The 70,229-nt window shown below is 39.4% G+C and overlaps 6 protein-coding genes and 1 non-coding gene across 8 annotated transcripts; 5 read left to right on the top strand and 2 right to left on the bottom strand.

Moving 5' to 3' along the window:
- Positions 1–2,120: 2,120 nt before the first annotated feature.
- On the bottom strand, positions 2,121–6,632 carry LOC146611240 (tubulin alpha-1A chain). Its single transcript, XM_085344109.1, has 4 exons — positions 6,570–6,632; positions 3,574–3,796; positions 3,339–3,487; positions 2,121–3,240 (listed from the first exon to the last, which is right to left on the bottom strand). Exons 1-4 carry the CDS (start codon positions 6,570–6,572, stop codon positions 2,260–2,262), a joined length of 1,356 nt encoding a protein of 451 aa, XP_085200235.1. The 5' UTR covers positions 6,573–6,632; the 3' UTR covers positions 2,121–2,259.
- Positions 6,633–14,222: 7,590 nt separating this feature from the next.
- Positions 14,223–15,675, top strand: LOC146611239 (tubulin alpha-1B chain-like). Its single transcript, XM_085345494.1, has 3 exons — positions 14,223–14,358; positions 14,445–14,593; positions 14,695–15,675. The coding sequence occupies exons 1-3, from the start codon at positions 14,238–14,240 to the stop codon at positions 15,673–15,675; spliced, it is 1,251 nt and encodes a 416-aa protein (XP_085201620.1). The 5' UTR covers positions 14,223–14,237.
- Positions 15,676–16,631: 956 nt separating this feature from the next.
- pmelb (premelanosome protein b) lies at positions 16,632–26,559 on the bottom strand. Its single transcript, XM_085345593.1, has 12 exons — positions 26,499–26,559; positions 24,562–24,657; positions 24,220–24,366; positions 23,884–24,012; positions 23,232–23,393; positions 22,609–22,941; positions 21,032–21,259; positions 19,552–19,689; positions 19,345–19,447; positions 17,972–18,177; positions 17,781–17,871; positions 16,632–16,734 (listed from the first exon to the last, which is right to left on the bottom strand). Exons 1-12 carry the CDS (start codon positions 26,557–26,559, stop codon positions 16,632–16,634), a joined length of 1,797 nt encoding a protein of 598 aa, XP_085201719.1.
- A 4,850-nt stretch (positions 26,560–31,409) lies between these two features.
- sarnp (SAP domain containing ribonucleoprotein) lies at positions 31,410–39,007 on the top strand. Its single transcript, XM_085344286.1, has 11 exons — positions 31,410–31,455; positions 33,165–33,264; positions 34,922–34,965; positions 35,067–35,137; positions 35,402–35,453; positions 35,724–35,797; positions 36,283–36,317; positions 37,641–37,666; positions 37,767–37,835; positions 38,470–38,556; positions 38,668–39,007. The coding sequence occupies exons 1-11, from the start codon at positions 31,423–31,425 to the stop codon at positions 38,707–38,709; spliced, it is 633 nt and encodes a 210-aa protein (XP_085200412.1). The 5' UTR covers positions 31,410–31,422; the 3' UTR covers positions 38,710–39,007.
- Positions 39,008–44,027: 5,020 nt separating this feature from the next.
- ccnt1 (cyclin T1) lies at positions 44,028–48,894 on the top strand. Its single transcript, XM_085344437.1, has 9 exons — positions 44,028–44,206; positions 44,897–44,978; positions 45,065–45,193; positions 45,630–45,690; positions 46,225–46,287; positions 46,381–46,426; positions 46,671–46,834; positions 46,925–46,995; positions 47,081–48,894. The coding sequence occupies exons 1-9, from the start codon at positions 44,034–44,036 to the stop codon at positions 48,389–48,391; spliced, it is 2,100 nt and encodes a 699-aa protein (XP_085200563.1). The 5' UTR covers positions 44,028–44,033; the 3' UTR covers positions 48,392–48,894.
- A 2,072-nt stretch (positions 48,895–50,966) lies between these two features.
- kansl2 (KAT8 regulatory NSL complex subunit 2) lies at positions 50,967–61,481 on the top strand. Of its 2 annotated transcripts, none has more exons than XM_085345125.1 (10): positions 50,967–51,038; positions 52,425–52,682; positions 52,856–53,028; positions 53,864–53,978; positions 54,801–54,964; positions 55,046–55,209; positions 55,370–55,466; positions 57,019–57,272; positions 58,755–58,958; positions 60,579–61,481. In XM_085345125.1, exons 2-10 carry the CDS (start codon positions 52,432–52,434, stop codon positions 60,666–60,668), a joined length of 1,512 nt encoding a protein of 503 aa, XP_085201251.1. In that variant the 5' UTR covers positions 50,967–51,038; positions 52,425–52,431; the 3' UTR covers positions 60,669–61,481. The 2 variants fall into 2 exon arrangements, with proteins under 2 accessions (XP_085201251.1, XP_085201252.1); XM_085345126.1 differs by having other exon boundaries at positions 58,755–59,008; positions 60,579–60,640.
- LOC146611235 (small nucleolar RNA SNORA2/SNORA34 family) lies at positions 56,277–56,411 on the top strand. The gene has a single exon (XR_014905045.1). It is a non-coding gene; the product is annotated as a small nucleolar RNA SNORA2/SNORA34 family (small nucleolar RNA).
- Positions 61,482–70,229: the final 8,748 nt, after the last annotated feature.

Raw genomic sequence — 70,229 nt, 5'->3', positions numbered from 1 at the left:
TGGGAAGGCAGGTAGGCAGGTAGTTATGGAATGCTGAGAGTGTTTGCTGTTGATGGAGGCAGTGTGAAAAATATGTGTTACAGCCGGTCTGTGGGCTACTCTTGTTTGTTGGTCCATCAGCCATCTGCTGAGAACAACAAAGTGATAACGTGCAAGGATCTGAAGAGGAAATAAGTATTGAAAACTGTCCACCGCAGCCACTGTTTGTACTTTTCATGCTTTAATTTTTTATCTTTAACATTCGTTTTATGCTTCATCCTTTCCCAGTCCGCTGTTGCTCCCTCCTCCATTCCGGCCCATTTGTAAGTCATTCAGCACTCAATTCAGTGATGTGCAGTTGGAAACACATTAGTGGTGTGTAAAAACCCCTTTTCATCCACTGTACACAGACAGACACATTACTGGGACCATAAATCACGCTTGAGGCTTTACATATCGGGTGATAAGACGAGGTCTTAAAAGCAGGTAAATGCAACCTCAGATGAACGACACATCATTCATTTAACAAAAAATGGAAAAACTACAGATTGTTTGGAAGGGGCTGCCATGATCTCTAAAAAAGAACACGACATCACAATTTATGTTAGTATCTGAACTGTAACAGCCCTTTGGACAAACAAGACCAAAGTGGAGATGTTTGGCTACGATGCACACAATCGTATTTGGTAAAAAGAGTAAATCAGCACAAACATTAACTGTCAGCATGGCGGTGGAGGAGTGATGATTTTGGGCTTTTTTTGCAGCCACAGGACCTGGGCGCCTTGCAGTCATTGAGTCGCCCATGAGCTCCTCAGTATATCAAAGTATTCTCGAGTCAGATGTAAGGCCGTCTGTCTGACAGCTTGGCTAAGTTCCCAAACACAGCAGCAAATCTACAGTAAATGTGCTTTTCAGCCCTGAACATTTCATGTGGATATCTCCTGTACTTCAGAGGTTGTGGGGCTAAAAATCCTGGAAAAAAAATGTTCACCTAACCTTATTTATGTACTTTGTACCTTTTGTAACTCCAGATGTTTTTATAAGGTCAGGATAAGCTGTTGCTTGGCTTCATTAGATACAATAGTAAAGTAGGAGGTCAGGTGAGAATGCTGCCCATCTGAGGTTCCTCTTATAGTTTAATCTTATAGTTCCTGCGTGGACTTACCAGACCTGAAGAGTAATTCACTACAGCTGTCAATTCAGTATTTTTATTTTAGTTGTAGTGGAATACTTTTGGCTGCAGCCTTATTTTCCATGAGGTTGTCACAGCAGATGGATCCACATATTTGCTTTAGCCCAAACTTTACACCGGTGGCTGGGTTTGTGTGTCCTTCCAGTCTCACACCGTGGATCTATTGTGAGTTGAAGGTTTCAGTTTAACAGTTCATACTATTTAATTATTAAATTTTGAAGACCGCATTGTAAACCTCAGGATCCTCATTACGGTCTAAAGATTTGTCACAGTGCAAGGATTCCTAAACTGTGGGCTGGGGCCCCCTGGTGGACCATAAAGGTACTGCAAGCGGGCAACAGCCAAGTTATATATTTACATAAACATATTTATTTATATAAAAACTTAATCAAAGGTGGTTAGTTTATGATATTATTCATTACTTGACCTAAATTTACTGCTTTTGTATTAAAGTTTGTGGCAGGTGGGTCACACGGGCTGGTGCTATTACAGTTGTCGTACCTAAGCTTTGAAAGAGTCTTCCTTTGTCATTCAGGTCGGCTGAATCACTCAGATATTCAGCAGGTGAATTTTAAACACCTGCTGAAAACTGATTTTCTTAGCTTGACTTTAACTATTGAAACTTCAAGCAATGGTTCACACTAATATTTAAAATCTGTATTTATGAACAGTAGTTATAAACACGGCTGTAGGATTTATGTATCGATTACAAGAAAAAAGATTGGAACGCTATTGAGAAAACTAATCAGCTTTTTACATGCATGTTTAAAAACATATGAATTTGAAACATCTTAAATTACATGATTCAAACCTTTTTGTGCTACTTACTCATGACTAATATGTCGTAAAGTTTCTGAATATTTAAAAATCATTCTGAAAATATCATTTTGAATATCACTGAATATTTAAAAGACAAACAGTTAAACAGTTTTTCATCACAGAGGTTTTATTTAGAGCATAGCCAAACTTGACATTTCCAAGGGTTTAGAACTGAACAGCCAAAATGACAAAACATTTGTATTTGGAATGCTTTAAAGGAAACATTTTAGTCAAATATTTCCTTTTTAACTAATGCCTTCAGGTCCCTTTCAGTACTCCTCTCCTTCCTCCTCTCCCTCACCCTCAATGGAGTCAACTCCCACCTCCTCATAATCCTTCTCCAGAGCTGCCATGTCCTCTCTGGCCTCGGAGAACTCTCCCTCCTCCATACCCTCACCCACGTACCAGTGAACAAAGGCACGCTTAGCGTACATCAGATCGAACTTGTGGTCGAGCCGAGCCCAGGCCTCTGCAATAGCAGTGGTGTTGCTCAGCATGCACACAGCCCTCTGGACCTTGGCCAGATCTCCACCAGGAACCACAGTGGGGGGCTGGTAGTTGATGCCAACCTTGAACCCAGTGGGGCACCAGTCCACAAACTGGATGGTGCGCTTGGTTTTGATGGTGGCAATGGCAGCGTTGACATCTTTGGGCACCACATCACCACGGTACAAAAGGCAGCAGGCCATGTACTTGCCGTGACGAGGGTCACATTTCACCATCTGATTGGCTGGCTCAAAGCAGGCGTTTGTGATCTCAGCCACTGAGAGCTGCTCGTGGTAAGCCTTCTCTGCAGAGATGACTGGAGCATAGGTGGCCAGGGGGAAGTGGATACGGGGGTATGGCACCAAGTTGGTCTGGAACTCTGTCAGATCAACATTGAGGGCACCATCAAAGCGGAGGGAAGCAGTGATGGAGGACACAATCTGACCAATCAGCCTGTTCAGGTTGGTGTAAGTAGGACGCTCGATATCAAGGTTCCTACGGCAGATATCGTAGATGGCCTCATTATCTACCATGAAGGCACAGTCAGAGTGCTCTAGGGTGGTGTGGGTGGTCAGGATGGAGTTGTAGGGCTCCACCACAGCAGTTGACACCTGGGGAGCTGGGTAGATGGAGAACTCCAGCTTGGACTTCTTGCCGTAGTCGACAGACAGACGCTCCATCAGCAGGGAGGTGAAACCAGAGCCGGTGCCACCGCCGAAGCTGTGGAACACCAGGAAGCCCTGAAGACCAGTGCACTGATCAGCCTGAGGACAGAGAGGAAGAGATGACAACCAGTGATTATTTTATTTAATTTGTCTTTCTGAAGATAAAGTTGAAACAAGCTGCTGTAAATTTAGCCCACCAGTTTGCGGATCCTGTCCAGAACCAGGTCAATGATCTCTTTGCCGATGGTGTAATGTCCACGGGCGTAGTTATTGGCAGCATCCTCCTTGCCTGTGATCAGCTGCTCGGGGTGGAACAGCTGGCGGTAGGTACCACTGCGCACCTCATCTATGAAAACAACATTACGTTAGTTTTGCTTTAAAGATGTTTTAATTTTCCTACATTAGTGTTCAGCGAGCGGTGATGACACTTACCGATGACAGTGGGCTCCAGGTCCACAAAAACAGCTCTGGGGACGTGCTTTCCAGCTCCAGTCTCGCTGAAGAAGGTGTTGAAGGAATCATCTCCTCCTCCAATGGTCTTGTCACTGGGCATCTGTCCGTCCGGCTGGATCCCATGTTCCAGGCAGTAAAGCTCCCAGCAGGCATTGCCGATCTGGACACCAGCCTGACCAACGTGGATGGAGATACACTCACGCTGTGGAGAGAAGAAAACAAAGCGATAAGGGGGGGGGGGTTAATTTAGCTGTAAATGTATTCATTTATTTATTTATTTATTTATGCAAAAATAAAATAATTTATTTATGCAAACAAAACAAAGGACAAAACTGTTCAAAGTGTTTTTCTTCATTCAGTTGTTTTGGGTGAGAGTCACTTTTACTGATCCAAACATGTTCTTTTATTAGCAACAACTAGTCTTATTTTTTTCCCGCCCAACAGGTGCACTGGATTGTGTCTGGAACCTCGTTGCTATGCGACAAACCCTTCACTCTGGCAACCGATGACGTCGGGGCTGTTGAAATTCGTTGGGAAGCGTGAATATTAGAAAAGGTTGAGCCGTTAAAGGAGAAAAGTTTAGTCAAGGAAGCAAGGCAGCCATAGTGGTAATGCCCACGGGCAGGGCCGGCCCGTGGCATAGGCCGTATAGGCAAATGCTAAAGGCGCGGTCCATCAGGGGGCGCCACGCCAGTGCCACAAATGTTGAAAAAAAAAAAAAAAGTTGGTACTATTATTTCTACATACAAAAAATAATCCCACGTTAATTAAAATGCAAAGTAAAGCTTATTTAATAGAAATATTATTTGTTACAACAAATAATCCCCGCACGGTGCGCCCCCTCCCTTCCCGTATCATGGTTCCTTTTGGACGTCACCACATCAAAAAATCAACACAAGATGTCAAAACGGCCAAAACTGTCAGGTGCCCAGGGAAGAAAAAAGAGAAAAGAAGAGGAGGAGAAACGAGAAAAAGAGGTAGGTAACGTTAGCCTACATGAAATTATTTGTCTGAATGTGATAGTAACCTAAATTTTTAGCATTAAGCTAATGTTACATGATTCGCTAATTGCTAATCAATAAATAGCTAGTTAACTGTTTTAACGTCAGTTAATATTGTGGAGGGGGCTAAATTGTTATGGAAAATAATAATGTAACGTTAGGTAATTACAGTACTCCCACCTTTCCCACCATTCCTCATTTGTATTCATCTTTTAAGCAGGTGTTTTTTGTTTACATTGTTATTGCCTTCTGGTTAGCTAACGTTTACCCTGCAGGTAATAGTCACTTTTCCACCCCTGTATATATTATAGTTGAAAGCCTAGTTGTTAAAGTGCACATCATTAGTGTTAATTAAGCAATATCACATGAGAGGGAATGCTGTTTTTTAATATGAGCACTGCTGTGATTCGGTCAAAGATAATCATAACATAACATTCTCATATGATATTATACTGTTACTTTGCATTCTGCTATTCAGCATTTCACTGTAATGATGACAATAAATTGAATCTAATCTAATTTGCATATCAGTTAACATCATACATATATCTCTTTGGTTTTTCATTTATATTATATCATTTCATTTTATTCCTGGAATCATATGTTTTTATTATTAGACTTTAATACTCAGTGGTGTCACATACTCCTCTCTTCAGATGCACTGTTGAAGTTTCTAAATCCCACCCCTGGGCCATCTACCACATCTACCGCTGCTGCCTCCACTTCAGCAGCACAACCCACCAGTGATGCAGCATCAGCAGCACAACCCAGCCATGATGCAGCAGCATCAAGCGGTCTTCCTGTTGCCTTATTTATATTGTATTTTTAATTTATTTTATCCAACTTGTTGACACGTTTTATTGTGTTTATGTATGTAAAATTTATTGTATTTCATATATTCATTTTTTACTTTTTGTATTCATTTATTTATTCGTATATTTTTTTATCTTGTTAATTATTCTGATTGTGAATTTGCTTTCTTTAAGTAAAAAAAAAGGTCAAAGACAAAGCTATTCAGTTTCTTGTGAGTACATACACTACACTGCCGATGTAGGGGGGCGCCACCTAAAATCTTGCCTAGGGCGCCAGATTGGTTAGGGCCGGGCCTGCCCACGGGTATTGATTTCACAGCATAATAACTGCATGCGTTGAACCACCAGTCAAATGTGGAAAAATGGCTCAAAAGTTTGCCAGTTTAGCCCCAAAATGCGGTTTTGCCCCCCCCCCAAGTTACGCCATCTTTGCCATCAGAGAATTGATCATTTTAATTCAGTGTTAGGTCTGTCTATATGTTAATGCCACTGATTTCGACTCATCACTGAAACTAAACCGTTATAACAGAAAATACTACTAGGTTGCCGGCTGTACATCTGCTAGGTGGCTGGCTGTGCATCAGTGCGGTAACTATCAGCCCGGGAGAGTCCGTTACTCGCATGCATTTTTAATGGCTTGCCGCGCTGACAGGGCATTTTCATCCAGTTTTCCCTAAGGATTGGGTTACTGTGGGTGTGGGGCATTCTTTTTAAGCTGATACAGCTTAATGCCATTCTCCCTGCCAGTGCCGTGCCCTTACAGCCCGTCGCGGTCACGACTAGTGATGACCGGGGCTTTTGTCATGCCAGTGAGAGAATAAAATACCGCAGAGTCACCGGCTGGACTGAAGCCTCCATTATTCCCTCTGTCCACCCCTGAAAACCTCTTTTGTTCGGTCTGCCCGCCACGTCCCCCAATTGAAAGGCGTCAGAGCATCTCCCCATCTCAAGCTGGGACTAAAACCCCCCACACTACACTGCAAGAAATTGAATATCTATATAGCAAAATCAGCCACACAGTTTTAAATCCCACTTTTCATTTAAAGGTAAAGCAACCCTCCGTTATAAGAGCTCAACTTACAAATCACACCCACCTTCTTCTTTTTTTTTTAAGTGTGCCTCAAGTATGGCCTGTTAACAAAGCTTTTTTAAAAGTTCTTACCATTTTGTTATGTTATAGTCGCGGTGGAGGTTGGCAGAAGCTCCTCGATAAGCAGTCTTACAATTCGACTGTTATGGGGTCGATGTAAGAGATAATGGCGCACATGAGGATGGACAGAGGTATATATGCAAGGGAAGACCCGGCGCCGGTGGCTGCTGCGCCCTATTGGCCAATCTCCCGTCAGTCTGACGTTTCGAATCATTCCGCGGCTTTCGATTGGATAAGCGGTTCTCCTCACTGCAAGGACCGCCCAGCAGACCCCACCCTACTATCCTGCCGTATTGTGCTGCAAGCATGGCGCCTCTGATTATGGGAAAAATGCTGCGTAATTTTCAGCATGTTTGTGCCAGACAGACCCGGCTGCTCTACACAAACTCTCCATATGTCGCTCCTCATGCTAAAACTAATAAACAAAAACAGAATAACTAATAGGAAGGCTTATAATAAAATTCAAGAAACACTTAAAAAGTGAAAACTGTATTCACTTTTATTTATAATTGATTTTATCAGGTTTTATCCATAATACATCTTATTTTATTTCACATTTTCCAATACAAAATCAATCAGCTAATCTTTCTTCAAATCGCCCCTCCAATTTGTTACCATCAGACTGAATTTCAAGCCTTTCACCGGATATATATGGATCTTCCAGTGTCTTACTTTTCCTTAAGGCTATATTATAAAATGTGCATTTGCAGTTAACCTAAAGAGGAGTTTAAACACCCATCCACGTTGGCTGGCAACAACAAAACTTTAGTTATTATCAAACCATCACTGTTAAATGTATTTTTGATATGACCTTTGTATGTTTTCATGCATACAGATTTTTACATACTGTTCAAAATTTACTGCCTTCTACATGATACGGTAGATGTGGTGTTTTATTGAGCAGATTAACAGCCATTTGGCTTTGTTTTCCTGTCTTCTTCAGATAAAAGAGGTCAAACTGCCCAGTCATATATGAGGGACATGTAGGCCAACGACGCCCAACCCCCAGCCCCCCTCCCAAGATTTAACGGTTGCTAGGAAATGAATAAAGGAGTTGCCTGGATACACACCAGTATCCACATAGACCGCCTTTATCTGGTGGTCACGTGGTCCAGCTTAAATAGTAGCATTAAGGGCCTGCACTGCAGCTGCCTCTGTGGTGGGATATAAGCCACGTTTTTCCTAAAATCTATCATCACTCCTCGGTCTGTAAAGAAACAGGCTTTTTCTTCCCTACATGTGCATGCATCCTTGTCTTATCGAGCCAGTGAAAATTTAAAAATGTCGTGAGGATGTCAGGGTGGGGCTGACTGATTCCATGCATGGTGCACTTCATCCAAAGCATCACTCTTTCTTAAGACTGTGAATGCGGCTCTTCTGGTTTCTTAAACCTTCAGATTTCAGTGAAACGGACCATAAATTGGTTTTCATGGGCCAACTGGCAGGGAGTTAAGCACTTTGGTTTCTAACAACAAATGAAACTCTATGACAACAGTTGTCCCAGAGTCCCAAGTGGTATCCCATTGAACGAGGGGCTGCTTTATGTTGAGACTCAGACCCGAGAGATGTGTGTTTACAGTAACAGCAGATGGAAAACGAGACTAGATTTTATTGTCTTTTCTCATCATCTAAAAAAGGATCCCAAGAAACAGTTGTGTCAGCATTAAAAAATCCACGTTTTTGTTTGTTTTTTTACCTCTTATCATCCTGATTTATCCTCTGCTTACATGGCACAGGTTATTGAATTGAAGGTTGTTTAAACACTTTTGAGTATATATGATTATGATTATATTACCCGTTACTTAGATTTTGTATATTATATTTTATAGCTTAGTTAATATTGTTTATAGCTCCATATAAACTGCATGTGCAAACACCCTATCCCCTTGCATCCTCTCCTCTCACACTGACCCCTCTACATTCCTGAATCTTCTCTTTGGTCTTCCCCATTTCCTCTTGCCAGACAGCTCTCTTCAACATAACTTTTCCCATTATATTTACTACTGCTCCTCTGCACATGTCCAAACCATCTCAACCTTGCCTCTCATAGCTCTGCTACCATCAGCTGTGCCTCGTGTCCTTCCATCAGTGCCATCATCTCCAACAACAACATAGCTGATCATATAGCAATATTATATGTCATCCACCCTTTTGATGCCAGAGACCCTTCGTGACGCAACCCTCACGGTTTGTCCGAGCTGGAGATGGGCACCAGCGATTCTTGTGGGTTAACATCTGGACCAAGCATGCCACCTGGAATTTTTGAGCAAGCGTATTGCCACACAGTGTATGTAAAACACAGATTGTATAAAAGACGGACATAGCTTCCAAGTCTGAAAAGTGAATCATGCGTTCTTTTTAATGGTTACATCGGGGGACTCCGCATAGACGCCGATGGGGAAAACCCTCAGACTTAACATCTGTAAAAACTTTACACACCTTTACCATTTTTATAATACTGATGTCCATACATTTTGCCCAGATACACAGGAGCATAATAGTAGGGGAGACCGGGGATAGTTGTAACGTGGGTCAGTTGTAACACTTCCAATTTCTCCAATCAGGGCTAAGTTTCAAATGATGTGACTCATCCTGTGCATGCCCAACTCAGTTCTGCTATCACATGTGAAAAATCAGCACATTTCGTCAAACACAGACAATTTAACATGAAAAAAAGTAATTTGTATGCCAAAAAGTAAGTTTTTCTACTTTATTTCAATTTCTAATAGCATTATCTGCTTTGCAGTTAAACTCATCAAACTTAAATTATGTTATTTGTATGTCTATGGGGATATATTCTGTGTAGGTCTTTAGTGCTAATGTTTTAGCCGTTGGCTGTAATGTTAGCTAGTTCATGGCTATAGGAGTCTGGGTCAGTTGTAACAGCAACAGTCTGGGTTAGTTGTAACAATAATGCAGATGTTACAACTTACCACACTATTACTTTAACTTATATTAAACAAGTTGGGGCAACGACATCAGCAGAGAGAGGTTCACTGGTCGCTTTTGTATATGCGGTTAATGCCATTAGCAACACAATTACTTCACTGTTTGTGTTCCCACACATACATTATGCAGACCACTGTGTCAGAGATGGACCAGTAGGAAGTACTGGTAGTGGAAATAAATCAGGATGGGTGCAAGAAACAGATTTCCTCATCTTTCTGAAGCACTTTGCAAACCACACCAAGGTAAGCCATGATAAAAAGTAATGGAATTGCGATGCTGGTGAACAACTACATTTTTTCAGCTTCATTGTTATGTTCAAAATTGGTGCAAGAGTTGTAGGTTATAATGCCCACTGAGCCAATGAGGCCAAACTCAAGGAAGACCAACCAAAATTAATGAAATATTCAGTTGCAGAAAATTCCATAATTTGTCTTTTTTGGGGGGTTGGAATATGTTCAAAAGCTAGATTTCTGCATTCTGTCACACACACACATAGCTACATAAATGGCTCTAAGTGCATTCATGTGTTGAATAAACAAAGATTACATGTTAATGTTTTGTCAGTACCCTTATTTCATTGTGTTACATTTTACCCCAGGATATGTTACAACTAACCCAGACTATGGGGTTAATTGTAACATTTCACTCTTCGTGTTTGAGGCCATACCATGCAATGGGTAATTGTGCTGCAGAGAAAATAGCTGCACTATTTAATAGCAGAGACATGTAAATACTTTGCATTACATTTTGAATCCACTACCTTAAAAGAGCTCCAATTTACAGACAGAAATGTCAAAAATGTTACAACTATCCCCGGTCTCCCCTACTCAGTTTTTCTATTTCGTTTTTCTAAGTAAAGAACATTCCTGTACAGGGAAGTACAAACCCTCATGGGACTGTTAAGGTTTACCTTCAAATACTTAATGTAGTCGTTCCGTGATCAGTATTTCCGTTATGCTGTGATGTTGTGCTTAGACTTTGGTACTTGTGGATTTGTGGTTTCCAGGATTTATATGACCAAGAATGGTGTAAAGGGTTAGCTATTAACAATCCACCGTGACTGAAGCTCAAGCAGTGTTTGATTCAAGGTTGTTGTTTAAATGGTAATAAAATCATTCTTCCTGTAACTGTGCAGAGACCTCAATGCTTATCAAACACTTTATTACAGTTTAGCAATCTGTGGTGTTGTTCTCTGATTAAATTCTTTGACTTCAAGTGTGTCATCCATGTATTTATCACCGACTTTTCTTGATTGATGATCTGCTCCAGCTGAGCGCCATTGACATCCCCGGGCCAGCTGAAGCTGTTGGTGAAATGCTTGAACTGGTGAGCAGCGTGAGAAAAAGAATGCATGCAGAGTGCTCCTGCACTAGATTAATAATTAATTAATCAAATATAGTTGTCTCACAATGTAACATTTGGAAACCAGTGCATTATATTATTTATTTTTGCAATATACGATGCCACAGATCTGAGGTTGAGCAAACTATTGTTGCCTTCATTCTTTTCCATCCCTAATGTACCCACACAAACTTGCTATTTCCATTTACGTACACATTATTTATATTTTATATTTTGTGCATATTTTATAATGCAGATTTCAATGATGCAATCTAGATCTAAAAACTAAATGACAGCAGTTACGCAGTGATTTTGGATTGTGTGTTAGCTGTGTTTCTTTATGTGAGATGCTGTGATTTATGTGCACTCAATATACTGACCTACATCAGAAATCTGGCCTACATTCTCAGCTAAATTATCATCGCTTTTATTTTTCTGATTTTCTTATTTTATATTTATTTATTAATTTTCTTCCAGTCCAGTTTTCCTGTGAGGCGATGCCCCGCCCTAACAGCCTCACACAGACAAAAGCTCGAAATGCTTCTCTGTTTCTGTCCTAGAGGATGAATACACATCCATGTCGTCGATCTGCCTGCACCTGCGTTAAAGCCATCAGCATGCGAGCTCTGCTGTGACAGGTGGAAAACATGCTCGGTCACTTTGTCGGGTATCAGATTCCCAGTTTGCAGGATGCATTGCGGTAAGTTTCAACGCCATGAAGGACCACTCCCATCTCTACAGCATTCCCATCCTCCCTCTCTCCTCTTGGTGAGCAGCTGCTTAGACCCTCCCTGTTTCACAGCTGCTGAGGAGGAGGAGGAGGAAGGGGAGTGGAGAATGTTCTCTCAAGAAGTCCTGGCTGTCAGCCATTGCTGCTTCCTGTCCTTCTCTTTCATCTCCTGCAGTTCATTTTGAGTGTAGCAACCACTAAAGGCTGGCTGTAAATCATACATCCTCACTGCCTTGCTGAATAATTAATGAGAGAACCCACATTTAGGTGGCTACTAGTTTATACTGCATCAAGGATTTCCCCCTTTTCTTTCAGCCTTACTTAAAAGCATTAAGCTACATGCCTTTTCAGGTGACTCCCATTCTTAACTGGATTTTCAGATAGCTTAAAGGGACGGGTTTTAATGTTGTAACTGCAGACTGTTAAGTCTTAGTGGCGTTTAGGTTCTCTAACACAGCCATTATGTCACATAAACTGCAGTTCAGCCAATTTCAGTTCCTCAAACTGGACAGAACCAGAAGAAGCTCAACCCACACTGGGTGCTGCCGAACAACAGACACACAGGCGGACATGCAGCCACGTGATCGGCCCACTGAATGACGTCATTGCAGAGAATCTAGGACAAAGAGGGAGGAGAGCCGAGGAGCTGGCATGGCAGGCAGATACCATGGCAGACTCCTGCAACATTGGGTGCCCGGATGATACCAGCACCTGTGGGGTGGATGCAGCAAAAGCATCAATATTAATGCACTACATTTCTGGAAAAATAAACAATAAAATCCACAAATATTTACAGTCGAAATCTCACCAAAGAGGACAGCTTTGTATTGGTTTGCAGCTTGCCACACCTAAATAATAGATGCTCAAGCCTCTATGCATAATAAATGAGCTTTGTTTGAATTAGCCCTTTATTCAGTGAAAATGAAATGAAATTCAGACTTCTTCTTCTGCCGCTGCTATTAAAATTTACATTGCAAGGAGCTCGTGGACAGTCTTTCTTGTCATGTAATGTATGAGAATATTTTTCACAAAACAAAAAAACGTAACATACCCACATATCCACTAGTAAGAATCACGATATTTATATTTTTCTTATTTCATTGCTGGCTTCTAAAATATTAATATATTGTACTTCTCTTATTTAATTGCAAAAACATTTAGGAGCTATGTCAGAACTGCATCAGCCACCAAATGGTGGTAGTAAACGCGTTTTTTTCCTCCGTGCACAGGAGCAAATCCCCTGCCCTGCCTGTATAAATCTGGTAGCGCCGCCCTCCCATTCAGCAGTTGTTGCATCGACCCCGTTGGGTACAACACGCAACCCAAACAGACCCTTTTTTTTAAAAAAAAAAAAAAAAAAAGCCTCTTTCTTCACATTTTCTCCTTCTCCTCTTCCTCTTTGAGCCTCAGACGGAATCATGGTAAGATATTTCCCTTCGTTCGTCTCTGAAACCGTTTTTGTAAGGTGGAATTTCAGGTTAGTCAGGCGCCGGTGTCTCGGTTGTTGAACGGGTTTCCCATCGCTAGAAAACCATTTTTAAAACTCAGTAGACACATAAACGCATAGAATAGCAAGTGTTACCGAAACACTCGATATAGATATATTTTAGCGTGAAAACAAATCGTATTACACAGATGATGCACAGATTTGGTCTGCGGCAGTGGCACGATGTGATTGGCATTGTGTAGAGATGAGAACAATGCACAGAGTGGCGTTGTTTAGACTGACAATAAAGACAGTAGAGCTGCTTTTCATATAAATGAATAGCATTATTTATGTCAATAATCACATTTTTTGTCATTTTAACACGTAAAAATCATAAATCTGGCACCTTACAAACGCACGACCCTGTTTAAAGGCAGGGAGGGGCAGATTGGGTGGGGATGGATGGAGAAATTAAATTGCAGCTATCATTTTTAATTCATAGGATGCAGCAGCAAATGTGTTTTTAATTTAATTTAATTCAAAGGTTAAAGAAAATAAATTGACACAACAAAATGCCTCTATTTTTATATTTGTCCTGAAATATTAAATAAACCTACACTCTCGAAGACGATTTGTGTTCTGTATGATGATTTATTAGGACCAAATTAAGGTTTTGTGCATTACAAAAAGACATAGATCTAATTAGCTAGATTGATGTTATGTTTTCTTCACTGTGATTTTGCATCCTCAAGACATGGAAGCAAGTGGAATATTCCAGGCTGTGTGCATTTGAACAGGGAAATCAATTTGCATGTGTGCTTTTGCTTGCAAAAGAGGGGGAGAGGTAAGAGGGATAAAAGGACAAGAGGACAAAAAACACTGGAGGGAAGAGGAGAGCGTCCTGCCTCTGGGGGGCTGCTGCTGTCAGGCATTTCTTTTCCCTGCTGTTTGTGGTGCAGGGAGGTACCTCCTGCTGCACTGCTCATCTCAGATAGAGGGAGCAACAAAATGTGTCCAATTTTAAGATGCATGTCTTGAGAGAGGTTACATGTAAAAGCAGTGACAAAATGTGGAATAAAATCCAAATTAAATATAGATAGATGACCTTCTTCTTTTTCTTTTCTCTCCACAGCGTGAGTGTATCTCCATCCATGTTGGTCAGGCTGGTGTCCAGATCGGCAATGCCTGCTGGGAGCTTTACTGCCTGGAACATGGGATCCAGCCGGATGGACAGATGCCCAGTGACAAGACTCTCGGAGGAGGAGACGATTCCTTCAACACCTTCTTCAGTGAGACTGGAGCTGGAAAGCACGTCCCCAGAGCTGTTTTTGTGGACCTGGAGCCCACTGTCATCGGTAAGTGTCATCACCGCTCGCTGAACACTAATGTAGGAAAATTAAAAAATCTTTAAAGAAAAACTAATGTAATGCTGTTTGCATAGATGAGGTACGCACTGGTACCTACCGCCAGCTGTTCCACCCTGAGCAGCTGATCACAGGCAAGGAGGATGCTGCCAATAACTACGCCCGTGGACATTATACCATCGGCAAAGAGATCATTGACCTGGTTCTGGACAGGATCCGCAAACTGGTGGGTGAATTCAAAGCAGCTAGTATAAAATGTATATACGAATTAAATTATTGAATGAAGTAACTCATGCCTGGTTGTCATCTCTTCCTCTCTGTCCTCAGGCTGATCAGTGCACTGGTCTTCAGGGCTTCCTGGTGTTCCACAGCTTTGGCGGTGGCACCGGCTCTGGTTTCACCTCCCTGCTGATGGAGCGTCTGTCTGTCGACTACGGCAAGAAGTCCAAGCTGGAGTTCTCCATCTACCCAGCTCCCCAGGTGTCCACCGCTGTGGTGGAGCCCTACAACTCCATCCTGACCACCCACACCACCCTAGAGCACTCTGACTGTGCCTTCATGGTAGATAATGAGGCCATCTACGATATCTGCCGTAGGAACCTCGATATCGAGCGTCCTACTTACACCAACCTGAACAGGCTGATCAGTCAGATTGTGTCCTCCATCACTGCTTCCCTCCGCTTTGATGGTGCCCTCAATGTTGATCTGACAGAGTTCCAGACCAACTTGGTGCCATACCCCCGTATCCACTTCCCCCTGGCCACCTATGCTCCAGTCATCTCTGCAGAGAAGGCTTACCACGAGCAGCTCTCAGTGGCTGAGATCACAAACGCCTGCTTTGAGCCAGCCAATCAGATGGTGAAATGTGACCCTCGTCACGGCAAGTACATGGCCTGCTGCCTCCTGTTCCGTGGTGATGTGGTGCCCAAAGATGTCAATGCTGCCATTGCCACCATCAAAACCAAGCGCACCATCCAGTTTGTGGACTGGTGCCCCACTGGGTTCAAGGTTGGCATCAACTACCAGCCCCCCACTGTGGTTCCTGGTGGAGATCTGGCCAAGGTCCAGAGGGCTGTGTGCATGCTGAGCAACACCACTGCTATTGCAGAGGCCTGGGCTCGCCTCGACCACAAGTTCGATCTGATGTACGCTAAGCGTGCCTTTGTTCACTGGTACGTGGGTGAGGGTATGGAGGAGGGAGAGTTCTCCGAGGCCAGAGAGGACATGGCAGCTCTGGAGAAGGATTATGAGGAGGTGGGAGTCGACTCCATTGAGGGTGAGGGAGAGGAGGAAGGAGAGGAGTATTAAAACAAGCATTAACAGATAATAATTGATTGCAATGTGTTCTTGAATGCATTCCAAACAGAAATGTTTGTCAGTTTGGCTGTTAAGACTAAAAACTCCTGAAAATGTCAAGTTTGGCTGTCTTCTAAATAAAACCTCTGTGATGTGAAGTCCTTTGCCCTGTGTTTATTCAACCCAAATACATATTTACAACAACAAAATGATGCAACTCCAAATTTTGAGCTATAATTTTGAAGATTCTGTATTTAAAGCTCAAAGCTTGTCAGAATATATACGTGGATATATTATGTTTTCTTAAACATTAACAATGTCTATTATAATCAGAAGCTGGACAACTAATTGGTTTCAATTTCAATTACTTCAACAGAAACCCAGTACTTTTTTCTACTTGGTGTCATTAATTCATGCGTGAATAATCATCAACAATTTAGAAAGAATATATCAGTATCTCAAAGCTGTTATTTATCAGTGATGAGAAATAAAATTAATTAATTGTGCAGTCTTCTGGTTGCCACATAGTAATTCTCTTTTTTCTACTTTTTACTAATGAAGAGTTAGAATGAGAAGGAATGCAGGGTCAGATTTTACATGAATACAGAAAGGTATTGGGAAGTACTTCTTTAATCCCCCAATAAGCTCTGCAGAGCATCAGTGTAGTCACTTTATTGGCAAAAACATAAATGAAAGACAACTCTTTTAAGTAATGTTTATTGAAAAAACATTCAAACTTTGTCCAGATTTATGCATTTATATCTACCACACTTGCTTTAAGTAGGTACAAAAAAAAGATCAGCGCATGTCTAAGGTATAATTCTGGGAAATTGTTTGATTTCATCCTAAATATAACACATCAGTGTCTGTAATTCAACAGATGCTTAAAAAAAGTATTTAAAGAAAACATCCCCGGTGCTTGTGACACGCATAACCACTTGTATTTAGCTGTGTGAGGCTGTGACGATTCACACCGGCTTGTCCTGCAGCAGAGGACAGTTGTCCACGACTCCTCGCCGGTTCAGGATGTTCCAGAACACTTTTGGTGTCTTTTTTTGCTGCAGCAGGCTTCTGTTTAGCAAAGAAAAACTCAATAAAAAAACCTCTTTATGCTACATGTTCAGCCCCAAAGTAAAGGCCTACAGATTTGTATGTCTTTTTACCAACCTGTCATGTTTGTGCATCAAAGACTGTATATCAAAGATGGATGTAACCACAGTGACGTAGCACAAGTGGTCACCTTCATGTGAAAAACCACAGTTCCTCTTATGGCTGCTTTAGGCTGGTTCCTCAACCGAGTCAGTTAAAATACTGGACATGTTAACAGCCTGCTACAAATAAACACTTTGATTTCTCATTTTTTGTTTCGACCTTTCATAACGAGCTTAATGATGATATCTAAGTTAGCTGTTGGCTGCATATTATTTTTACCCTATTCCTCTGTATTCCTCTTAAAATATATGAAACAAGAAGCACTTCGAGAGCACAACCCTTCGCAAAGGCAGCTCACTCTCTGGGCAATATTTACTTTTAAGGGAATAGTATTATATGTTGCATATATTATATTTTAATATAATATATAATAAAATAAAGTGAAATTAGTTGAAAATGTGAAAATATTTTTGAAGTTTTGTTTTGCAAAAAATAATATTTATTCAGAAACTTTGCACGTGTTCAAGTTGACATGTATTTAAATTGTTATAACATGTTACTGTAACATAAATAACAAATCATAACCATTGTCCTTTACTAAATGTTGAATCCCCATATATCATTCCCTATATATCTTTTTGTTATCAATACAAACAATAGCAGTAAGAAACAGAGTTTTAAACAGATCTATATAACGTTGTTATCACTCTGACTTTCACATCAATCTCTTGACCTTGACGCAGAGGAAAGAGGTCATGAGTGGCATGATATTTTAAATCTCTATATAGCACTTTCTAAAAGTTATAAGGCTTTTTGTCCATTTTTCCACCAATAAATCATTAAGTTCAATCAAGTTGACCTTGAAAACTTTTTTACTCACACACACATGCAATCACTACCAAAAACAACCTCCTTGGTGGAGGTAATAAGAAAACAGCCATCTAGAAATAAGTTGGAGTTCTTACTTGTAAGAATATGCCACTATTCCGACTGCCAGAAGAAATACCAGGACACCCAGCAGCATGGCGATAATTTCAGACGAGGACAAACCAGAGCCTGAAACAAGGATCACACTGTCAGGTCGAAGCAGACACATCAAATGCTGTCAAACCAAATCAATTCATGTTACTGTTGTATGGGGGGTTATGTTGCATACCCATGTCAACGTGGACTTTGGCACTTGTTACAGCTAAACTGACATCATTGGTCAAGGAAACATTGATGCAGTAGACACCAGAGTCATTGAGGAAGTGGTGGAGTACCAGCTGGCACTCTTCTGATGGCTCCACCATGTTGCACACTGAGTGAATTGGCCTCAAGCACTCAGAATCCAAAAGCACACTGCAGACCTCTTTGGGAAGGCTGCAGGAGAAAGAAAGTGAGTAAAATCTAACTGTACACTTTAAAGTGTGCCTATTTTTACTCATTTAGAGGTTCTTGCTTTGATTCTTGGACTCTACTAAATAGCTTTGCACTACCCAGAGTTCAAAATAACCAGTTCTTAATCAGATACTGGTTCAACTGTCTTAAACGTCTTAAATGTTTTAACTTTCTTTCGATTCCCTTTAAGCCAACTTTCTTCTGGTTCTTTTCTTCCGAAGCCAAATTTCTTTTCACAAAGAGAAGGCTTAAATAGGTTTGATAATAATAATAACAACCAAGAACAGAAGTAAAAGGGGGGAAAAGAACATTTGAAACAAAAAAAATAGTGTATATACTGATGAGTGTTATAATGGTTATCCTTTCCCCTAATTTCTTATCACTAAAGACATACATAAAGGCCAAAATCACATATTAGTCATATAGGAAGCTGAGGCCTCATATGGAAGACATTAATTATTCAGCACATTCATATTGTGGTAGAACAGGAGACCTGTAAGCAGGACAAAGTAGACTGGACTTCACATGGTCAAATTGTTTCTGCATGTCTGGATTTTCTTTCTTGTTTGGAATCATATAAGCAGGGACAGTCGTGAATCCATAGTGTCTTAGATATAGTTATTTGCACCACATAATAATGCAGTGCAAATAATTCATGCTGTTATGCGAATAAGATCAAAATCTGCTGCTTTCTAATTAACATGGTTATTATTTCTCTATTTCATAGCCATTTACAATCGACTATAATAAAAAATAGACACTGAAAACAGATTTTAATGTTAAAAAAGGATCCATTTCTCCTGATTCAATTAGTTGGACTTGGTTACAGTATGACAGAGCTCATATCTTAGCAGATCATCTGTACGATTATGTTATCATCCCCTCAAAAACGTCCTGAGGAAGCAGACAAACGTTCAGCTACTCTTCCCTTGGCCTCAGACTCACACACGAAACACTTTGACAGTCAATGTTATCAGGAAGGCTGAGTGCTTGGAGCCATCTGGAGCCTGTTTACAAAGGAGCCTGTGTATAAACCGTTCTTACTATTGGAAATGTTCCACCTCTGTGAATGTAATAAGATGACTAGATTTCCTTTAGAGGCTTTCATTTATTCTGTGGCAGCTTAAAACATGGTGCAGGACCACTCACCTTCCCAGGCAGGTCACGGTGACATCCAAAACATTTTTGTTCATCCTGGGTGTTGCCATCACTGTATTGTCCATGTGTACAATCTCTACTTTTTCAATTCCCTCTGAAAACAAAGACGCAGAGAAAGAATCTCACTGATAATCACCTTTTAATTTGTCTCTGGCTGTGTTTTTTACATTTAAGGAAAAGGGTACAAATAAAACTCACCAAATATTTCTATGCTGGTGCAGAAGGATCCATAACGATATATCACACAATCGTCATCAGAGGATTTTTTGTCGGCATCCCTCTTAACCAGCACAACAACTGGAGCTTGTCCCGTGAGTGTGACTGTGCGCTTAGTGTCTGGTGAGAACAGCCAGAGAATTATTGCACAAACAATTCATACTGGCATTTGTAAGTTGCACCAAAGACACATCAGCAACTTTTGCAAATTGTTTTGGCTGCTGTGAAACAAGATTTGCAACATCTTTAATTTTACAACTGCATCAGGAGCGCAAACTGATGCAAAAGCAAGAAAATGCAAGACAGACAGCTGTTAGGTTAGTAAGATGAAATTTATGGAGTAAGATTAGTTTATATGCATGTTTATTCCTGGATTTCCTTACTTACTTCACTGCTCCTTTAACATGTCGACTCTTATTTTGGTGCGTTTTGTAGCTTCATAATCAAATCACATGGAATAAGGTAAAATGGACTGAGATCTCCCAGCCAGCATGCAAATCGCATGTAAAGATGATAAAGTCCAACACAGCTGTTTGAATTTGCTCAGCTTGCTTTGTACAATGGTGGTGTTTCAAAAAACATTTACATTTGAGGAAATCACTCAATGATCTTATCCTGATCATCTGACAGTTCGCTTGCTGATATGTTTGCCCTTTAACAGGATGCTTTGTTGTTTCTGCACATTTTAATAAGCTCCAGTATTTGACAGGGAAAGTATCTGAAAGTAATAGATATTTAATAGATTCCCAGATATTTTTCTAATCCACTCTAGCCACGTCTGTAGATGGACATGACTGTAAGGCGTGACTGCTGAGTCACTCTCAAGTCATTCAGCGGCTTGACAAAAAGGAAAAGTGACAGACGGTTGAACATTATACATTTAGAATCTAAAATCTTTATCCTTATATAATCTTTTTGAATCTATAACTGCTGGTGTGAAATGCAGAAGTCCAGTGCAGGTTACAAGTTTTTACATCTAACAATGTCATTTAGACTCTTAATGTATGCTAAAATACATTTTTATAAGCGTTAATATCTCTGCCATAGTTTTTAAAGTTTCAGTAATAGCAGGCCGTTCAATTTCAGATTTTATATTTAATGTATGTAATGCAATGAATCACCAGTTCACAACAAAAGACCCTAAAATTTTAGCTATAATATAGCAAAAGAATCCAGCGAACAGACCAATCAGATCACTTGTGAACAGCACTTGGCCACAGTGGGAACAAAGAACTCCGTCTCAAGAGGAAGAGACTGCCGTTTGAGGTTTGGATTTGAGGTTGAGGGACAAGAGGATGATGGAGAGACCAGGTGTATGAAACAACTGTACATAATGCTTTAATGAGAAGTCTGTGTGAGTTTTATGTGTACGAATCCTGCACATGTTTCCTCATGTGTGGCTAAGCTTGAAACATTTATCTTCCAGGAAACTTTTGACTATTTTCATGCAAATGTTGCTCACCTGCTGTCAGCCTGTTCCCCGCCTCTCTGTGAGCTAGCAGCTGGTTGATGGGAGACGGAGTCTTTTCCACAGTTGGCGTTTCCTGGGCCAACTGAGTGTTGGGGGCAGTGGAGGCCTCGTACTCGGTGTTGTCCTCTTCCGTGTCCGAAGGACCAGTGTTGACATTTACACCAACTGACTTGGTGGAAACCAGAACAGGCCCAGCAGACGCCAGTACAGGAGCTTTCACTGCAAACATATTCATTTACGTTCATGAAGGCAGGATCAGTATTACACACATATCTATCTGTCTGCTCTGCATTTCTCTCTCCTCTTCTCCCTCACTCCTGAACCAATCAAAGCAGATGGCAGCCCTTCACTCAGACTCATTCCCTTGTTGGTTTCTTCCCCTAAAAAGATCGTTCTTCCTCCCTTTCATCACCACTTTCTTACTCATAGTGGATCACTGGAGTTCTTTACCTTATATTATAAAACACTTCCTGTATTTGCTCACAGTAAACTTTAATGTTTTAAACTTGTGCTCATCTTGAACTTAACTTCTGATTATTGCTGCTCCTGTCACCAGGGGGCAGCGTTTTACAAGTTGCTGTGTTAAACTGCTTTCAGATGCACATTTTTTCTGTTTGTTTGTTTGTTTTGTTTTGTTTGGGGGGAGGGGGGGGTCTTTTTTCTTTTTAGCTCCAGCCCCATTTGCTTAAGAGATTTTTCCCATTCAACTCCTGAAGAAAGATATGATTAACTAACTGCACCATCTTGTGGTTCAAATAGGTATTACATAAACGTACAGCCTGACCATAGTTTAACTTCATTTGATATCTCACATTATTATTTTATATATAAAATCATTTTGGTTGTTCTTTCATGTTTTGTTGATAGTTTTTAGACATTACATAGTTTTTAGACATTATATACTTTGCATAAAGATTTCAGTTTAAACATGTTATTATATCTATTGCTGAATTTTAAGGAAGCAACATTAATTGTTTTTATTATGGGTATTTGTAAATTCCACTGTTGTATTTGTCACATTTTTAACATGCTGTGAGTCTGAATGACTTCTACCATGACCGCATCTCTCTTGTAAAACAGATTTTTATTTCAATGGGACTTCCAAGTAAAATAAAGAGAATTAAACAAATAAAATGTAGTGCAGTGCTTTGCATTTTAACTACACTTTCACTTTGGCAACCCAAAGGTCGCTGGTTCAATTCCAGCTAGAGACACAAATCCCTTTGGGCAAGGTTGTATCAGGAAGAGCCTCCAGCATAAAACTTTGCCAAAGCAAACATGTGGAGTGACTCGCTGTGGGATCTGGCAAAATTCACTTTATTTTGGCTACTTTATTATGTTTTAATTCATATTTTCACTCCAAATGTTGAATTCATCAGCAAGTGAGAGTTAATGTAATCATCTATGTGCATAATAATACTGACACAGTGTTGACTTGACATTTGAAAAGAAAAAAATGGAAAAAAACAAACCTAAATCTAGAGAATAATGAGAATAATATTTTTCATGTTAGTAAATGACTCAGACTCACTAAGTATTTTTATGATCCTTTAATAACTGTGTGCTACCTGTGGTGCCCGGATTGTTAGATGGACCAGGGGTCTTGGTTGGGGTATCCACTGGTGGGTCACAGGCCTTGTCCGGGATGACCGCCTGGATCACCACTTTAGGTTTGAATGAGCCTGAGCTGATGTAGGTGTGAGTGACAGTCAGCTCTCTGGAAATCAGAGCCCCGCTTGCATCCCCAAAGTCCCAGTTGAAGGTGATGTCTGCGTTGCTGAGGTACTCGCTGGGGTCGTGGAGAGTGATGGTGAAGGCGATCGCCCTGTTCTGGATGAAGCGCATGTCGGCCACCTCGATGTCATTGACTTGATCCAAAGAGACAGCGAAGGGGATTTGATCTGAGGAGGACGCCAAAGCATGATGTTAACAAATAAATGAGCAACAGATTTGCATTTCATGACTATCATGAGAGAACGTGAGAGCAAATATTTCCCCTCACTCCTTTATTTTAGGCTTTATTAAGCAACAAACAGATTTATTATGCTTTTGATGAATGTTTCAGTTAGCATCTTATTATGCAGTGCACTCTTATTTTATTTCATGCATATCTCTACTAAATTATAATTCCACTATTTTGTTCCTTTGCCTGACCTGAACGCTATGTTTCTGTTTTCTGTCTGTTACTAACCAGTGATGGAGAACTGTGTGGAGGCATATCCCAAAGGAATGAACTTCTCTTTGCTGCGGTAGTGGTAGATAACGATGTCCATGGTGTAGGAGCCCAGAGGGATGTCATCTGTGCCGATAGTCAGGGAGGAGGAGGGCCCATCTGCCACCTGCCAGTACTGACCTGCCAAATGAGCAGCAGAAGCCCAGTGAGATAACACTGAACAGATCGTTTAAAGAGAAACTGAAGTGCTTTTCAATGCTTTCTGACTTGTATATAGATATACAGTCATAATAAATCTCAGTACAAGAAAACAAAAGTTTCAGCTTCAAGTTTCTTCACCTCTCTTTAGCATCGTCTGTTACTTTGGATGTTTAAACCCAGGTATTTAAACTCACCTGCCTTCACTACCTCTACTCCTTGTTTACCTTTCCACCTGTTTCCCTCTAATTCACACACATATATTCCTCTTCACTCCAGAGCATCTCCACCACTCCAGGCTCTCCTCCACTTGTTCTCTGTTCTCACTACAGATCACAATGTAATCACAGCCCCACCTTCAGTCCGTCTGCCACTCCCACTGCACACCTCACCACTGTCGTGTTTTCCTCATAGAAGCATTTCATTTTGTTATTCATCTACTCATTTATTAATAGAAGTGAGCTCCTCTCACCCCAGGTCTTCCACACAAACACGTAGGCGGGTTTCTTGTCTTTTTTCACTAGCGTTCCATCAGGGAACACAGCCTCCCAGTCTGTGTTCTGTGTTGGGTATACTGGCTCAGACTCAAGATGCTTTGTTCCTGTAACAGGAAGAGAGATTCTAATAATTTATGATTTCACAAATAAGCCCCTGACATGCTGTTGTTAAATAAGTGATGGTGCAATGTGGAAAGTTATTATAATTCATTACTATTCTTCCTGTGGGGACTGGCCGCTGCAAAACACTTTTAATTGCACTGATTAAATAAATGCATTAAGTCACTGAGGGTCAAACGTGCATGCGTTACCATTGATTACGCAGTCTTCAGCCCAAACCACGTCTCCATCAGGCAGCACCTTTTGTTTGTGTGGAAACTGCAGGTCAATAGTGAAGGTAACTCTGGCTCCAGTCAAAGTTGGGGAATCATTTCCAACATTAAACGTCACTTTTCCTCCTGTCCCAAAGACAGAAATGAAAGTATCTGTCAGTATAATACTTCATTCAGGACAATAAAAAAGCAAATAAATGAATAAAATAAACATCTTTAAAGATAGACAGACAGACAGACAGACAGACAGACAGACAGACATTTAGATTTAGATTTAGATTTAGATTTAGATTTAGAAGAGATAGTTTACAACTGATGTACCTTTCCAAGAGTCTTTGTATCGTGGGTCTCCATCTTTCCAGATCGGGTACATCTTGGTGTTCCATGACGGGTAACGAGTGAAGCGGTTTTTGGGCTCTGAAATATCGGAAATAAATATTTAAAACAGAATACAAACTCTCCTCCATACTAAAGATTTAATTTGTTACTGTGGGTTTAAAGCTTTCTTGTAATTCTCTGTTATCTGGTAGTAATTAAACAGAACGGGTGCCATTAAAGGGAGTTGTCCCAGTGATTAAAACTAACTTTTATAGTTCTCACAAACCTCTTTGTTGTTTCTTACAGCAGCCCAAAAGTCACTGTTGTTATTTATTTATTACTGGAGCTATGATTTGATTTATAAAATGTAGCTGAAGATGGATAAATAGATGAATGAGGGGTTTTGCAGTATGGAGCTCTGATCTCAATCCCTCTCATGTGATGCTCAGCTGAGTGTGTGTGATTAACAGCGTCACATGCTGGGTTGAGTTTGGATTAAACCTATTGGCAGATAAAGACTCTCCAATTATGAATTTAGCCTCAGTTATTTTACAGCAATCACTTTCCTCTTTCAGTCAATTCATGGAAAACCTTGAGTGAACATTAGATGTGTAAAAAGTTTACTCCGGAGCTGAGGCAGAATTTAGTGACAGCCGCTCAACTTTATTATTTATTCAAGTTTTGGGTTTTGTTGCCCATCATTTAGGAAGAAAGCTCTTCAAAGGCTGGATAAGAGGAATTATTACAGCAATCGGTAACTCCCAGCTCTTTTTTATTTACTGTAAGTTTTTAAAGTGAGTGTTTGGCTTCTTGTTCTGCAAAGACTGAATTCTGTGTTATTCATGTGTCATGTCTTTCATGCATGGTTGAGTAAAGAGGTCAGAGGTCACATCTTATTGACCACAACATTGTACCGTTTTATTACACATGACTCTGCATATACATGTCGCTCTTTATGTTACTACACAGGTTGTATTTCTTATTTGTGAAGTGACAAAACATTAAGTTTAAATTCCCTCTCTGAGGAAACCTGTGATCAAAATTAAACAGACATGCTGAAGAAGCTTTTATCAAATATTCACAGATTTCTGTGGAAGTATGCAAAGTAGAGCCATTTTAGAGAGATAATTCTTCATTTGCATTTCAGAAAACTTGTAATATAAAAATAAGATTCTCAGTGTAAATAATCATCTACACAAGTTTCATGGTAATACCACATCTAAATGTTTCTATTTTTACCCCATATTCATAAAATAATCTAAAGAGTTGTGGCTTAGAAACAAGAAATAAATAGATTGTATTATTTTTTTCTTTGTACAGTGAGCAATTTTCTAGTTTAAAAAAAACAAATATGACGGATAACATGAAAGAAATCAAATCAAATTTGTATTCTTCGGGGTTCTGAAGGTACTTGGACATTTAAAACTGTTGTGTGGACAAATGAATTCCATAAAAATGTAACTAAATCTGTGTAAAATACACGTAGTAATGTTTTAATCACTCACATCTACAATCTCAGTAACAGAATGCTACTACTTTACTTCTACTACTTTAAATGAATGGTTCAGTTATTTGCAGAGATTCATATAACAGTACACAATAACATTTTAACACACCCAAAACTCACAACATTATAAAAATAGTCTTCCAGTATGGCAGTAAAATGCCAGTTAAATATTAATGGAGTGTATGAAACTTGGGCATATTTATAATTATTAATATTTCTTCATACTTCAGCTACTTTTACACAGTTGATTTTTAAAGCTTTCTCCAGGTTGTTTGTTCATTTTTACGTTTGTGATGCTGAATCAAAATCTCATCCTAATACTGAAAATTCTCTCTTTAAATCTGAAGATTTCTAATCTAAATCATACGTGACTCTGCGTCTTCCTCTTACTGCTTAAAGCATTTTTAAATGAAAAAGGATTTTCTTTACTCACTTGCCACAGTTTGTGAAGCTGCTGCCACCAGCACCAAAAGTACAGCAGACGTCCACATCATCTCTGTGAAATATCCCGTTAGTGAGCAGCAGGCAACAGAAAACTGGCTTTATAAACGGTCTGATGTTTGACCTCACGTGATGCACTAGCAGCAGAAACGCCTTCTTCCTCCACTCAGAGTTCGGGGCGCCTGAAGCAACAGGCCTGGTGTGCATAGAGTCAAAGCTCGTCTCAGGGATTACAGTCACACCTCCAGCTGGGAAAGAGCCACACGATCACTTAAGGAATGTTTACGGTAATTCCACATTTAACATAGGTTCACAAGTTCACAAGTAAAAGTCTAGTAAGTACTTTCACTCAAATTCTGCATTGGCCTACTTAGCATTACTCTACTAACATCACATTCTACGCTACATTTAAGAGGAAAACATTTCACTTTTTACAGTACATTTTTACAGCTGACATTAGTATTTATTTTGATTATAAAACCTATATAAAACATATAATTTATGTACTTAATTACTCAGACTCGGTTCAGGCTCCAGTTTAGCCAACCTAGATACTAAAATGATACAGTGGCATTAAAGTATCATTAAGCTACATGTCATCTAAGGACTTAATGCATTTTTGCATTGATTTTACTTTTTTCTTAAATTTTTTTATTACCAAGTAATAAACATTAGTGATATTTATTATCATGCTAATGTGGCTTTGTTTGTTTTTTTCAGTTCAGCTCAGTTACAGTTAATTTTCAGTCGACTTCGTCCTTTCAGTTCAGTTTCTATCATTTGAAAATCTTTCGTTTTCAGTTCGACAGCAACATTACAATTGATGTTATTTTACAAATGTTTCATTTTATGAAGGTAACTGACTCCCATATCAGTATTTATTTTACTTTAATTAATTTTATAACCTTATAATATAATTTGTAGTAATTTATGGTCAATTTTTTAAATTTCATCTAATAAAATATTTTTCAGCCTGGATTCAGTATTTAGTTTATGCAACTGTAATAACTATATAATTAAAATAATTCTGCATTAACATGTAACTTCAGATTTTAATTTAAAAATAAAGTTTACATTTAAACAAACATGTCTGAAACTTTCAATCTGTTCATATTCATCAGATTGAGAGAAACACATATTCTGTCCAATCCATCTTTAATTTGATTTATTTATTGTTTGTTTTTATACCGACGCAGAGATAAAGAGAGTCTTTGATCATAACTGTTAAAAAGAGTTCAAAAACATCAGTTGCACACCGAGATTCCAGCACTATAGACAACATTGTGATATAAAATTATTACTAAGTATTCAGATGTAATGCTTACTGTCAGTACCTGCATATTTGCATCACTTCAAACGTATTGTAGTTATTCTGAAGCATTATTAACGTGAACAAATATATAAAAATCTTTGTTACGATACACCAGGATCCCCTTTAAATCATGAGGGTGAAGCTAAACGGACTAGTGTGCATGATGTGAGGTTAGTTTGTTTATTGGTTTGTTTGTTTTTTTAATCTTTTACCTTTTTGTATGAAAATGTATGAAAGAAGAGAGAGAGAGACTCTGTAACCATAACAGCACAAAAGTGTACAAAAATAACTGCTGCATGTTACTGATCCTGGACTGTTGACAGTAATTCATATGATAAAGCTTAAAGTGTTATCATATGAATATCATTACTTGTTATATACTTTTTCAAATATCACAAATATTATCATTACGTTTATAACTGTTTACTTGTGTAATTATCCAAACCTTTATACGTTTTCTGCTTTTTGTATTTGTTTTTTGTACTTGTTTGTTTTTTGATTGTATTTAGATCTAATGTAAATCATCTGCCAGCATAATGAAAGACAACTTAATGATTCAACAGAGTTCAATACACCAGGAACAGACGATACTGCATTCTGTTGGTCTTAAAAGTAAGTATGAAAGCTCCTAAATCTCTCCAAAAGTCACCTGATCCATCTCTATTATGTATTGATTTACACTGAAATGCTGTCAAATCAAAATCATAACAAACTGAACATAAATAAATGCATTTTTAAAAATGCTCTCAATCTGTAGAAGTTATAGCAGTTATATGCTTCACTGTGGCATTGAGATACACCATAATATCTGAAATGTTATGTAAAATGCACAATGGAGAGGGTTTGTTTTTTGGTTTTTTTTTACATTTTATTCTAACAATAGGTCACACACAATGCTAAGCGAGGCCTGCAGAAAGAAATGGGAGGAATGCAACCTTAATGAGGATTACTGAAGGGCTTGTGACTCCTTAAATTCATCCGGCTTTGTCCTTCCACCAACTTTAAAGTCACTCTGCTCAAAGTTTTATTGTCTCCGTATCATATGCCAAACGGCCACACGTTTTAAACCTCTTTTCAAACAATGTCCACATTCACAGCAAATCCTGATCAGACCTTTTTCATCTGCTGAACGTGAACCCTGTAACACCCCTCAGGCCTCATCTCCAACATGTACCGCCCCTTAGCATGAAAATAATGATAAAATAATGCAAAAATTTAAAGAAATAACAGTAGATTAGTCGTAGATTAGAAAGATTTCATTGATCAGCTGCTAAAATGTTACTAAGTTGTAATAACAACATTAATTAAAATTTTAAAAAAATTAAAGCTGTGATTCCAAACCCAGTATAACACACTAATCCAAACCAAGTGATGTGGAGAAAAAAAATATTATAATTTTGCTTCAGAGTTCTGTCTTTAGAGATTTTTTGATATTACTTAATGTACACCAGATTTCAAGACTGTTATACACACATTTCATTCAAGATGTAAACCCCCTCCTGAACACTGGAAATGAGGATGAAGACCAACAAATAACCTCCTGCAAAACAAAACTTTGACTGGACCCTTAATTGTGTTTCTACAAGTTACATAAAATGGGATTGATGGTGGGATGTTGTTGCTATCTGCAAAAATCACAGATGAATATAAGACTGGACCAATCCTCTTATTTAACTGCAAGAAAATGAACCTCCACTTGTTGCTTTAGCTTTGAAGCTTTTATTTTACTTCCTGGTGTCAAAATTCAGTGTAAACTCTAAAACGGACTTTTTCTCCTTGATGTGACCTGGTTAGGAGGCTTTGCCACTCCAACATGAAGATCTTCTGTCACAGAGTCAGTTTAAGCCTGTCTCAAGTCGGCAGAGAAAGAAGGTGCACTACGGTGGACTAATGTTGCCTTTTATTCATCTCCATATTTGCTATGGGAAGCTGCACTGGTTTGGGAGTAGCTTTGTGTGTCACATTTGCTGTGAGCCCGTGGCTGTGATGGGATTGGATTGGATTAATTGAAGGCAGGTGTATTTGACTGCAGTGATACTCTAGTCGACGAATAGCCCACACTACAAATGCTGCTTTGATATTTTGTCTCTCTGTGCAGGTGTGTCATATGGCCAGATCTAAGACGACTCTGTGCAGGCCAGGACTATAAGCCGCAGCCTGAAGGCAGAGTTGGGTTGCTGAGGCTGGAGTGATTACTGGCCTTCTACTTACTGGGTGGTGGGTCTGTGGACAACTGCTGATCCCTGTTAAAGTCGTTGACATGTAAAATACAACTGACTTGGGGCATTGTTGACTCTGGCCTTGGATTGTGTGTTTTATCCATTTTGCAACTGCGACACTGGACTGTTTTATGCTTTCATTTTTGTGCCATAGGGAGGGGTTTTTATTTATTTATTCTGACTAATAGTAAACTCAAATTTAATTTCTATCACCTTAACAAACATCACCAAACACACAAACTGTTTGTGTGCAATTTGTCTCACAGTGTGTTGCTAGCTAAAGGTCCAGCTGCTGTATTTCACAGGGAAGAAACAAAAGAGATGGACAAAGATAAGAAAGACAGGACAGGAGAGGAAGAAGAGACGTTAGATTTAAAGGTAAGGATTCCTCATTTAAAGCTGACATGCAAGTCCTCGTGTTTTTAAATCAACTATTGGGTCTGTACGTGTGACATTGTGTTTTTTATATTAAGAAACATGCTGCTAAACAAACTGAGGTAAACTAACTGTGTTATTTACTGTGACATGAAAATCTAATAATATAATATAATATAAAGACAGCATAAACAGTGTACTGTCAGTGTAGGGGATGGAAGTCAGCCAGGAGAACTTTTGAGACATCTGCTGACATCTTGTTGAATTCAGTTGTGTAAATCCACAAAGAGCAGGAGGTCAGCTGATCACAGCCTGTACAATATGAAAATCTAGTGGAACTCTCAGTAGTGGGTTAGGGTTAGCCCACAATGAGTCAACTGACTTTTAGGGTTGCTGAATCCGCTTTAACTCCTTGCCTACACTTTTTCCTCTTTAGAGGCAAAGTCATCCTCTTCAATGTAGGCAACAGAAAATAGAGCTGTTTTTATTTTCATATTTCTTCTCTGCTGATGTTCTACTTAACCAGTTCAAGCTGAGTTACCTTCATTAGGATTAAAATTTAGACTGAAATCTCCTGCTTTGGATGTTAGTGTTCCTATCTACTAAAATTATTTTAATACTACATTAATATAGCACAAGGTTCAGTTAGCTTTGCATTAAAATAGGTGGTTTGAAGATTGGGGGCGGATTTGAGGGCAAAAGTGGGTCTAACCTGCTACTAAAAAGGTATCACTAATGAGTTGTATTTAGTTAGTTTTCAATTAAGTTTAATTCAGTTGTATGTATATAGTGCTAAATCACAGCAATAGCTGCCTCAAGGCGATTTATACCGTAAGGTAAGACACTGCAATAGCACAACCATCACACCGCGGGCTCTGTACGTGCACACGCCTGCAGGGTGTCAGCCGCAGCGGTGGGAGGCGCTGTAACAAACTGAGTGAGAGTGGAGGAGCTGAGAAGGAGAGCAACTCCGGTTTGATTGGAGGAAGTAAACACATCAACAAAGAAAGATGGCCGAAGTGATAGAGCTGCAGAAGCTTAAGGTTGGTATTTCCCTAAAATATGCACTTAATAACCCGCATTTGGTCGGTTTTTAAAGATAAAGATAGCTTTTAACCGGAGTTAGATGCAGGACCGGAGGTCGGGGTTACGTTAATTAACCGTTTTGAAGGACAAAATGACGTCCGGCTGAGAAGGCGAACACCCGGCATGTGTTCAAAGAGCTAACGGCGGGCTAACGTTAGAATACATCGGCTAAGGAGGGAGAAAAAACATTAAATATGAAATTAATGTTAAATAACAAATACTGTCATATATATATGCACAAAGTCACCTACTGTCTCTGTCCTTCTGTAAGAACGTTAACAGCAAGTTAATTTGGCCGAGGCTAGCCCAACATTAGCTTTTAAAAGTGCAGCTCAGTTTACTTGGCCTCTGACTTTACATCCACAAGTGTCCTAAAATGCTGCCGCCAGGCTATTTGCCCTGTGCAAACTTATATCAAATGCTTCGCAGGCAGTTTAGGGTTATATTTTAAAAATGTATTTGACTCCATCTCAGGCCACACAACATAAAAATGAGCAGTATGTGTAAACTCTGTGTGTTTGTGGATTTTATGTGTCCCCAAAGTGTTGGGAGATTCCCGAGTCACAGAAGCCGAAACATTGAACACGACTTACAACAAAGAAATAAAGTAAATTATTAGATAAATAAAATAGCTCACATCACACAAGGGGAGCGACAGGAAGAGGGGAAATGAAACTAAAGAGGCCAGTTAGTAAAAATATAATAAATGAACGAAGGTAAAGATTTTCTGTCTTGAGTGTGGTCTGGGTCTGTTTGTTATCTGTGTCCACACATTTGGATGCTCTATGCGTCAGCTGATGGAGGAATCCAAATAGTGTATTTGATTCAAACTGGATTCAAACTCCAAGGGCAGTGATGGAAAACGATTATCTGACAACTAATGCAGAGTAGCCTCCAGGAAAAAAGAAAGAAAGAAAACATACCAGAGTGCATTACATTACATTAAAAGTACTGAAAAGGTGCTAGAGGGAAAAATATCAATGGATAATTTGGTACTGAAATTTCTTTTAAAAGCAACCAATTTTGTTACCTAAATGGGCTTCTTATGTGATTTAATCCAATGAATTTCATGTGTGGTTGTTGTGTTTTCATATTTGTGTGCGGGCTGGAGACATCTATTTTTGACTATCCTAACTAATAGTTAGGGGCATTTTTATTCTGTAGTTTTTCTGGGATTTTTTTTTTTAAGAAGAAGAAAGTTGTCACAGCAATGTTTGTGCAGGCAGTCATATACCTGTGATGCACCCCAGCCAAGACTTGTTTTCTACAACAGAACTGGTCTTGAGCCCCATCCCCCTAATGAAAGCAAGATTGTGCCACATAAAAAGGGTTATTCTATATCACTGACACAGAGAATGAAAATTACTCATTCCTCTTTATACTTCTTTAAAGTCTGCCTGAAGGGCACATTCGTAGTAGCTGCACTGTAGGCTAGTTTCTCACAAAAAAATGACAGGTACACAAACATCTGCACTGAGACTTATGCTCACCAACTGATGATGAAATGTATCTTTTGCTGACCCTCACATATTCTTTGACCTTCAAATTTGTCACATCAACATAACAGAAGTAATAGTGTACATAAATAGTAAATGGTCTGTGTTAGATGGATTAATGACCGAAAATGTCAGGTTTAAGTAAATGAACTCTGGTTTTTTATTTGTAGCTTGCTGAACTGAGGCAGGAATGCGATGCCCGAGGTTTGGAGACCAAGGGAAACAAAGGGGAGCTCATCGCCCGACTTCAGGCTTATCTGGAGGAACACGGTGAGGAACAATACCTTTCATACCGTCACTCATTTAACTCGCACGCTTGCACAAAACATTTCATTTACCTGCCTAAATAAAGGGCTTAAAATCCACCAATGTGAGACGTGAGAGAAGAGTCATTTATATCTGAAATTAGCTAGCTAAAACAGAGCTTGTCCATATTTGCTAGATCATCTTTATTCTTGTTGCCAACCCAACATTATACATGAATAATGCATGTATAATGATTTTAAATAAAAGAAATGGTGTAAAGTGTTGTAATAGTTAAACACAGAATCATATTTATCATACCTGATTTTGCTGATAGTTCATTCATTAATTGCTTAATAATAAACAGAGTATACGGTGAGCGACGCTCACCACAAAAGAATGTCTGGCTTTTCAAATGTATGATTTAGTAAAAAAAAAAAAAAAGTTGTATTGCGTAAAAAAAACATTTTTCTGTGTTTGAATCAAAAAGGGATTATGTTAAAATGAATGCTCATGTGAGAAAGTGCTAAAGACAAATCTTATTGAAGTGGAATTACATGAATAAATGAAAAATAAAGTGACTTGTATTCATACTTGACTGAAGGCTCATATATGGTGTAATTATTGACAAATTATTTTAAGTATAACATGGAAAAGAATCAAATGTAATGAAGTGATTTAAGTGAGGTAACTTTTTCTTAGTTAAAAATGGTTGAAAGGTCGAAGATGGAGAAGACGATAGGGTATGTCTGGATATCAGGTGATTATATATAAATGACAGCGATTCGGTGTCCAGATAAGAGGAGAGAGAGAGAGAGAGGGGGGGGGGGGGGGAGGCAAACAGCCAAGAGAGTATAAAAGAAGGCACCTAGGAACATTCAGCGTGGTTTTTCCTCTAGTTCTTGCAATGAGCAGAACACATCATCTTAAAATTTGGTGCTGAGGGTCCACAGTTAGAAAGTGCAGCAAGTAATGCCATAGGAGCCACCACCACACGAACACTTTGAACCTACAAATTGGTTTCATGTTTTTTTTTTCTGCTCATTTTTGCCGTATTACATTATAAATTCAAGAAGATTTGGACTTCGATTGTTTTCTACTGGACATGTTTCCTTACATTCTACCTTTACAGGAGGGAGAAGTGCATCTTCAGGCCTGCATGTTCCCGATCTCCTCTCCAGTCTCTCCCCTTTCAAAGATTAGAACAAAATCAACATTAGCTCAGAGTGTGTTAATTAGATAAGTATAATTGAGGTGATTGATTGTTATTTTGTGATTCTTATTATTAGATTTTGCTTTGCTCCTGCTATATTGCTTTTAAAAATATCCTCCAATTAACATCTAAATTCCCTTTTTAGCACTTTGTGAAACAGTAAAAATCTGAGTATAGTTCATCCATCAGCTCCATTTGAACTCTGCATTGCCTGCTGAGTAATATTCATATGTTCAGTTTAGGGGTAGTTAAAGAAAGAGCCGATTCACACTTCCTGTATTCGGGTGCTGGTCCCACAGATCGACAACCCCTGTAGGTGGTTACACGTGCATGTGATGGGTGTGACATAAATTGTTTCTACAGATGATGCGGATGCATTTTAAGTGTTTTGTTTTGTTTTTAAATATTCTGAAATTTATATTTGTTCGTTCTTTTTTTCTTTCTTTTTTTCTCCTGTTTTCTGAACAACAGAGGAAGATGTGGACGTAGATGATGTACTTGCAGAGGATGCAGTGGTAAATTTTTACAATGTTTCCCACAATATGCTCTCTTTAAATCCGCCTCTCAGACTGTATTGTGGAGAAGTAATTTTTTTAAATGTATTTATTTATCTCAGGACTTCACTAAAGTTGAGAGTTCCAACGACGTAAAAGACGACAAGGATTCTGAAACGATCGAGCCTGAGCCGTAAGTTTATCTTCATTAAATTTACCTTTTTTTGTTCCTTCATCACTTATTGGCTGTGGACAATGTGACATTTGGGTCTCATTCAGTAATATCTGTGTAGAAATGTTCTTACTAAGCAAATAATAAGTATACGTTACTCTCAGATTTATGAAGCATATGCACCAGCGATGTTTGTCCTTACCACTCCTAGGCAGCCAGCAGAAACTAAAATTTATGATTCGCGTCATCTTTTTGACGTTTGAAATTTTACTTTTTTACTTTCAGGCCTGCCGAGAAGAAGGTGGTGAAAATAACTCCTCCATTATCTGCCAGCGAGGTGTGTACAACCTGTTTGCATCCACTAATGACTTAAATGTGTCAGGTTAAATGTGAGTCAGAGGGGAATTTTAGCTCATAGTAAAGTTCAGTGGTCTATTTTTAGGAGTGTATATGAACAAAACATATAGATTCATGAGCAAAGGTAATACATCAAATGTATAGGTGTAAATGTAAGAGAGATTTTAATAGGAAGTATACAAAGTTTAGAGTTTAGACTTTACTTCATGTACAGCAGTAATGTCAGTTTTTTATCTAATTTGTTGAGCAGAGACTTCAGAAGAGAGCCGAACGTTTCAACCTGCCGGCGTCATCTGAAAGCAAGAAGGCTATACGTGCAGCAAGGTGAGGCCTTACCTCAATTATTTCTTCTTTCAAAATAACAGTACCGGTAGAATAACTGTGCTCGCTGCATTTGGCTTTTTGTCCGAGAACACGATGAATCAAATCTTTATCTCTTTATTGTATCTTTCCAATGTTACTTTATTTTATTTCAGTACTTCAATGAAATCTGGAGCATTTTTTTAAGTGATCTTATTTTTCCTCATAGGCTCTTTTAAATTGTAGTTGTTTTTCAATTTGTTCATCATTTTATATGATATTTATTTTATTGACATTTTTTTGTATCAATAAAATGTGATAACTTAAAAATAGCATAGTTTATGCGACTCCTCCCTGAGTTAGCAATCACTTAGATGAATCAAACATCATCATACATGACAGAAATAATGGTCATGACTTCTCGAGTAGCACCCATGTAGCTCTTGAAGCAGATTTATGTTTCAGTAAATCTGTGTTAAAACTGAAACATGTGTTCTCCTATATTCTAGGTTTGGCTTACCTGCTACTTCAAGTCCCTCTCCAGGTCTGTTGTCACTCTTTACTAAACAAATGGTTGTTTTTTTTTATAAGAAATGTATCGAAGCTAAGGACTGACTTCGTAGGCTTGTGTCAAAATATGTTTGTGTTTTTTAATTGAATCTTTGTATTTTATTCAGAATTTATTTCTTTTATATGATGACGTTACAAAATGTTTTATTTTCTAATTGTACTATAGAGAAGAAACATAAGCCTTTGTAAACCTTTATACATGCCTGTATTATTGTAGTGCAATAATAATAGTAATACTATGATAGCACTAACTTATACTACTGCTAGAAAAATCTATTTTTTATAAAAGAAGAATTTTATAATTAATGTTATTTGTTATAAATGAATTCCGTTAAGAAGAATTTAAAATTTCCCAGAATTCATCAAAACTATCAACTAAATTTAAAACAGTTGTACCAGTTTAAACCACAAGATGGGGCAATGAGTCTGTTTCACCTTTAATTAAATACAAGGCATTAGTGATAGCTCATGTAAAATACATTAACATATATGAAAAATATTTTCTGTAAGATTGCGGGTTTTTTTGTGTATCTGCTTGATTTAAATGAGCAGATCATCTCCTTCATGTCAGCTTCTCTCACATCTCCAAATAGCTTTCAGTAGCTTATTTTGAAATCGTTCTATGGAGGTCTCATTCTGACCGCTTGATTTGTGCCTCTGCTCTACGCACTGGAGTGGTTGAAGAACTCACAGTGCAGAAGCAGCATGAAAAGTGAAAAATATCAAGTAATATGCAGAGCAAGACAGATTAAATCACAGAGCAGTTAAATTGGTCAGAAAGGAACTTCCATAGTGCAATCTAAAAATAACAGTTATGCTGAAAGCCATGTGGACGTGTTTGAGAAGATGATGTTCAACTGGAGATCAGCCAATCAGGTAATGTGTTTTTTGGGAATTTTTTTTTTCCCCCATGAGATGTTACCTAGAACTTTTTGATCATTTCATACTCATATGTAGCCTGTGGAGAGCGATGAGTGCAGATATGGTGAACAATACTACCTTTTTAAATGTATTTCTGTATGTAACTAATTTAAAAATAAATGGAAAATACTTTTTTTTTCTGGGAAATTATTACTGCAGTAGTTTTCATTTAAAGTGAGACTTCATGCTCAGCCAATAAAAGTTGATAGTGCTAAACTAAAATTGCTAAACATAGATTTAATCAGTTGTAATCAGCCACATCCAACCCCTTAACAACAATATTAGTATCATTAGTATTAGTAGTAGTGTTATTACAAGTATTTCAGTGTTTATTATGGTTTTTCTCACAGTTTTCTACTTTCTGTCTTTCAAACAGGTGTCGTTGTAAACAGTAAAGCTGCGGTAAGTGTCAAAGTAAAAAAAAAATTCTGATCATTTATTTCTTTATTGCTCCATCTGACTCAAAAAGGACACTGAATCATCATGTTTGTCTCTGTTAAAGGTGAACGTCGATCAGCTGAAGAAGAGGGCAGAAAGATTTGGCATGAACGTCTCATCTATTTCTCAAAAGGTGAGCTCTAGTGTTTTTTTTGTGTGGTGTATAAACTAATGAATCAGGGTTCATGCTGGACATTAAAAAGCCTGAAATTAAAATTAATCAATAAATCAAAATAAAAAATTCCTGTAAAGTTTACTCTATGTATTTATTTTGCAGATGATCTGTTTAAAATTGGAAGAAAAATTGTCATCATTATATTTGTGACACCACAAAACAAACAATAGCGTGATATGAAATGATAGACGTTTTCATATTGTCATAAAATATATGTCATTATATCGAACAGCCCTAATAGTACTTGTTTTTTCTTTATTTATTAACCCTCTTTAACCTCCTAGGACCTGACGTCCACATATGTGGACATCACATTTTGGGTTGTTTAGACCAAATTACGAAATTTTGCTCTACAAGGGCCTGATATCCACTTACGAGAACATCATGCTGCCACTGTTCTATCAAGATTTAAAACAAATGTCCTCTTATGAGGTTAAATGTTGTTCTGATTCTTTTTTTCTTGTCTTTATTGTTTGCCCTTTTATTTAGTTTTTGTTTACTTTTCCTTGAGAATCTGTGCTAATGTTAAGTAATACTATATTTTACAAAATAATTTATAGCTAAATCATTAATATTATACTGACTTTTTCAGATTGAGGAGGATGAGAAGCTTAAGAAGAGGAAGGAGCGGTTTGGAGCCCTAACAAGCGCGGGCTCAGTTGGTGGAGACGACGTCGATGTACGATTTTGGTTTTGTGTGATTCATATTTCATCACAATGCCATGTGATTTAACCACAGTGAATGAAATAAAGAGGCTGATTAATCTTTTCTTTCTTTTTGTCTCTGCAGGCCAAGAAGATGAAACGTGCGGAAAGATTTGGAAAAGTGTAAATAAAGTGTGAAGTAGGGTTTTTTGTTGTTGTTTTTTTTAAGGGTTTTTTGTGACTGTACATCAGAGATTCCTGAGGATGAGAACCGGAATAGGCTAAAATCAAAAGTACAATTAAATGCAGCTGTATCATTTAAGGTAGTTGAAAAGCACATATTTGGATTTTTTTGTAACGACAGAATTGAAGGGGTGCAAACAGGAGCTTGTAAACAACGCAGAAGTTTCTCAGTTTTAAGATTTTTGCTCATCGTTTCAACTGCATTACAGTCCATTTTTCTAATGTATATCAAGCAAATACAGCAACAAGCAGCTACTTTACAGTAAAAGATGGTTAATTACTCATCATATAATCTTAAGATAAACTGCTCAGTGAAATCAATAAAATCATTTTACAAATGAAACCATTGACGAGGTTGAAATGTTTTGTTCTGAAGCCGTTGCGTAAAGTTTTCCATTAGTGAAAGAAAAAAATTGATGCTTTTTATATAAACATGTTTTTGTAGAGTGTTCCAGTTATGATGAAACCTGTTATGGAAGTGATAACCGATTGAAACATCTAGTAGTTTACAGTAGAAATAGGAAAAGGAAGATTACTGACTGTAATTTGTTCTCACTGTGTGTTTAACTGTACTTTTGATTGATCAGATAGTCTGATTGGGGGGTTTTTGGAGGGGGGCTGGGGCATCACTGATACACTGCTTCAGTTATCTGTCCATTTTATAACATTTTGTGATTTTAAAATAAATTGTTTTCAATTTTTTGATACCTGCGTCCTTGTCTCATCACTGTTGTTACTGGAGTTTGATCATCAGTGTGGACCATTTTAGTACTAAAGAACACATTCTGTCGAAGTGTAGTTTGTATTTTCCTCAGTTGTTTATTATCTTTAAATATGGCTGGAGTTGTGTGTTCATATTTCTCTCCAAGTGTGTGAACATTAAGAAATGTTATTTTTGAGTCAGGCCAGTTAGAGACCCCCAGTTAGAAGTTGTATGATTGTAAGGTTTATCTTCATATTTCACAGAGATAACAGAACAAGGCAAATGTGTATCTGGAGTATTGATTCAAATGACAAAGAGCTTTGCGAGTGTAATTACCCCCTGGTGGGCACTGATGAAGCACGGGGATTAGAGTCAGATAGCTTCACCAAAGGGGGTGCCTGACACACATCGTAGAAAGCAGCCGACAGTCCTTGTCTGAGTGCTAAACGCACGGGCGATGTAAAGTATTTAATTTCAATTTTGCTAAAGTAAAACATTTGTGAGTTTTCGGTGCACTATAAAATGCAAGTAATAATAATTTACCATAACCTTTCAAGTAAGAATTACAGGTACAGTTTGAGTTTGTCTCTTCAGTTTTTCCTGTTTTAACATTTTGTATGCTTTCCTATATCAAGCACATTCTGCTGCTGCTTTACTGGGAATATTTTTTTCACCTAACATTAAGTGACTAGTCATATTACAGTCTAAAAACAGACTGTCTTACAAATGAAACAGTCATTCTGAGCTGGTTTTAATCTAAAACAGCTCCGGAGAGGTTCAATTATCAAAGGATCAATTCTTTACTCATTAAAAGTTTGGTTTCAGTGACGTTTGGGTCATTTTTACCCTTTATTTTCTTTCTTCCCATAATATCAAACAATGTTATGATAGGGAAAATGGTTTAAAACATCTAGCTTACAATTGATGCAGTATGACAAAATAATATTTCTGTCCCATTTTGATAAAATGTTGCTGCAGTAACACATTCTAGAGTTTTTAGCTGTACTGTAAAACCTCAAATAACAATATAAACACTGTCTGAAAAACAAAAGCAGTAAAGCGGTTGTAACAGGAATGATGAAAAATCAATACCCAGATGAGTGAAACCCAATAAGTCACAATAAAAAAACAAAAAGGAAGATTTTAAAAAGATATTTTTACAGACATTTGAAGAAAATCAACAATTCTTAACAACATAAAGGCTCATTTGGGCAACATTTCTGCTGTAATTTGCAAACAAATCAAAAGTTTTAAAAGTGATCGGAAAAATCTGAAAATCAATTATGAAACATACAGAAAGCCACTGCAGAGAACTGTGATTGGAATGATTCGACCCTAAAACCAGCAAGAAGCTTTACTGCTGCATTTCAAACTGTTTAAAGACGACAAACCAAAAGGAGAAGAAAAAGTATGAACAAGGTCAACGTTAACACTTTCGTAGCATGTACTTTTAAAATAACAGTTCAATATCTGCGGTTCACTGATAAGTTTTGTTGTGTAAATTAGTGCTCACTGTTAAAAATCATGTCCACTCAGAATTATCTGTATTTTAAACTTCCTGGTGATCACCTCATCACTCCTGCTAATGTGCCCTAACCAACTGAAACCCCCCCTCACACCTACAGAAAGAGGCCGCTCCCGCTTGAAGTTTCATGACACAATGAGGGTGATTAGTCTGAACAACTCTGTATTGATATGGAGCAAAAACTGCTGTGGGACAGAGACAGCCTCAACCACCCAAATACAATACAATCAGAAGTGGGCTTTCACCATTAGTACTCTGTGACAATACAACGTGTCAATTATTTGACACCTGCATGGCTTTTCAGTCTGTCACCAAGCACATCTGTTTTTTATTAAGAGGATTAAGGATTAAGAGGTCCCAGCATTCCCTGCCTGGATATTAGCAGAGAAGTGGGTACAAAAAATAAAAAAATAAATAAATAATAAAAGAGAAAATAAAGTGGTACGCTGCAGATGACCTCTCAACAGGAAATATGGGGTTTGTTTTTGATGTGTTAAAATTGACCTTTTCACCTTTTATATTAAGGGGAAAACCTTAAGAATATTGGCCAAATTACCAGATTTAATTTTAAATAAAAAACGGAGCAATTTTATCTTTCACCACTGACTGAAAACGCTGTAATGGAACCTGATCTACATCATTTAATGATTCAATTTGGGATTTTTTTTTATAAAACCTTTTTTTGTATCAATGTGCTCCAAAATAGTGGTGTGCAATAAAATTGTTATGTGACCCCTTAAAACACATGTACTCACACACACACACACACACACACACACACACATATATATATATAAACTAACCCAGGTAGAGTTAGGTTAACAGAAATACACTGCCCATCTGTGAACTAAGATGTAGGTCTATTAGGTTATGTTGTGGTGAACCTTGGTTTGGGGGATGGGTGTTCATACTGGAGTGCAAAATTAAAACCAATGGAAGATGGGCAAGAAAAGTTCAAAGCCATCAGGTGCTCAGTTTAGAGAAAAGAAGAGGAGGAGAAACGAGCAAAAGATACAGGAAAGCAGATGTGTCATTGGATAATGGCAGGTCATCCTGAAACAATCAGAATCAGAATACTTTATTAATCCCTAAGGAAATTATGTGTGTTACAGTTGCTCCAAGAAGAAATGGTAAAAAAAAAAAAAATAGTAACAGTAACAGACTAAACTCCAAACAATACATTATCTTACAGATTTTACACATTTAAGAAATAGCACTAATATATACAGATCACTCAGTTCTAAATATCAAGGATTAACAAAGGTGATTATAAATAAATATCAAGAAAATTGACAAGAATATTCCAGAGTAGAAAAGAGCGCGTGTAAAAAGGGTGTAACTATTGCAGGGTTCACTGTGTTAGATGGAGGAGTTGTACAGAGAGATGGCCACAGGCAGGAATGATTTCCTGTGTCGGTCAGTGGTGCTTTTTGGTAATCTCAGTCTCTCACTGAAAGTACTTCTGTGACTAGCCAGCATGTCATGTCATGGAGTGGGTGGGAGGTATCATCCAACATTGTCTTTATCTTGGACAACATCTGCCTCTCAGACACCACCCTAACGGAGTCCAGCTCCATCCTCACAACATTACTGGCCTTGTGGATCCGTTTATTTAGTCTGTTGGCATCTGTGACCCTCGACCCGCTGCCCCAGCATGCAACAGCATAGAAGATAGCACTGACCACAACAGAGATACAACAAGATAACATCAATTAGTAGGGATAGTGAAGTGTCACTTGGCTATGATTTTAAAAAGTAGACACTGATGTAGCATACTGAATCTTCTCTGGTGAAATTCAGTATGGTTCCGACAACAGTTTTATGTTAATGTACAATCATTAATATGTTTTATGTGTGTGTGTGCTGTGTTGGGCAAACTTTGATTAAATTGAGGAGGACTGATATGATATCGTTTAGCTTTTGAGCACCTATTCAGGAGAAGTTTCACTCATCATCCACTAAAGGGTAGTTAATCATATTAATCAAGGAAGATGATCAACCTCTTTGGTCATTTGGCTTGATCATGTCAAGTGTCAATTAAGTCAGGTGATTAACTAGATTGTTATTCCTCCTACAGCATCATCTCATATACACAGATTTTTGTACTGCAGAAGTCTTTAGTGCTGAAGGGAAAATCCCGGGAAAAAAAAATCTGGGACAGCATGGCTGTCGGGACGAGTTTAGCGTTAGCATAGAACTTTCTAACATAGCACTATTTGGTTATGGACAGATAGGCTAAGACTGTGATGTTAGAGGCTGACCAAACAGGCATATGAGGGAAAATGGAAGGGAACGTAGCTCTCTCAGTGACCGTGGCTAATCATATAACTGGCCACCATTTATTGCCCAGCGTTAGCATGCTTTCAAAAGCAAGTAAAACCCCAGACACACAAGCCTAGAGACTTGTTTATGACAAGTTTCAGTTGAAGATTCTTACTGAGAACTTTAATATTAGACTTCCTACTTCAGCTATTTTTTGCAACTTATCTTCTCCTCTTATGTGCCAGATGGTGGAGTTAAACTTCTCACCCATGGGGGCGGGCCTAAGTGCCTAAATGCACTGGTTTTGCGAAATCAGTGATAATAGCAAGTTTATTAATGCAGCACTTTTAAATTTTTGATTTAGACTGTGTTTCACATTGTTATTAGATTCCATTCATACTTGACGTTTACAGCTAGGGGGCGGGGTTTGGGAAGGGGCTTGTGGTAAGGTAGCACCATGAGTAAAGGTATGTGCACTTTTAGTCAGTACCTAGGAAGAAAAGTGGGCGTATACTGATGCAGGACAAGGAGATTCACCTCTTGAGCTGTGCGGTGTATGGAGGACAGAGGCTGTAGCTAGCTTACCGGAGATTTCGCTTTTGGCTGTTACAGCGTAATAACAAGAGAGATCGTATGAGACTTTAAGTTACGTTTTGAGACCCCTCTGCGCTTTGGAGACCTCTGCTGTACCGTCGCTCGAGGCGCGCTGACGTCGCCGCCCGGCGTGACGTGTGTTCCTGTGACGCGCAGAAATTTTAAACTCTCGTCCTTCTCAGTGATGGCGGCTTCGTTTCGCTCTCTCCCCGCAAGCAGTAACAACAAATGGTACTTCACCCGGCAGCAGATCGACAACAGCCCATCTCGGCGAGCTGGACTTGATCCCGACAAGGAGCTCTCATACAGACAACAGGCGGCGAACCTCCTCCAGGACATGGGACAGCGGCTCAATGTGTATCCTTTTGTCGTGAGCTCTTGTTAGCGCTCTAACTTTAGCTTCTCTCCCGAGCCGGCTCGGAGAAGGAGTGTGGCTGGTGTTTGTTAGTTTGTTGTTGTCTTTTGTTCGACGGTTTCACGTTTGTTTTTGTCTTCCACTTCTGTTTAACGCTGTGGAATTTGGTTTTACAAGGTGTACGTGAGCTTACAAGCGTTACGCGATAGCGGCGTAGTGGGCTAACCCTTGGGCCGCAGAGGCCTGTGTAGTCGGCGGCCTCCAGGACGTTAGCATGTTAGCGTTAGCTTCACCACTGGTAAATATCAACGAATAAACGCAAATTAGAAGGACAATGGGCCACGTTTAGACATATAGTAATGTAGAATGTTTCAGAAAAAGTGTTTTAGATGTGTTAGTTTTAGAAAACATCGCTTTGTGTGTTATCAAGAGTCTTATCCCAGCTAGCCGGTGGCTAAAGTGTTGTTTAACTTTGTTATTCTGTGGCTGCTACGATAACAGGCTTATCAACATTAACTTTTATACTTAATTAGCAATATTAAACCTATAGTTGTCCTTATAACTATTTTATAATTATTTTATTTCACACGTATACCGACGATTCCAGCCCATTTTCAAAGTATGCAGTCATTACAGATGTTATGTAATTTGCTCCCACTGTTTACCTTTTTTCCTTAACTGCCATGTATCAGCTCTCAACTTACAATTAATACAGCCATTGTGTACATGCATCGCTTCTACATGATCCAGTCCTTCACCAGATTTCACAGAAATGTAAGTAATGCTTTTCTTGCTTGAATCATGGAAATGATTGTACTTAATGTGAATCATCTTTTTAAATCTCCACTGACCCTTTCCAGGTCATCGCACCCGCTGCTCTGTTCCTGGCAGCAAAGGTAGAGGAGCAGCCTCGAAAGCTGGAGCATGTCATCAAGGTGGCCCATGCCTGCCTCAATCCCCAGGACCCTTCACCAGATATTCGCAGTGATGTAAGTATTGTACTGCAATTGTCCGAGGGAGGTTTTTTTTGAAGCAGAAAAAAAATTCTTACAATAAGGCAAATGGCAATCTTCTTGCATGTAATCTGAGAACATTTACTCTGTCACGTATTTGTTCTGAGCTGTTAAGGCTGCTTGATTACATGGGTTGAGAGAGTAAAAGGCAAAATACATCTTAGCCTGTGTAGGTTTTGAGTCATGCAGGCAATGTGATGTCTAGCAGTTGTAAAACTCGAGCATCTGTACTTGCTATGTAGCTTTCACTTTTCATCACTTATATCTGAGGCTTCTTCAACAAACATGTATGCCAGAAAGCCTTTCAGACAAATGGTCAGAAATTCTCGGCCACATAACGTGTACAGTTGCTCTTGTTTTTCAACAATTGGCGGCCTCCCAGTGAGTAACGTGCCTGTCCTCTCAACCTCAGGCCTACCTGCAACAAGCCCAAGACCTGGTCATTCTTGAGAGCATAATTCTCCAGACCTTGGGTAAGTTTGGAAGGAAGAACTGGGTCCCTTGAATTCCCCCCCCAGAGAACAAGAATAGTTAACATGTTTTATTTCAATTCACAGTTTGCAGTAAGCAGCACTGGAAGTGATATTTATGCTTCAAAACTGAATCACCCACTTTTACATTTCCTGTTTCAGCTTTTTCATTTTTATCAGCCCTAACTTTTGACATTTTACCTTTTTCACCTATGTGTTTTTAAGACATTTAAAGAGGGAGCCTCAAAACAACTTTTTTCCCCTTCTTACATGCCATTAATTTTTTTTTCATATTCAGGTGTTGACATTTTCATGTTGTCCAGGATGTTTTCCCATGAAAAGTGACACTCCACTCAACTCTGACTCCCCACCACTTGATTTTTAACACAATGCAAATTTTCTGGTTTTCAGCGGCTTTGTTAATGTTATCTTTGCCAGTGGGAAGTGGATTTGTATTCCATATGGATTATAAGTATACATTGATTTTGCATTTCTTTTATTAATGTCTACCTACATTTTCTTCTCTTTCTATTACAGCTTTTGAAATCACCATCGATCATCCTCATACACATGTTGTCAAATGCACTCAGCTTGTCAGGGGTGAGCATCATTTTTATGGTTTTGCTCAATTTTATCTTCAAGTTTTTGCTGTGTCTATAAATTTTTTTTCTCTTTGTTCTGCTGTTGTTCCAGCAAGCAAGGATTTGGCCCAAACATCATACTTTATGGCCACCAACAGGTATGCTCAGAGTTCACCCATAGTTCTCTCTCTCTCTCTCTCTCTCTCTCTCTCTCTCTCTCTCTCTCTCTCTCTCTCTCTCTCAAACATGCACACACACACACACACACAGGGTTGTGTCTTTCTTATGTGAATGCTAGGTATTCACCAAAGTTTGTGTGTGGTTTGTTAAAGCTCAATACACTGATTTTCTGTTTTCTCTTTCTCTGTTTGCTTTTTTTCTTGGACGTATCATGCCATATAGCCTGCACTTGACAACGTTCTGCCTGCAGTATAGTCCGCCTGTTGTAGCCTGTGTGTGCATCCACCTCGCCTGCAAATGGTCCAACTGGGAGATCCCCGTGTCTACAGATGGCAAACACTGGTGGGAGTATGTTGACCCTACAGTTACCCTCGAGCTGCTGGACGGTATGTGCAATAAATGCTCTTTAAGAAAAAAATGTTTAGATAATAAAAGGGCTGATTTGACTTGTTTGTTTTTTTTTCCTCCTCTTCCAGAACTTACACACGAGTTCCTGCAAATCCTGGAGAAAACACCCAGCCGACTGAAGCGAATTCGCAACTGGAAGGTACAACGCAAATTTAACTTCTCCTTTTTGCTATTAAAAATTCCCGATTCAATGTGGACATTGACTTAATTTTTTCTTCTTCCAGGCTGGCGGACAGACACCAAAAGCCAAGCCAAAAGTCCAGGAGGAGGGTGACCAGAGGGACACCATGATCAGCATGATTTCCATGGCTTCATCAGAGAGTACTGTGGCAGGCCTGATGAGCCTCTCTGCTCCACCTTCTGCCTCCTCTTCCTCATCAGTGGGCGACAAGGACACAAATGCTTCTGGCAGTGCTCAGACTTGGAGTGGTAAAGGTCAAGGTGGATCTGAGCAGCAGTCACAGCAACCACAGCAGCAGCCTAACCATGAGGTCCACGCCCCAGCTAAGGTGTCGCTGAGTGAGTACCGTGCCAAGAATGCTGACGTCCTGGCTGCCCAAAAGAGAAAGTTGGAGAACATGGAGGCCAGCGTAAAGAGAGATTATGCCAATGCAGCTCAGGCCCTCATTGGCCAGCAACAGAGGAAGGAGAAGCAGCAGCATCACCATCATCCACCCAGCGCTTCCTCTGACATGTCCAACCCATCACCCATTATTCTTAAAATCCCCTTGGAGAAGGAGAGGCATGACTCTCTAAAAATGCGCTTCCCAGTTGCTGGAGGATCAGGAGGAAGCAGTGGACACAGCAGCAGTGGTCGAGGCCAGGATCCAGACATCAAAGTCAAAATCCGAGTGCCTGACAAGCAGAGGGGGACTTCAGGAGAGGATGGCAAAAGCAGGGACAAGCACAGGGAGCGTTCTAACCACCACCACCATTATCATCACTCTCACCACCACCATTCCTCTTCCAGTAGTGCCTCACTTTCTTCTTCACACAAACATTCATCTAGTTCCAGCGGCACGCTGGGAAGCAGCAAAAAAGTACCAAGTGACTCCTCTAGAACAAGCTCCTCATCCTCGTCCTCATCCTCGTCTGCCTCACGCAAGAGGACACACTCCCAGGATCCTTCAGCAGGATCTCACCCACCCTCCAAAGTGAGCAAGTCTAGGAATCCCTACCAGTTACCTCCCCTGTCTTCCTCCTCTGGACAAATTTTGGGGCACGGTTCTGACATTCTTCCATCTCTGGGACTCCCCCACCACCAAGGAAGCTATTCGCATTCCAAAAGCGACAAAACTGACACTAATGGTCACAGTTCAGCTGGCGGAGCCCAGTCCAACGAGTACCAGGACACTTTTGAGATGCTAAACTCACTGCTGAGTGCACAGGGTGTGCAGCCGTCCCAGCAGTCTATGTTTGACTACAGATCTCAGTATGGTGATTATCGGTACTCGAGCAGCTCCAGAGGAAACAACCCTAGGCCCCCTCCCCTGCCCACGGAGCCGCCTCCCCCACTGCCGCCTTTGCCCAAATAAGTTTCTAATCAGGAAACCACATTATGTACATTTTACTTGACATCTTGATCATCTTGTTACATAAAGTGTTGTATGATATTTTCCAGCCACCCAACATTTTATAGTCTTCAGTGTGACAGCAGAGAAATGTACTGGGGGTAACAAAGGATTTTATGGCGTACTCGTGGGGCAATAATGGGACTTGCAAAATGTGAGACAAGAAGAATCATGGGAAAGTGTAGATAGTGTTTTGTTTTTTCTTTTTGAAAAATTCAAATGATATGTGACAAGAAGACGGGAATTAGAGGATGTCAATTTGTTTGGAAAAATTTCCATGACATACCTGGTTGGTCTTCTTACTGATTCTTTTTATAATGTTTTTATAGGGTGTTATTTATTGATCAAATGATTTTAAAAAAGAAAAAAGGTCCCCTTTTTCTACCTTTTTTTAGGGTTAAACCTCTGTTCTTTTGGAACAGATGGTCATTTCTTTAAGACTGTACAGCCTAGTTAGAGTGCATGTCTCCAAAGCCATCTTTTCGATATATTTTTTACTTTATTTTATTTTTCCCATTTTTATTTTTTCTGTGAGCCATAAAAATGGCTTCATCCCTCATGTATATGTTATATTTGCTGTGCTATTTGGTGATTTGAGGAAAAAATGTAAAAAAAAATGTTTAAAACAAACATTGGAACCTTTATATTTGCAAATTTGCAAAAAAAAAAAAGGATGTAAATTAGGAAAAGCTTGTACTTTTCACTTTAAGTTTTTAAGTCTTGCAGTCATTGTTTTAAATGGTTGTAAAATATTCATATTTGGTTCTTGAATGGATACACTAAGTTCATAGCAAGAACATTCATCTGTTCACAAACGGTTGAAACATCTGTGCGCTTTGGTCACAATGAAGGAAATTCAACAAAAAGAGCATCTATCTAGACTATTTCTCTTTCCTTATTGTTTTTCCTCAGGAGTTCATTTTTTTGGGGTGATCACGGGTAAATGCAAAGACAAAGAAATAAGCATCATATATGGAAATGTATAATTTTCAGAAGACAAGAAATTATGTCAGGAAAAACTTTTTCCCAGATTTGCTAGACCCTAATAAGCACAGTATACAGAGTTTTAACACAGTATAAAAGTTAATAGCTCATCTGTTTTTATCTAATTGTGGGGATGTTTTAAAAGTGTAAACCCTAGTGTAGCTGTCACTTCACTCTGGTCTGATTTAATCATGTTAAACTTGTCTTTCGAGTGCATTCCTCTAAACTAAATTGGTGGATATTTAACTTTGGTTTGTTTTATTATCTGCCCACATGCCATCATTCATCATAAAAACATGTTTGCATGTTTTCTGTGGTTGTACAGAATCATATGTGACCAGCAGGTTATTTATATACCTCCACTTCTTGAGCATGAAGGCCAATACCCAGATTTTGTTGGCAAGATAAGCAGGTTATTGCCTATTCATAAAACTTAATTGTTTAGGATTAGTGCTCTTATTTTACAGTAATGTAGCACAGCAAATCAGCCGTCCAGCTGTATATTTTACCCCCTTCATATATTTGAAAATGTGCTTGAAAAGAGAAGCTTCTTGCTCATGCAGCAGAGTTTTTATTATTCTTGGTTGTAACAGGGAAACAGTAAATGCACTGAATATTTATCTCAGTAGGTTTGCCTACAATGCAATTGACAAAGTGTTACGTGTATAATGGTTAGACTAATAGATTTTCTGGTGTGAAATTGCCACTGTTTTTGAAACATTTTGTTTAATCTGGGCAAAGCTTCCATTTTAAGTATTACCATTTTGTTGTGAACAAGCCACAAAAAGGACACATTTCATATTAAAACCCATATGTAAGAAAAAACGGACGACACTCATGCAACCTAACAATGCAAAAATCATATAGCTACAATAAATTTCATGTGTTTTCATGTCTTGGTGTTTTCAGTGACACTCAGGTCTGAAAAAGAAAAAGTTTTGAGATTTTTTTTTCCCGTTTAAAATATGTGAACACTGTTCTTTTTTTTGATATAATGTGGTTGCTTTATTCTCAAAGTCAATAAAAAATATTTTAAGAAAGTGCTGCTTTTGGCTCATCAATAACATTGCATTTTATAGGTGAATCAATCTATGCCAGGGGTGTCAAATGCGGTCTAGGAGCTTGATCTGCCCTGAAAGAAGATCCAGTTTTACCCATTATATTTTGCAAAAAAAATATGTTTGAGGGGTAATACAAGCATTGTAGAGCAACTGATGGAATTGCACTTACTCTACTTGATATATCATCATTTGTAAATGCATGGTGTGTCAAAGTTTTACATTTGAATGTTTTCAAAATATACTGTTTTTTTCTTCTATTTTTAAAAGATAGGGGGTATTATCCAGTGGTATTGTAAGTGTAGCCCTCTTGAGGTCAAGTTGTGTTCTAAAGAGTTCGAGGCCCTGGTCTATGATAAAAGTGTAAATACATTGGGTGGATGCCACTTTGAATGGCAACTGGATTGGCCAATGGGCTACCTCACTCCGGCGCTCTGGCTAATCGGATCTCTAGGTGGGCGGGGTTACTTATTGTAAGCGGCGGCTGTGGCAGTTAACAGGGAATGCAGGAAAATCGACGTAACAGTGTTCTTCGGGAGCTCACGCTAGCTCGGATGTCCGAGACAAAGGTAGGGGGCCGCAAATAGAAATTAGCGATATGTTCATATTCTGGCATACAATCACGTTGGCGTTATGGAGGGATACGGCAATTTTGTGGCACCGACTTGCTATCTTCGCTGCAAAATGAGAAAATTAGCATTTAGCTGCCGTTAGCAGCGATTGATCAAAGATGGCGACTGCCGTCTTAACTGTTAAAGTGACGCAGTAAGGAGAGGCGGGCTGAAGCTCGGTGTGGCGCCCGGTTAGAGTTTATCCATTAACGCAGAGAGGAGTTTGTCTCCTCGATTTATATTTGAATTTAAAAAAAAAAATGCCATTCTCTCTTACATTAATGCGGCCTTTATTACTCTTTGTTACTTATTACAATTGCCTTTAGGTTGTATGCGTAACATTTATAAGCTTTTACTGATGTTAATAACGACCATCTGACATCGCCCGTCAGTAAACCAATAACATGAAAACATTGTTTTAGTTTTATACAGCTTTATTTAGATTTAAGTACTCATAGTGATTTGGTCAATGACACCTTATGTGCATATTTTCAATATGCTTTTTTTTTCTATTTTGGTTATATTTGGGATCAAAAGGCGAAAAACCACGAGTATCTATCCTGCCCATTTAAGTACAGTGTAATTGTTCAGAAAACCATTTTAAACCTTTCTGACACGGTATGTTATCCTGCTGGAAGCCGCCATCAGAAGATGAGTGTTCTGGTCATAAAGGGTTGAACATTGTCAGAATCGGGTATGCTGTGGGATTTTAACAAAGTGTGGGTAGAACGACCATTACACCGACACCACCAGCCTGAACTGGTCATACAACATAGGATGGAGCTTCATGTTGTTTACATCAGATCCTGGCCTTTCAGTATATATTAAATTGACCAGACATTGCTTTTCCAATCCTTTCCTGCTCGCTTTAGCTTACAGGAGTATCATCGTCCAGTCTTCTGCTACTATAGCCCATCTGGTTTAAGATTTGACGTGCTGTGGTCTTCTGCATACCTTGATTAAACAAGCGGTTATCTGAGTTTCTGTTGCCTTCCTATCGGCTCAGTGCAGTCTAGCCTCTTCTAATTTCTTTCTATTGACATGTTGCTGCTCACTAGACGTTTTCTCTTTTTCATACTGTTCTCTATAAACCCTAGAGTTGGATCTGTGTGACCCATCTTTGATCTCTAGATCAGCAGTTTCTGAAATACCAGCCTGTTGGTCACCAAAGTTAGTAGTTTGAATAAAAATACATTAAAGAAGCCAACATTATTCCAACATTCAAACAAATGTTTTTATAGGAATTCTTGCTGTTATTCATGCATGCAGCCATACAAACATTTGGTGTGAACAGGAAAAATGTATTATTATTATTATTATTTTTTGTTATTACATTTAATGCAGGCTTGAAATGAACAGGATACGGATTCATGTTTTGCCCTCAAGTCGGAACCGGGTGACCCAGACACCCCGACCTCAGGAGCCACAGGCCTGCTCCTTCACCCAGCGGCCCTGCTCTCAGCCACGACTTGAAGGCTTGGAATTCTGCATCAAACACATCTTGGAGGACAAGAATGCGCCTTACAAACAGTGCAGCTACGTCTCTGCCAAGAACGGGAAGCGGTGTCCCAATGCCGCACCAAAGGCAGAGAGGAAAGACGGGTGGGTGGAAGGTCTAAATCAGCCATTAACAATCGATAAAAACAAATTAAATCTCATCATTATCTGCTGTGAATCTCATTAATGGGAACTTAATCCCAAGAGAAGGGGGAATGTAAATAAACTCATCAGTACCATGCAGCCTCCTAATTTCAATTTGAATGTCTGTTCTGTAGAGTGACCTTCTGTGCGGAGCACGCTCGCAGGAATGCCATGGCTCTTCGAGCTCAAATGAGAAAGGCGTCTTCTGGTCCGTCACCGGAGGCCCTGCTGTCTCAACTTAGTGGGTACAGCCGAGCAGAGTCACACAGCCTTGATGGAGGACGCTCTGAAGCCAGCCGCATTCTAGGTAATGGCCACTTTTTGACTTGGAAATAGTAATTTGGGTGCATGTGGGTTAAGCTGATGTAGTTGTACAGACTGTTTGTTGTTTTATTAGTTTTATTTGTTGGGTTATTTGGTACACTTGTGAAAAGATTAAAAAGTTTATAGCTTTCATTCATTAGTTGTAGAGCAGGGCAATATGACCAAAAATATTTATCACGATATACATTTGAAAATTTGCGATAACGATATAACTGACGATATAATTGACACTAGACAAAATACTTTACAACGCCACAACTTTATTAGTGCAAAAAAACCACATAACATCAATGTATTTTCACTTAAACAAGCAGCTGTTTTTTATCTGCATTAAAGTTATATAAAAATTTAACAGTGCAAATGCAAATTCCTTGCTGACAGTTTAACCAAAAGGTATTTCCAGTGGAAACTGAGCAACATATCCTCAGCATAACCAATATCCACAAAAGTTAAAAAGAGGTTATACACACACAATACGGTAATATTATGTTGAAGCACCGTACGTATCACTCCGCGAGGCTCCTGCTTTCGATAGCCGTAATGCTCCGACAATCCATCAAGCGGTGCGGCTTCCTAGCCTAGCAAAGTCATACTAAAACATTTGACAGATTTCCAAGCGCCGTGTACATAAAATCGTTTCGAGGTCAACCCGAATTCATACATAAGGCACACGGGATTGTAAGGGCACTGTTGATTTTCAGAAAAGTCAAAGGATTGATTTTAAGTGTGCCGTATTTTCCAAAAAACACGGTAATAACGACGGCCCGCTAGCATGCTCTACCAAAAGTCAGATAAAAATACCACTTCCCTCTTCCTAGATGAGGACAGTCTGAGTGAGGAAGAGCAGGGGCCGTTGGTATTGGACCAGACGTGGAGAGGAGATCCGGACAGCGAGGCTGACAGCATCGATAGTGATCACGAGGATCCTCTGAAGTAAGCTCTTAAGATTTTCTTCTCAACCCACATTGTGTAGTTATGTAGTTTGAATAAGAATCTGTAGTTCAAGATAGAAGGCTTAGGCCATGTCCAGACTTGAAAATGCATCTTTTTTCCCCCCCTTTTGGCCTTCCGTCCACACTGAGACGGCGTTTTTGGTTTGAAAACACTCTCCAAAGTGGATAAGTTTGAAAACGCTGCATGTGCCTCGCTGTGTGGACAGCGAAAAAGGAAGATTTCGAAAACAAGGATGCATTTTAGTCATATGATGCAGTCACGTGACCAGTTCAACTAAGATGGCGGACGACATTGTGCAGCAGTTGTTTTGTTAGCTCTCAATTTTCACAGCCCTATTAAAGATTAATATCAGTCTGTACATGCTCCAGATAAAACTCGACACCTTTCCTCAACATTTTGCTGCGACCTTTCAAAGAGCCGGAAAATAAATAAATGGCAGACGGAAGTGAAGCAGTTCAATCGTCTTACCGTATTTTCACGACTATAAGGCGCACATAAGTCTTAGATTTTTTTTACATTCTTTTTGCTAAAAACGTTGACAGAAAATTTTAAAAAGGTAAGTAGTTAATATGCAAACCTACAAAGGCTCGAATCGTGTTTATTGACAAGCTGTTAGTGATGACTCTGACTTAATAACTTAATACCTCTGACTTAATACCTGAGCTCATCATCCAGTGGCACAACATAATGTTGTATGTTGATTTAAGAATTACTTATCTTAGTCTTAAATTGTTAGATACTGAGTAGTTTATTGTTTTGAAACTCAATGGACGTTAGATTTTCAATGCTATGTGTTGGCAGACATGCAGGAGTGTACACTGCAGAAGAAGTGGCGCTAATCACTCGAGAAAAACTTATCAGACTCCAGTCCCTCTATATTGATCAGTTCAAACGCCTGCAGCACCTGCTGAAAGAGAAGAAGCGCAGATACCTGCACAACCGCAAAATGGAGCATGAAGCTATAGGTAATCATAGGACAAATTTATGCTTTTACTGCTCACTCCTCTTAATTCTGAGTGACACAAACCTTTTAATGTTGATTACAGGTACCAGCCTCCTGACAGGGCCTGAAGGTCTTTCCATGAAGGAGAGGGAGAACCTGAAGAAGCTTAAAGCTCTGCGTCGATACCGCCGCCGGTACGGGGTGGAGGCCCTGCTGCACCGGCAGCTGAGGGAAAGGAGGCAGGCTGTGACAGAAGGAGGCCCTCAGGTGCTAACTTGAATTGATACTGAGTTTAAAGAAATCTGTACATTTTCTTTACTTATATTCTCTGGCAGTCGTGTCATAGAGGGATAATTAAAAAAACGTCAACTGTTTATGATTACGTTTCACTTCATTATCTAATGTTTGTTTGTTATTTCGGTTGTAGCCACACACAAGAACAGTGAGTGAAAAATGCATCTCCTTCATGGAGGGAACCCGATGTACCAATCCCTGCCTGCCTATGGCCCGACACTGTGTCTCACGTATCCTCTGATGGCTTTAATAGTGTGACTAAATAATCACTGAATGAAAGATGATGGGTGGAATACTCATCATAGTATCACGTATGATATGAATTTTTCAAAACCAGCTTAACAGCGGTGAACAGACTGTCCTCTATTGCCAATTGGTGGGTTTAAATGTAAAATATATACTGTATTGAGAGGGGGACTGTACCAACTGTACACATTTTCCACTCACAATGAATCAAATGACCAATGTACATTAATATAAGATCATGTTAAATGATGCACAGCCAAATTTAACAGGGCAAACATTGTAACACACAATTTTATATGATTTGTGAAATAAGCTATTGCTATTGTTGTTATACTAGTAACTACTCAGATACAAAATTTAATGCCAAAGGGCATATTGGGTGATGCTAGCTAGTGTAATATTCTCTTAACAGCTGGGAGCGGCTTTGTGGCTTCATTCAAGAATGGTTACCAGAGATAAAGAGTTGAGTGCAGAGATGCTCCACAGTGAAAAGAGGAGCTGTGTTTGAAGACGTGTCATGAAATGAGACTCTCTTTGCTTAATTTCCGCTCGTATTGCTTCTGTGCTGGACATTAACACTAGGCTGATCTCATTCAGCTCCTCATAATGCACCAGGAAAGGTTTGATGAGACAAAGGTAAGCTGTTAGCTAACAGGTGTTAGCTTTGACTAAGTTTGAATGGAGTGTGTTTTAAAGCTCTGTTCTGTTGAATGAATGAGCCAGATGTAGACTGATCTGCTCTCTGCTGATTTCTACACTCTTCAGTTACGTTTCTCATTTCCGCCCTCCTCCCCTTGGCCCCAATCAAGACCAGCAGCTTGTAGTAGCTGTTCGTTTCAACGGGAGCCTAGATAAACAGCTTCCTGTGGTCTGTTGATTTGTTTCCCAGAAAACAAAGGAGCTAATCAATTCAGTTGGAAGGAACAAAATCTTTCTTAACCTACTTTGACTAGCGTAACGTTTCATGTTTTTCAGTCTTGCATTTTAGTTCTCACAGTGTGAGAATAACAATTTTTCCTTTATTGAATATTAAGAATTTTGTTCTTTCAATAGCCAGTTTAGTTTGATTGAACCCAGACATGAGAATTTTATCATTAACATGCTCTACAAAACCATAAAGGCATCACTTTAATGCAACAAGGACGTTTATCAGGCTTTCTAAATATTTCTAAGATATTTCTTGTTTGTTTGTTTTTTAATCAGGCACAAGATTTGAGAAATCCAGATGAATACAAACCATGATTTTTGAAGGCAGTTGTCTCACTGTCATATACTTACAATGAAATGGTGTTAGAGAATGAAAATGGGCCGACTGTAGGTGCTGGATGCTGATGGGTGACATTTGAAAGCCAATTAGAAATCGGTGCAAGCGTTGGACAACAGAGGGCCTCCAGAGAAGCATCAGTGCAGCTTGCCATTAATTCTCTGCAACTCTTACCCTTTAATTAGTTTTTTGGTATTCTCTCTCTTTTCTTATCTTTTTTTTTTTTTTTTTCTTTTTGATAATCAAATTTTCCTTGACAGCCACATGTTCAGATATCTACCAGGACAGCAACCAGATCCTTTTTAAAATGTGTCCAGGGTTAAAAGATGTTCCATGTGATCGTACTGTGCACATGGGTCAGTCAGACGACCCCCGCTGCCCGCTGCACCTCACCCTGCCTCCGCCCATGTACCAGCCCGAGCAGGAGGCTCCGCCACAGGAGGAGTTCACCCCTATGAGCAAAGACATGTACCTGAGTGCGGCAGAGCTTCAGCCCACAGAAAACCTCCCTCTCGAGTTCAGCGATGTACGTAGAAATGACAGTCACCTACCAACCTCTTCTCTCTAATACACATATCACGTTCCACATAATTCCTCTTGTGAAAGATGAGTATCAGTCTGAATGCGTTTTTCAACAAGCTGTTGTAAAGTTTCCACCACAGCAGGGGATAGTGTACCAAGTCATGCTGCTGTAGTATGTTTTTGGTTTTTTTGTTCTGGAGTAGAGTATTTTTCGGTTTAATGAGGTTGCTGGTCTCCACACTTATTTTAAATGCATTACTGAGCAGAAAAGTACAAACAAGAAAAGCTACAGAAAGTTACAAATTGCAGCAGACGAAAGGCTTTTACTTGAGCAAGTTATTTTTTACAACTGAAGTTACCCAGTTACGTTTTCTTTATCATCTCTGTGTGATGACACCTGTACTCTTCTCTGAGTGCTGACTGATCTTTCAGGGGAATGTTGCAGGGTTTGGTAACACCATAATGGCAAGCGTAAACTGATGTAATTGTGCGACAGTGTCACTGATGACCTGCAAATTGACAAGTGTGATCACTCTAAAAAATTTAAATTTTGGCAAGAGGCAGGGTACATCCTGGACAGGTCACCAGTCTGTCGCAGGGCTACCACAAAACCAAATGGTTGTCTGTATCTATGGGCAATTAAGAATCACCCCACTAACTGCATGTCTTTGGGCTGTGGGAGGAATCCAAAGGGAACACACAAAAACACGGGGAACATGCAAACTCCACACAGACACCTCCCTGGTCTGATATTGGAATTTAACTCAAGACAGAGTGCTAACCACTGTGTCACTGTGCGAGCCCACAAATTATCAATGGGACAATATCTGTTTAATAATTTTTTAAAAAGTTAAAAAAAAAAAAAGCTGAGTAAGTAAGTTGCTTTATGGTAGGAAACATTTTAGGAGTTTTAACCCTTGGAAGAGCCTTAAAAATCCTAACACATTTTACCCTAATGACAAAAAAACTTCACCCCTCCAAAAAATACTGTAAAATTATTACATAGGAATATTTATTCCACTTTAATGACTATTATAAAACTACTTCAGTCTGAAATATGCATTTCAAATATTAATTATATTTAATTATATATTCTGGATTTTAACCCTTTAAAGGAGAGGGAGTCTGGCTCAAGTGGGGCAGAGGTTGCAAGTGGACAGACTGTTGCATGTGTAGCAGGTTACAATGATTCAGTAAAGCAGCATCTTAAATGCTGGTACGGTTTGCCCAATCAGGTTTTTCCTCACTTTGAATGGGCCGTTTGTGGGTTATTACCAACATAGCTGTTTGTCTGCATATAAAGGGACATATAAGCTTCTATGTTATCCTTCTGTTAACAGATCCATTAATATTGATCTCAGGTTGAGTCAAATGAAACAAATGGCTATGAAAGCAAGCTTAAAAAACAAATACACACGGGGGGATTTCTATAAATATACCATCAAAAATGCCTCCAATAGCAATTTTGAGCATCTCTGTTTTGCAGGACCTGGATGTGGAAGGGGACGGTATGCAGGGTCCTCCGTCCCCTCTGCAGTTTGACACAGCCCTGGCCCTGGAGGACCAAACCATCAGAGCCATAGCTGAGGCCCCGATGGACATCCTGACTGGCGAGGACCCAGACCAGGACCTTGACACCTCAGGGCAGGAACTCTCAGAGAGAGATGTGGACGCCATCATGAACAACCAGGTTAACTCTCAATCAGGGGTTTTGTCGTCGTGAATATCTTATTGTGGCAGGTAACATTGATGCACTCAATTCAAACTGTACTGTGTTGAAAACATTTTCAGGTTGATCACAGGAAAAAAGAAAACTCAAAAAAGGTTAGGGTTGATTTTAGTTTATTAATGAATTTATTTTTTTTATTTATTTGTTCTCTATCTCAGACGTACCTTTAGGAGCTTTTATTGAGGATGCAGTCTCCTTTATGAAATTAATCTGTTTTATGTCCATTGTCTTCATATGAGTGAACAGTGTTGAAGAAAAATAAATCATTTTTTGACATTAATTGACATGATTTGACTTAATTTATGAACACCTTTGAACAAATACAAAGGATACAAATAACAAATTACAGGTGTATTCTTTGGCATGTGTTGTGTCATAGCTGTATTTTCTTCAAAAGAGAGAGAGAGAGAAATTCACAAGTCTTAAAAAAATTAAAATATATCCATAAAATCTTGCCTCAGTTAAGAAAAAGGGGGGCTTGGGTGACTGACAGTGAAGAAAGTGAACCTGGCATGTTTTTGTGCCATGCGCTCTGACCGCATGGCACAAAGGACCTAGAAACGGTTACATCATATTTTAAACACAGTGACTGATTAGTTCCCAGAAAATAAAAAATAAACTTCGTATTAACAAACATGCAATAAACAGGCGTATTTGTGACTGCCCCCAAGTGGCTATAGACTGCTACAACATGTACATGTTGGTCTGCAAAGACCTTTAGACCTCTGCTGGTCACATTCAGTCTGTGAAGCTGTGGTTCACAAAGTGGCCCACAGACCATAACATTTACTTTACATACTAAGATGCAGCAGTCCAGGACAACACCAATAGCAAGTTTTCCAGTTTCAGTAGTACCCTTTAACATTTCCTGAGAGCAAATGTATTCACGAATTATAGCTGCCATCTCACTAAAGAATAAACTATATAGAGGCAAAACAATTACAGTCCTTGGAACAGACTCATTACAGGCTTTACCTGCAGCTGGGTTTCTCCTGCTACAAAAAAGGCCTTTGTGCAGTCACTACATGCCTAAGCTCAATTTATCTGCATACGGTGGAGGCAATGAGATTTGTGCATTTTCCATCAACACAAATGCACTTTTAGCTGGACTAAATTAAATCCTCTTAACTAAAACCTTTTTTCTGACACTTAAATTTTAAAACACAAAATTTCAGACCTTACCTCGTGTCAGACTGACTACTCAGTCTGTCATAGACATGTTTGAAAATAAGAGCAGCATTTATAATATTTCCATATGCATCAGGTTAGGAATGTAACAGCCTCTCTGCAGGTTGTCCTGTGCTGCCAGGGAAGTTTGAGTTTTAATTATTCGTTTTTGCTTATTTTATTTGATGTTGTATTTCTTCTCTGCCCCTCAGTCTGTCACTCTAGATTTTGCAATCTGTCATCAAAACTTTGAAAGCTGTGGTGTAAAGAAAATATGAAGTGAGATGTTCAGTGGGGTTAAGAGAATCACTGAACCCTTTGAAAAGAAGCTTTTGTACCGTGCTGTCGGCCCTTTACACAAACAGATGATCTGAACTAGCAGTAAATGTGCTTTATCTTTGTTCTTCCACTCAGGTGGTGTCAGAGGCAGTCGGAGGTGAGGAAGACACGACTGACAATTCGCTCCAAGACATCGACTCTGCTGCAGCCGACGCTCCCAGATGAACCAGCATTTCAAAGAACTGTCACTGCTACTCGTTTATAATACAGCCCACATTAGGTACTAAAGTACTCAGCGGCTCCTACTGAGACTGAAAGCTGGAGTAGGCGACATGTTTTTGGAATCAATGGGCAGAAATTCCATAATAACCTTTCAGCATATTGTACTTCATGTGGGGAACTAGACTCCTGGTTTCATACTAAAGAAAATCCAGCCTGAGATGAGACGTCACCCAGTGTGAGGCCGTTTCAGGTGAGTCGTGTGAAGGTGCAGGGAAAGGTCAGCTGAGAGGGAAGCGTTTGGATCAGAAATGTCAGCTGGACATGTTAGAGGAATGCAGGGAGAAAACTGAAGTTTTAGGTAAAATGTTACACTGTGCAGTTTCAGTTATAAACATCATTGTAATGTGCCTCACTGTTTCTGCTCCTACTGCCTGGTTTGAAATAAAGATGAGGAAATAAATGGGGTTTTAGGTAACTTTGTTTCTGATCGGCATGTTTGCAGCAGAAAACACATTTCCATAAAACTTTAAAGCAACTGGAAACTTTCTCCCATTATTACACTTTAACACATTCTGTTGTTGCATATGCCCTTGTAGCCAGTATTTACGAAAATACTTGATGTAATTTTTATTGTCTGCTAAGGTGGTTTTGTGTTTCAGTTTGAGCGACCAGTCGTTTCATTTTATGCAGGACAGCAAACCTTTTCATCACCCACATTTATCTCCCACATTTTCATTGGTTGTAGTTACAAATAAATAAAAAGTACAGGACATGTGTGCTGATCTGCAAATGCTTCACTGCTTAAATTTATAGTTGATTCCTGCAGAAAAGCAGTTTATAGCTTCAGCTGTTACTGCGCGAGAAAAGGGAACCTTAAATGAATAAAGACAATATATGGTTATTAAACTTGTTTTATGCTTATGATCAACAACAAACCTTTAACAGATGTAGTTTGTGCTTTCACACATTGTTAAGAAACCTTCATCTGGCTTTAGATAACAGGAACCATTGGAAGGATTCTGTAATTTACTCCCTCTGTGAGTACTAAAGATTTGGTGCAGTTTAGTGCATGTTTGTCAAGTGTACATGAGGAAAATTTGGAGCTGAAGTCATTTCGCACCCATATTTGTTTATTCTCCAGCTGTTCTTTTCCTCTGCATCTCCATTCAATCACAGGTAAACGCAGGCTGTATTGTAAAGTGTTCGAGCATGTTTCAGTTCCACATAGACGAGTCCAGATTTGCACTTAAGCCTGAGGTCACCTTCAGAAAAATAGCTGTTTAAGGCCTCTAGTCCAGTTTTAGCTCCATACACTCACCCTCCTTCTTTTTGTCATGCGGTTGTATTATTTCTAGTTTGGGTTAAATTGCCTTGAAGCCTGAGTGCTGTATCAGGTTTTCAGCTGTTTGTGTGTTAACTTTAAAAATGTCACTCTTTCAACCACAAATTATTTTTTGATGGATTTCTTGGTCGTGTCCATATCGGTGGTGCCTGCAGGAGTATTTTAAGGCACGGCAAACCACACATACGGGGCAGATTTTTTTTAAGTATATAGCGAAGTTATGTTTGGCAACGTGGGACAGCCTCCGAAAGAAGGGAAAAAAAGTGGGGCGGGTAATGAAATTTCATACAATGACATCACTTTTCCTCCAACCCAAACACTTAAACGGCGAGGCAGAGGAGGAGAGCGGCCGCTGCTGGGGGAGCAGGACACCGCCGCAAAAATGAGCCCAAGGTAGAGATTTTAAAGAAAAGAAGAAAAAATAGTATAGTTTTATCTTTACCGGACATGGCAACACAGCGGCAGTTTCCATCCAAATGAGGTGAGTTTTTCAAAAACGGAAAAACGCCGTTTCATGTGCTGAAATGCTCGGCTGGCCGATGGGTTCGCAGGAATACCGACACTGATCCGTTTGCATGCGCTTCATTGTTTTAACATCACCGGGCATGTAAAGGTTGCGCCGATTCACAGCTGAAAATGTTGATTTGCTGCTGCGGGCTGCTTCAGCCTTAAACGCTGCGGCGTTTTTCCTGCGTTTTCTTCGTTTGTGGGAGAAACGCAAGGGCGTAACAGCGCGCTTACCCGTGGCGGAGGGGACCCATTTCGGCGCAGGGTTTGGGTTTGAAGGGCCTGTCCCCAAGAAAAGGGGCCAAAAAAGAAGGAAAAACCTGGAGGCTTTCCCAAGCTCAGCTCTGGTTTGGTTCAGCTGCGTTACGCGGGAGCTGAAATACATCCTGTCGCCGTTTGAGCCTCGAAAACCTGAAAAGGGGAACATGGAAAAGGAACTGTCATCCGAGTCCTGTAAGTGCGGCTCGTTTTTCATTTGTCATCTCGCAGCGATGCAGAGAAAAGGCAGTTTATAATGGAAATAAACTGCGCTTCATTAGTGTGGGCTTTGTCAGAGATTCAGGCTGTGAGTGGAGGCTGACGCTGCACAAACCAGAATTTTTAAATCAAGAATAAATCAGCCTCACAATGATGTTCGTGAATGAATTAATGTGTCTGCAGCATGGATGCGAGGAGGGATGAGCCACCCTTTTTTATGTGAAGTTCAGATCATTTTTAAGGAGGAGAGCTGTTGGTTTGATTATTTTACCAGCCGAATTGAGCTCCAGTTCCTCTTAAAATGTGTCTTTCACCGTGCAGACTAGAGGAATTTTAACTTCAGCTGGTCTGCGCTGACCTCCAGTCTGAATTGATATGTGTGCATGTATGAATATGATGAGTTTGGAAAACCACCAGAGTCCCGCTTAACAACAGGATGCGCAATGCCAAGCAGTCAGTCTTTAATATGGAGATATTTTGTGTTCCACAGGTCATTTTATCATTTTTAAACACTTACCCAAAGTTCAGGACTCGCTGTGTCTAATTAAAAAATAATTAAATCATTTCTTTTACACCAGGGGTAAAAAAGACATTTCAGTGATTGTAATCAGCCAACTAATCCTGGCAGATCTGCTTGTCTAGGAGAAGTCTGAAAATGTTTTGAGGAATTAAAAGTGATCATTTTCGGAATAAGTGCATTTAAAACAGGTTAAACATTGCAATAGTTGGTAGTTGTGCTGATAAAATGAAAATGCAACCAAGCAGGTCATAAACTGCAGATATGAAAAGTCACACAGGGGTGGATAACCTTTCTCTAATTAACACATGAAACAAACAGAAATGCCATATTTTCATCAGATCTTCTGACGTTTGATGTTTGCCTGCTGCTTTCTGAATTAAACATGACATTCACAAAGCAGAAGTCGAACCTTCATGAATCTGCATTTGATTTTGCAGATTTGGTGAAAACTTTGTTTTGATCATTTTGTAGGACGGCTGGTCAGGCCTTGTTAGGCTATAGATAACAAGAACGGTGATGCTTTTTGTCTTTGTTTCTTTGTTTGTTTACAACTTTTAAAAAGAAACCTAATCTAGTCATCTGGAAAATATCATTGCCCTTGTTGGCTTTCATAATCCAACTGTCAACAAACTGATTTTCATCAACGTGGCATTAAACCAGTGCAGGGTTTATTTTCATTACAACAGTTTTATTTAGAAAATATTAGAAAATGACGTAAAGCTGGCAACAGTAGCTGTCACTGTCACTCAAGGCTCATTTATAAACTCAGACCATATGTTAAAGCAGGACATAGCTTCCCTGTAATCTATACTACAGTTACAGTAGGGATAACAGTGGTTAGGGACCACGGCACAATCTTGCTGCCTTTGAAATGGTTGCTCCAAAGATGGGGACCAGGTCAGCGGCCCCTCACATTCACCCGCCATCTTAAATAAAGCTCATTTTTTGAATAGAATGGGGACAAGTTTCAGTTGCATGCAGTCTTTTAGTGATAGTACAGCAACTGACTGTGACAAAGCAGCAAAAATCACAAGTGTCTCCATCTGTCGAAATGTTGTCTACAAAGCTTCCAGGTGGCCTCTGTGCAACCAGCTGGTCAGTACAACTTCCTCCCTCTTCACAAGGTTGTTGCCACACTCTAACGGCAACTTGTGGAGTGCCAATGACTGCAGTTCCTGAAATCACAATTTGAAGCTGCCTCTCAAAAATGCTCTCATGTTAAAACCTTATAGAAGAAATAAAGTTGGTCTCTGTGGACAGTTTTTCGCACTTCGTAGCAACACCATGGGCTGAACTGTTTTATAACTTACCTGTATGGATACTGGAGTCTGGGGCGTGGCTCCTTGGAGATGACTGGTGTCTGCTAGGTTTGTGCTCACATACACTGGAGCTCACTGTGATGCAAAACATCCTATAAGTTTGTGATTCGATTTAGGTGAGTGAAATTCTGGTATTTTATCAGTAGTTGGCAGATATGTGAATGCAGCTAATATGAAATCAGTGGATGATGCCCCAGTGGGACACCTGGACTTTATCGGATGTATCGGTGAAGCTTCGAGTTTTGGCTGTCACTGTTTTAGCTTTATGGAACTAGATGTGATACATACCTTGGGGCTACTTTTAGTGCTCTTTTTGGCTATAATGGGAACCATAATTTATAATATGAACATCATGTTGTTCTTTAAGACTAGAATCTAGCGACTAAGACCAGAAAAGTCTTTACTATTGAGATTCGTGGAAACCAAACAGACATGCAGTGATTTCTTGATTTATTTTTGGGATTCTTATTAAGATTTCCTAAAGCCTGATGTGATGTCATTGAATTTTTTCAATCACAAAAGACAAAGTAAAGTACAAACTGGAGAATTTTGGACCTTTTCTCTGCTGGCTATTAAAATATGTTTTCATATTGTTTTTCTCCTGTTTAAGTTCTGATAGTTCAACTCGTCAGTGAAAGCAACAGATTGCATGCATCCATGTCACCCAGCACAACAACAGCTTATCACCATCTGCTGGTTCGTGTTAACAAAGCTGCATTTTACTAACTGTGATACCTTCCACATTTTCTGAATGGGGTGAATTGTTTCTTGTTTGTTTTCACCTTGTGGGGAATTTTATAGGTTATAAAACATGTGCCAGCAATCTTAACAAGTTGTAGGGCCGTTCTGCGATTACACGAGAGTTAAAACATCTTAGAAATTGCTGTGCAGCTATTAAAGAGCCCTCATTGTTGGAGGAAAAACATCAGTTTTAATGATCTGTGCCTGTTGGTTCAAGGCCAGATATACGCTCATGCTGTTTCCTTTGTCTCATCGTTTTCTGAAGAAGGACCAAGCTTTAGGTCAGAAGAAACGAGGACGCAAGCATTGTTTGAACCATGCTGAATTATAGGCTTGCAGAGATGGCTGGAATTCAGGCTGTAAAATATTAAAGTTTCACTGAAGATCTGCAATGAAACGCTCGATGAATCTTTTAGTGTTTGCAGGCTGCTTTTACCTGATTTTTGCTTTGAGAAGAAATGACGTACGTTCGGTTCCTCGTCCAGATTGTCTGCTTTTGTAATGATGTAGTTTGTTGTTTTTGGCAGTTGCAGACAAACACCATATATCATGTAAGAAATCCGCTCTGACCGCATGGCACAAAGGACCTAGAAACGGTTACATCATATTTTAAACACAGTGACTGATTAGTTCCCAGCAAAATTGTTTGAGACAAGGATTTGAGGTCACTCAGTTAAACCTTTTGATACTTTAAAGATGTATTTCTAAGAGCTCTTTGTGAACTTCAGAACATCTGCAGTGCGGTGCTGGGAAATCTTTCATTAATTGAAAGGTTACTTTGACTTGTACATAAACTGTATGTTGCCATGGTGACGTCAACCATTGCTTAGTGAAGCTCCATCTTGAAAGCTTGACTTGAGCATTTTGACTGTCACCATATCGATATTTTTGAAATCGAAAGTGACAAGCAAAGGGTGGAGTGGGACTCCGCGTGCTTATAGGTATTATCATGTCATAACATATAACATCACATTCGAGTCCTTTCTGACTCTAATGGGGAACAGACTTCATGAAATCCATCAGGAAAGTGTTTACTGAGGCCATAGAAGGCATCAGAAGGGCTCATTTTCTCATAGACATGTTTTTGCAAGCAGAACAGTGGCCCCCTGCAGGTCATCACGAGGAATACAGATTTAAAACATCCATCTTTCATGTACAATCTATCAACGTCTACTAGCCATGTACTGTAAGCTTTGGCAAACCAACCACACCTGCAGAAGCTTGCCAAGACCAACAGAAAAGACAGAAACGCCTCGAGGAACACAACAAAGATCCCGAAGCCTCCAAATTCTCTAGATAACAATCGAATCAAGTATCTGCAGGATGAGACAAGCTCAAACCATGAGAGTCATCTGCCAGCGTCGCCATGCCAGGCACCAGAGAAGACTCCCAGAGGTCCCCAGTCCCTCAATGGACCGAGGGCATTACAAGAAAAGGCCTTTTTTTCATATTTGGTACATTTCAATAGAGTCCCTCTCATATGAAAGCACATAGTTGTGATTGACACCTAGTCTTGTTTGAAAAATATTTCCAAAATAAAAGCTTTGGTAATGCTGTATGTGGAAAAGAGTTCACCAACATTTATTAACACTATTAGTTGTCAGTTGCATGCGTTTTATTCATTCACTGGAATAATCAGATCAACATTTCATGGTTGAAGTTGGCGTTCTGATTGGACCTCTACTGTATGTGAGAACAGCATGAACATCTGGATGTCTAAGGAGCGTTTTTTGTGGTTTTGACTACGGGAATAATGTTTGTTTGCAGGTTTTACCTGGTGAAGTTTACACTGGATCACATTTATGTTTGTTTTTCAGAACTTTCTGCCAGCGGTCGTCTTTGACTTTACAGATTTGTAGAGTAGCATCTAATCTCTCTGCACCTTCAAATGTTTAATGGTTTGACATCGAGGTCCATTACTGCCCCCACTGACTGTACAAGCCCATTAACTACTTATAGATGCTGCTAATTACAACAGAAAGCAACAGTCAGTAACCACTTGTTTGCTTTTTTTGTTATTATTATTATTTAATAAATAGTCAAATATTTGAAAAACCACGACCATCCCTACAACACAGTATTAGATTTCTGTAGTTTCAGGTCATCATGGTGTCATCTGAAGCACCATTAGAGAACTCCCAGTATGGATTTTCCCTTTTTTCAGCTTAGGTGCTAAACATAAGTCTCATTATAGTAAGTAAATCTTTAAAAAATCAATAAATATACACATATTTATCATAAAAATGTAACTGCAGGATACATCATGCCTCCTGCTTTCAAGCAAAGTCTATTCTTGCTGCTTTAATCTGAAGATTGCACCATAATTGCCTGCCGATGCCAAAAAGGCCTACTTGCAGGATCACAGGATCTTAAGTACAGATTTAAAGTGAGCTCAGAGAAACTTTAGCAGATGTTTGGGAAAACATCTGCACAACAGTGAGCAAACCACCTCTCTGTTTGTGTGGAAGATGGATTTATATCACACCACAGCAGCGAGGTGTGCAGAGCTGTAAATGTGAAAGTCTACCTTTGCTAACTGGGTGGAATTACTGGCATGTGTTTGTTTGAGTCACGTAACTGGAAGAATTTAAACACGAGGCTGGGAGGATTTCAGAACAAGAAGGCCTGAATGTGTCACATTTGGAACAATATTTGGTGAGGGACATGCAGCGCACCGAGCAGTTCTTCCTGATAAAATGACCTCAGAGCATGAGAGTATTATGGGGCTGCTGTGCGGAGAAATGTGGTTCCACTCTGCGCTCGCAAGATCACATTTACGGTTTGTGTGCCTGTGTTTGAGCTCGATTGAAGTTTTGCGAGCGCTCCATCCCGATGCAACTTTGAGATAGCCGCATTACATCATGAGAAGTCAAGCCAGTGACATATTCAAGTGTAATGGGCAGTATAAGTGCTCGCCCGCTCTGTTCGCCTCTAATTGTCCACAGATGTTCTGCACGCCTTTGTGTGCCACAGCTTGTTGCAGCCGGCTTCGCGCAGACGCCACATACGTTGTTCAGGCTTTATTGCAGAGGGGGAAACGTGGCATGGAGTAAGTGTTTAATTTGGCTGCTGGTTCTAGTAACTGGTTTCAGTTATTAAAAACTTTATTAGCGGTTGCAATCCGCTGGGATTGAGCTGAGATGAAACGATTAGGCGACCCAAACTGTTCGTTTATGGACAGAAAATTAATCGGCAACAATTTTGATAAATGAGTAAAGCAACAAGAAAGGGAGTCAGATGTGGATTTATTTATTTATTTTACTGCAAACTGTAAGCGACTAATAAAATGTTAATTATTGCAGAAAATTCATCAGCAGCTACTTTGATAATCTGGCAACCCATCAGCTTAGCCTCTGGGGGTAAGAGCGTATAAAAGATGGAGGCAACCACCATGTTGGCACCCATTTGTCTCTGATTTGGGCCACTGCCTGATGCTTTTCTGAATCCAAAAGAGTGCCAACGTTTTTAGCTGAAGCTGCAGTTAAGGTTGATCTAACTGTAACTGACTTATTTTTTTAGACTTTCCATCCTCTAGTCGTTGTTTACTGAAGCAGATAAATTAAAGAAGCCTGCTAGACATTAGATGGTTTCAAAACTGCACTTTTGTCACATTCAGAACCTCCTTTGCTCTCCACATGGACTTTTTACTGTCTCGCAGCTAAAACCTGCTCAGATACGATTCATCAAAACATTTCATACTGTAAAAAAAAAAAACTAGGAACAGAAACCAGAAAACTACAGATTTAGTTTGAAGAACAAAGTTTATCATTTGAGGCTGGGCACTGTGATTTTTGGAGGGAACTGAACTTTCTGGTTTGACAAATGGTAACTGTGTCTGGATTTCTTCTTGTTTATTAATAGCTTTAAGTGGTTTCAGTGGTGTGAAGAGTTTGTGCTTTTTTGTATTTTCAATTAAGGCTAAATTAAGTATTTGTCAGACAAATATTTGAAGACGTCCTCTTGAAGGAGTTTGTGGCTTTGGTGGCAGCAGGTTGTCCTCTAAAGTGTTCTTTGGGCCGGTCGCTGCAAGCCAGTGTGTTTCTGATGGCAGGCCAGTGCCTTATGGCAACTGAGCTATGGTTAAAAATCCCTATAAAAACACAGCAGACCAGGGAAACTGTTACCAATTCATAATTCAAAAAGTAGTCAAGAGATTAAAGGATCATTTATAAAGAGAAATATTACTCATGATTTCAAAGTTCAGCACAAGCAGTAAAGCCACCAAGAATGATTAATTATATGACCTTTGTAAATGCTGCTGTTTTGTCAAAACTAATGGAGTCTTGCAGATGCACACACACAGTGTCCTTTGGTGTTCGGGGTTATAGCACGGCTTCAGCGTAATTTATCGCCCCGCAAATGTATCCGTCTGCGTACGCGTTTCCGTTTGGACAGCAAACTGAGAGAGATTTTCACCCACCGCAAATGAGTTTCCATGCAGTCCTCCAAAATCCCAATGGCATGTCGCTGGACATGGATTAAGTATACGGCCCTCGAATGCCGACCGGTTGACGAGTGGACCAAAACAGGGAAGGGTGTGACAGACGCGTTCACCAGGAATGGGACAAGTGTGACAAAAACATTAAGCATGAAAAGAACAGACAGCGTCTGCCGACACTAAATTGTTTTTGACACATTGTTTCACTTCAGATCTTTGT

This window comes from Diplotaxodon limnothrissa, linkage group LG20 (assembly GCF_057381915.1).
Source record: "Diplotaxodon limnothrissa isolate DT_005_m linkage group LG20, D_limnothrissa_male_GT1.1, whole genome shotgun sequence".
In the NCBI taxonomy this organism is placed as follows: domain Eukaryota; kingdom Metazoa; phylum Chordata; class Actinopteri; order Cichliformes; family Cichlidae; genus Diplotaxodon; species Diplotaxodon limnothrissa.
The sequence above is the reverse complement of the archived record's forward strand: the minus strand, read 5'-3'. Positions and strand labels throughout refer to the sequence as shown.

Excerpts from the sequence above, each read along its gene's own strand:
- kansl2 (XM_085345125.1), top strand. The coding sequence starts at position 52,432 with ATGAACAGGATACGGATTCATGTTTTGCCCTCAAGTCGGAACCGGGTG. Across the intron at positions 53,979-54,800 it reads GATCACGAGGATCCTCTGAA|ACATGCAGGAGTGTACACTG; the intron begins GTAAGCTCTTAA and ends ATGTGTTGGCAG. Across the intron at positions 55,210-55,369 it reads TGACAGAAGGAGGCCCTCAG|CCACACACAAGAACAGTGAG; the intron begins GTGCTAACTTGA and ends TTTCGGTTGTAG.
- sarnp (XM_085344286.1), top strand. The coding sequence starts at position 31,423 with ATGGCCGAAGTGATAGAGCTGCAGAAGCTTAAG. Across the intron at positions 35,138-35,401 it reads GAAACGATCGAGCCTGAGCC|GCCTGCCGAGAAGAAGGTGG; the intron begins GTAAGTTTATCT and ends TTTTACTTTCAG. Across the intron at positions 35,798-36,282 it reads AAGGCTATACGTGCAGCAAG|GTTTGGCTTACCTGCTACTT; the intron begins GTGAGGCCTTAC and ends CCTATATTCTAG.
- LOC146611239 (XM_085345494.1), top strand. The coding sequence starts at position 14,238 with ATGCCCAGTGACAAGACTCTCGGAGGAGGAGACGATTCCTTCAACACC. Across the intron at positions 14,359-14,444 it reads CCTGGAGCCCACTGTCATCG|ATGAGGTACGCACTGGTACC; the intron begins GTAAGTGTCATC and ends CTGTTTGCATAG. Across the intron at positions 14,594-14,694 it reads TGGACAGGATCCGCAAACTG|GCTGATCAGTGCACTGGTCT; the intron begins GTGGGTGAATTC and ends CTCTGTCCTCAG.
- LOC146611240 (XM_085344109.1), bottom strand. Across the intron at positions 3,488-3,573 it reads CCTGGAGCCCACTGTCATCG|ATGAGGTGCGCAGTGGTACC; the intron begins GTAAGTGTCATC and ends TTGTTTTCATAG. Across the intron at positions 3,241-3,338 it reads TGGACAGGATCCGCAAACTG|GCTGATCAGTGCACTGGTCT; the intron begins GTGGGCTAAATT and ends CTCTGTCCTCAG.
- pmelb (XM_085345593.1), bottom strand. The coding sequence starts at position 26,559 with ATGATGTGGACGTCTGCTGTACTTTTGGTGCTGGTGGCAGCAGCTTCA. Across the intron at positions 18,178-19,344 it reads ACCGTGACCTGCCTGGGAAG|CCTTCCCAAAGAGGTCTGCA; the intron begins GTGAGTGGTCCT and ends TTTCTCCTGCAG. Across the intron at positions 17,872-17,971 it reads CAAAGTCCACGTTGACATGG|GCTCTGGTTTGTCCTCGTCT; the intron begins GTATGCAACATA and ends TCCTTGTTTCAG.
- ccnt1 (XM_085344437.1), top strand. The coding sequence starts at position 44,034 with ATGGCGGCTTCGTTTCGCTCTCTCCCCGCAAGCAGTAACAACAAATGG. Across the intron at positions 44,979-45,064 it reads TCACCAGATTTCACAGAAAT|GTCATCGCACCCGCTGCTCT; the intron begins GTAAGTAATGCT and ends GACCCTTTCCAG. Across the intron at positions 46,835-46,924 it reads TACCCTCGAGCTGCTGGACG|AACTTACACACGAGTTCCTG; the intron begins GTATGTGCAATA and ends CTCCTCTTCCAG.